We start from the raw sequence: 72,089 nt of genomic DNA, 5'->3' as shown, positions 1-72,089 counted from the left end.
ATTGCCTTTGCCACGTGTTACGTAATTGTGAGGTCGGGCCAAATCTTCCTTCATTAATATTAAATGTTATTTATATTAAACAAATGATTATATTATTTATATTATATATATAAACATATTTAAAACATTATTTATAATTTATAATTTTATTTATTTTAAATAAATACTATTATCTGAAAACATTTTGGGGATTCGGGTCCCCATGGGGAACCCATCCCCGTCGGGGATCAGGGATTGGGGTTAATTTTAAAATCGGGGTCAGGGACAGGGAATATGATCATTGCCCTGTTGCCATTTCTACACACCTTATAGTTTTACATATTTACTTAAACCTACCTTATAGTTTTCATTTTACTAAGACGCCCCATATATTTTATAACTTATTTACTTAATCAACCTTTCATTAAGAAGTATTTGGTTTGCCGTTAGGCCAATAGAGTGGTTGCATGTGTCTTATTAAGGGCAAAAAATGTATTTTTGCTTTTATTTTCTTTTGATTAAATTTATTTAAATAAACATTATGATCAACAATGTCATTTTTCAATATCCTCTAATAAAAGATTGATTAAATCTATTACAAAATATAAATGGTGTTTTAGTAAAATACTAACTATAGAATATATTTTAATAAATCTATGAAACTATATAAAAGGTATTTCAGTAAATATATCCTTTTCCTAATATTTAGGTTCGCTTAATAAATCCCATACATGGCACAGTTCCCCGCTACAATAAATCATATTCAAAAGTCCTTTCAAATCCAATCAACGTGCCCAAGCCCAACAAAATAACCCAACTTGCCCTGCCCGAGTTGCATACATCTGTTTGTTCAGCAATTCGCACCTAATTAATTGCACTTGTTACCAGTCGATTTTTTATTTATTTTTTGAAATTCCACTTTAATATTTAAATTATTCAACACTCACGTGGATTTTGGTGAAGGTAAGAAAGGTCAACATTCAACAAGTGGTCAACAACAGTAACACATGATTTTTGGGTTGGCACTTGGCAGGTACCGCTACCCAGAACCCAGAACCCACGACCCAGAACCAATCAGTCAGCCACAGCCCACAGCCAGCCAGCCTAGCTCGAGGACATTTTTGTCATTTTCTAAATGTCATACTCTTCTGTCACTCATTAATGTAACAGCGTACAACCACAAAAGCTGGTCCAAACGACGCCAATTGTGTGCGAGTACAGGCCAGTGGGCCACAGGGTACTTGCCCCCTGCTCCACTTTACGTGCTATTTTTTTTTTTTTTCCCTTATTTCTCTCTCCTTCGATCAGTAATTCGCTATCGCTCCACTCCATCTCTTATCTCTCCCTTTCTCGGACCGTCGGACGATTCACGGCGGCAAAAAATTAACATCCGTGTCAAAGGGGACTTGAACCCGACGTGAATCGAACACGCAACCTTCTGATCTGGAGTCAGACGCGCTACCATTGCGCCACGGATCCACGTTTGAATTCTATTTTATGTCTAATAATTTGACTCTATTGATGATGTGGGCCGCTCTTTTAGAAAAAGCAACCGCATCAAAAGCAGGGAGTTTAATTTTAAGATTTTTTTAATAATTAATAGTGAAGTGGAGACAGACGACGACGAAAAGGAACATTAAAATCAATGTCCGTAGTGTTCAGGGATAAGTCTGAAATTTCAGGGGACCATTCTTACTTTCTGTATCTTTTCGTCGTCTCCTTTTTTTTTATCTTTGCTTTCCCGACTCTCTCTCTCTCCATTATTGAATATTGACATCAAAATCCTGCTCCAAACAAAATCTTATGCCGAAAAAGAAGAAATAGATAGATAGTTTCATATTGTTTCCATCTTCCAGCGTCATCTCCAACCATACAAATACAACCATGAAGAGACTTCTAATCTTCTGCTTTCCTCGTAAAACGTTTCTATTCTTCTTTAAATTCTCATCACAATTTTCACTCTTCACCTATGGAAATGGGAGGAGGAGGACCACCACTCCATTGTTTGAGAATCGAGAAGGAAGAAAGTGGTAGACTACCGACTCTACCTCTTCCCGAGGACTGTTCGATCATCAATAAACGGCTCCCTACTCATATCCTCACTGAGAATTTTGTTGAAAACGACTTCACATTACCCTTAATTACTTTCTTCTTCTTATTAACTACTGAGTAATAACATAAAATGAAGAAGAGCTCACACCCAAATTATCATCACGATCTAAACTTAAGAGAGATGAATAAATTGAAGGAGGGAGATATTACATTATTATTATTACGTATGGTTGCGGTGAAGAAGAATCTGAGGATGAGGAGCGTCGTCAACTTGGTTACGTGAAGACAGAAAATCACGTCATCTTGATCTTGACCATCCACTCTCCACTCCTCTCCTTTCGTTTCGTGCTGCTTTTGATTTCAATTTGATCGGGAGGGGTGGGACTGTGGTGTCCCATGGAAAGAAAATTCGAGACCTCGATGATAATGCTTATCATCACACGTGTCAATCGTTGGATGGCTCTCCTCCAATGGGGTCCCACTCGATTCCCATTTCGTTTCGCCGTCGATATCCTGATAAGTGATAACCTACTTTCTGGCCATGGCCGGCCGTTACATTGATTGGACAATCTGGGTTTTCCCTTCTTTTTATCAAAATTGGAAACGTTAATGTGTTTCTCTAGAATCGGATGGTGGGGGTCCATTCATTTAATCCGATGGCTGAAATCAAATGGTATCGGTGGGTAGATAAAATCCCATCCCCAAGATTCAAAGCTCAAGGGAAGGTATTGAACTGTTGTTTTCACGACAATATATATTATGAATGTAGCATCTCTTCATTCTTCTATAATGTAATACGTGAAAACTTGAATCTCAACCAATCAGAGTCAACACCCTAGCAGTATAAAAAAATATATAAAGCCAAACAGTTGAATTAAGATGCATGATTTTGGTTAATGACTGCTTTGTCCTCTTCGTGAAAAGCCAAACAGTTGTCCACTAGGGCGTGCAAGTCATTCTGAAGTAGTTCAAGGGCATCGTTCTTGGTAAAAGAGGGTTGTATTCAGTTTTAAAGAATACCACTTACCACGTCAGCTTTTTAGAATTTCCACTATAAATTCCACTTGTAATAATGTTCGTGGGGAAGAGAGAAAGAAAGTAGAGACCAGAGAGGGGAGAGCCAGTTGGGAAAGAGGTTCCATTTTTATTCATTCCAAAGTTAACAAGAGATCTTCTGCGTCACTTGTCACTGGTTGTACCAGATAAATAAAATCATCTACTACATCCAATTTTAGCAGAGATCCTTCACACTCCCTTTTCAGTAATGGGCGAAGTAAGTATGCAACATTCTCTCTGGAAATCTTCGTTGGATATATATATACATATAGATATATATATACATATATATATATATATATATATATATATATATATTTGTTTTGCTTTCTACTGTTTAACAATGTTAACACACACAGACCATTATTAACCATCAAGTCATCATCAGTTGGTCATGGGTTTTCTTCTTCCCCTTTGTTACTTTTGAATGTCTTAGAATTGTAGTTCCATGCATAGAATGTAATTAATTATAAAAAAAAGGCTTGTGGGTGTTGGTACTGTGAACAGGAGAAGAAAGAAGAAGAAAAGGAGGAAGAGGAGAAGAAAGAAGAGAAGAAAGAAGAAGAGAAGAAAGAAGAAGAAAAGAAGGAAGAAGAAAAGAAGGAAGAAGAGAAGAAGGAAGAAGAGCCTCAAGAGATTGTCCTCAAGGTTGATATGCATTGCGAGGCCTGTGCCAGGAAAGTGGAAAGAGCCTTGAGAGGATTCCAAGGTCTCTCTCTCTGTCTCTTCTGTATATATATATATATATTTTTTTTCTTTTGTTACAGAATTAATATATTATTCTTTTTGGTTATCACATTTTAATTACATGGTTGGTTTAATTTTGCTGATTGAAATCCATTTATTTTGATTAGGTGTGGAGGATGTGAAGACAGATTGCAAGTCTCATATGGTGGTAGTGAGAGGAAAGACAGCAGACCCGGTAAAGGTGTGCGAGAGAATTCAAAAGAAAAGCGGTAGGAAGGTGGAGATAATTTCACCTTTGCCCAAACCCCCTGAAGAGGAGAAGAAAGAAGAAGGCAGCGATAACAAACCGGAAGAGAAAAAAGATGAGGTAATTAATTAATGTTTATAATCGATTCCGATTTTACTCAAATACTCTGCCACAATGCTTCATCCATCTTATTATTTCCAAACCCATAATCTGACACAAAGGAATTGATAATTGGGGATTACATACATATTGCTTAATAAGAGCTATGACAAATTACGTACTTGCCATGTGGCAAATATTTATGGAGGTGATGATGACAGTCACAGAGGATCACGGACGGACCTTGGGACTAAACCAGAGGAGGCCAGAGTAGCCAGCCCTCGTCATCATCATCAGTCACCACATGACACATGCATGCATGTTCTGGTGAATAATATCAGACCTGTCAGGCTCATAATACGGAACAAAAATGCCTGAGGCGTATTAATTTGCAACTCTTGACTCTCACTCTGAATTTTAAAGCCCACTCAGACGCAAAAACAGAACTCTCTTTCTCCCTGTCTTATTAACCAAATTTTTATTATGATCGATCACACTCAGGACTCACCCCCAAAATCTTGTTTTATCTTCTGGACTTTTGACAAGAAAGCTGGATGATAGGAGAGGATCAGAGGATTGTATCTTGGTTTTTTCTCTATTCTATTGTTTGGGTGTATAAAGAAGAGGTGTGGATGATCTTGCTTAATTTCCCTGCTGGACTCTGCCATTAATTTGTCTTTTGAAATCCATTTTCTGCTGCAGCCTCCTCCTGTAATCGCAGTCACATTGAAAGTACGGATGCACTGCGAAGCCTGTGCTCAAGTCTTGCAGAAGCGTATTAGGAAGATCCAAGGTATATAGTCAGGCTCAGGACCACACCACCCACGTCCACGTATATCTTTTTAATTAGTGATTATTATTATTATTAACTACTGATTAATCATCATATGTATAATACGTAGGGGTGGAGTCTGTAACAACAGATCTATCAAATGATCAAGTAATAGTAAAAGGAGTAGTTGACCCAGCGAATCTGGTGGAGAAGGTGTACAAGAGAACGAGGAAGCAAGCGTCCATAGTGCCGGAGGAACCCAAGAAAGAAGAAGAGGAAAAGAAAGAGGAGGAGAAAAAGGAAGAGAAAGAGGAGGGAAAGAAAGAAGGCGGAGGTGAGGAAGGAAAAGGAGAGGAGCAGAAAAGCGATGCCAAGAAAAGTGAGTATTGGCCTCCCAAGTACTACCATCACTACTACTACACCTACCTGGAAAATGCTTACACCCCTCAAATTTTCAGCGATGAGAACCCAAATGCATGCTCTGTCATGTAATATCTAATAATATAATTAATGTAGAATCCAACCACCACCCAATACAATAGTATATATATACACTTTGTACTGGGGTTTTGTAATGTACCAGTAATTTAAGTGTTCTGCTTAATTAGCTCCCTTGGTGCAATTTTCTACATGCATTAAATATGTATCGTGCCAATAAGACTTAACTAAGAACCTGTCTTATTTTTAGGTTTGTGTACCCAATCTGTACACAGCCCATGTGGTGTGGTGTCCTTGCTTTGTGATTTACGAAGATTGAAACCTACCCTGTAGTCTCTCTACTCATTACTCTCTGCTCGGGCGTAGACCATGTACCCTTGGGCCGGGCAAGGGGCCATAATTTCACCTAGACCTATTTATGATGCAACCCACTAAGTTACTTATTATACTTCAACTATACAAAGGATGGTCCTAGTTATCCAATTTTTCTCATCTCTAAATTCATAAACTCATCCCACTACATTATTGTCCTTAATTATCATCTGACCAATCGACTCTATGGGAGATAATGTGAACAAGCACAAGCACGGCCCATTATTCTTCATTATACATCAACCTATATGGCGTACAATGCAAGCGTTTGCATAACGATGTTTGGCTCTCTACATTCATAAGGGGTGAACAAATGGGTAGCTTCTACCCAAAATTGAATGGAACCAATTTTGAATGGGTCTTGAACTAATCTTATCTAATCCATTATAGGGTAGAATCTGATTCCAAATTCTTGGAATCAGTTTTTATCATGGCGGGTTCCAGGGTCTAGAGGTTTATCCTAACTGAATCAATCTTGGTGGAATCTATCTTAGAACCAAACTTATCTTGTTCTAAAATATTTTTGGGAATGTGAAAATTTGAACCCAAGCACTCGTGGTTACAAAGGCGATGGTTTTATTTGACCATTGAGTTACTTAAATTATTTGATCATTTGTTTTCATTTTAATATTTAAATGATATAAAAAGATAATATTTATAAAATTTAAATTTAAATTATAAGTTTTGAACCATATAATGATAATTTACATATTAAGTTACTTAATTTAATTAATAAAGATAATATAAGTTTTAAATTATATATTATCTTTATTGAAAATCACATTTTTAAAGAAAATATATTTCTTTCTTTCTTTCTTTTTTTTATGAAGGAAGAGTGAAGAAAGAACAGGTTCCACGAGATAGACCCAGAATGTAGGTAGGTTCTAGATTCTACCGTAATACTGAACCAAACCAATCCATGCTCACCTAACATTCACATCTTGATCCTAATGACGTTAAATATCCTTCCCTATTTAAAATATAGAAATTGCCCTTAATTAATAAAAGAGATGTAATTATTATTGACTAAAACATGGGTAGTTTAGGCACTGTCGTCCTTAGGCTTAAACTTTTGTACGTCTTTAGAATGTCCACAGTACATTATAAAATGGGGTGTCCCCAAATCAGTTCCATGAATTAAAATCATCCACGAAGCCTTAATCTTATTGATAGAAAAAAAGGTTCCAAGTTCCAAGTGGTCTGACAATATTTCTGCAACAAATATTCCTCAAAGAAATTGGGATCCTATGGAATGCCTGCTGTGGTAGCAACGGCAGCATGAGTCATTTCTGTGGGTGTGTATGTTCTATCTTCTATATGCTGGGTACTAGGACTCTAGGACTCTTGTAATGAACGCTTTTGCTTTGTTCATGAAGTAAATTTATAGTTTAAACTAACTTTCACTTCAGCCTGTCTTATCCCTTATATAGGTGTCTCAGCCCTCAACATGTACCTCATTATCAATATCAAAATCAGCCGCTCGACATATACACCTGGGCCCTGGCCACAGTTAGAAGGTTCTTTGCCCACAAACATTGGACCCAATCAAATTTTTGGACCTGGTTAATGGGTACACATGTAGTCATGTTATATATCCATTATATTTTATGAAAGGCAATGCTACTCCAAATATATCCCATAATATCCAAATTCTACCCCAGATTTGGTCCCTGTTCAAAAAATATTAAATTGATCAACAACCCGTTAATCTAAGTGGTTGAATCATCAACTTATCAAATGGTTTTTAATTATTTTTTATTTTAACTATTGTTTTTTCTTATTTTTTTTATCGGAATGAAACATCCATTCGAACTGGATGATAGAACCGTCAATTTGTTTAATAGTTTTTAGTTGTTTTTTTATTTTAATTATTGTTTTCAATATTTTTGCATCAGATATAGAACCATCATCCTGATAACTAAAACGATTCTGGGTTATTTTTTAAAACATTAATGAAAAAGAAGCAATCATATCAGTACAATGCACTCCTTTTATAACTTCATTTCTTTCCATATAAATTTCTTTTCTTTAATTTCAAATTTTATAATGTACTCCATCGGTGGTAGGTGGTCAGTAACATGAGTCATGACAAACCCAAAGGCAAGATGACCTAGAACTGAATGCATAAATTAGGGAACCAAAGGCCTGCCAAAAACTGTACTCAAAGGCTCTAGGGATGGACCTATACATGCCTACATGGGTCTAAGGCCACAAGACGAGTATAGAGGTATTGGGCCTTGTGAGTTGTGACTTTCTTTATACCTTTGTCTTTGTCTATTCTATTAGTCTATTGTATGCTGAGAGAATCAGGATCTAGTGGTCCTGCATAAGACACTGTACAGAAAAAAACATCTAATTTCTGAATTCGGAAACATCTAATTTCCGTTCGATTCGGGTAGTCGATATTAGATGGTAGAAACTCTAACCCAAAAATTAGTGGTCAAAATAGTTCTATTTCCGGATCGATTTTTAAACCCTTATACTTGATGGGGCCTGGGGGCGTGAATAAAAGCTTCAGCCTTGAGAGGCCCAGCTTTTGTCATTGATGAGGTTGGAAATTGGGTGGAGCAGCAGTGGTCAGTAGGCAATGCAGAGGGACCCAAACCAGAGGGGCAGGCTGGCTAAGCCCCAGGCCCAGCCCCAGTCATAGTGCATAGAAATGGCGAACGAACCGTAGCCGGCCATCCATGTACTTGGCCGGTGGATGTGATTATGTGAAGTATTCCAGCTTTAGATTTTTGTACAGAGGTGTCCTATTCTAGGGTCAACGTTGGCCTCTACTAACGCTGCTATTCAATTGAAATCCCAACCCATATAGATTCATTCACCTTTTGTCATCCACCACAAATGATGTTCTTTTTTTTTTTTTCCTCTGGTCCACCACAATACCCAGGGTCCTTTATCCTAAGTCCAAACATATGAGACAGAAACAATTAATTAGATGTAGCCTGTACCCATCAAATAGAAATAAAGAGGCATTTCTTTGGAATCTTGAAATTTTTGCTTGTCAGTTTGTGTGATCAATGACTTTCTAGCTAGCTACTAGGTCTTTCTTTCTCTCTCTTGATCTTTGATTGTGGTACCTGCTAGTAGCTGTTAGGTCTTTTACAAAGAGCTTGTCCATATAGAATCTTATTAACATTTTCCAAATAAAGATCTCATCAAGCCATTCTTTGTGATTGCAAAAGGGAAACGACTGTCTTTCACACATCAAGAATAGCATAAATTCCTTTTTAACATGGGCCTCTCATACAATTTCACAACATTGGCTCCTGCTTGCCATCAATTTTGTGCCTAATATTTGTGGTTTGAGCTTGAAATCTATCAATGATAACTGTTACGTTTGGTGATCTACATTACTTGGGCTTGTATTATAGAACTGTTTTGGTGATTGGGTCATCACTCATCAGAATTCAGAACCATTTGACTTAATATAAATAAAACATTGTTCTTGTTTATCTTTTTAAAAATACTTTGCAACAAAATAAACTTAGAACAAGATAAATAAATATAAAAAATAAATAAAAATTAAACATTTATTGTTCTTGATTATTTTTTAAATGTTTTATATCAAAATAAACTTAAAACAAGAAATAGTAGAGGTACAACACCTCTCTCTCTCTCTCTCTACTCCCATGTTAGCCCATATAGCTATGCGCTTGATCATTGTTAAGACTGGACCTATGAATTATAGCCCCACATCTCATACATGTTTTGTACTTATATGTTGACACTGATGGGGTTGTATTTTTTAATGGAGAATTGGCTTCTAACTGTAACTAGAAAATTTGAAAAAAATAAAAAATTTGCTTCTTCAATGATTTATTTTTAGCTGTAACTGTAAATATATAAAATAACAAAACCATTTTGTTCATTAGTTGGACATTATTAACTCTATTAAGATGATATTTTATCCTATTTATGACCGTATTGTACTTTTTGCTGGGGTACTCCATGTCCATGAGGAGTCTCCATCACAGGGCCACACCTGGATGCAACTTTTCCTCAATTCCACGGTAGCAAGTTTTGCCCATTAATTAGGCTTTCCTTGCCTATTTATTCAATACTAGCGGGGACCCGTGCGATGCATGTGATTTATTAAATGAAAGATAAATAATAGAAATTGTGATTTACCAAAATACCCTTTTAGTTTCATAGATTTATTAAAGTCTATATTTTACTAAAACACCATTTATAATTTGCAATGGATTTAATCAATTTTCCATTAGATGATAGTGGAGAATGACAATGTTGACACTAATGTTCATTTAAATAAATTTAATAAAGAAATAAAAATAAAAATACCATTCATGCCCTTAATAAGACACGAGCAACTACTCTATTGGCTATATTTGGCCAATTTTGTTTATTATATAAAAAAGTGTTAAGGGTATTTTTGGAATAAAAATTCATGGGCCTAATGGCAAAACAAACAATCATTTATGAAAGCTTGACTAAGTAAATAAGTTGTGAAATATATGGGATGTTTCAATAAAATGAAAACTATAAGGTAGGTTTAAGTAAATATATAAAACTATAAGGTGTGTTCTAGTAAATGACCCTAATAAAAACACATAAGAGTATACAATTCTTTTATATTTTCAACTTTTTAAATAATTTATAATTATTCATATTTTATATACTACTTTTAATAAATTTTTTATAATACAAAAAAAAATAATTAATTTCGGTTAGGTTTATTCACCAAACTTATGAAACTGATAAACCCGATCAACTTGACTAGAGTTGGTTGGTTTTCTAGTATTTTAGGTCGGCTTTGCTTAAAGAATTTCCCATTTCGACAAAATTGGATCAGTTTCACTTTGGCCATTTGTAAACCGACCAAAATCGAACAACCTAACCATGGATATATATTAATATTTTATATTTTAAATATAATTTTTAATATGAAAAAGTGAGAAATTTCCCATATTTCTTAGTCTAAAATGTTTTGTTTCATAAATCTAATTATTAAATTTATTTTTTAATAATTGCATTGTAATTTTTAAAATTAAAATTAATTTTTTAGTTTAAATTTTTTGAACCGACTAACCTTTTGTGAAAATCGATCCAAGCCGATATAACTTGAGTGGATTGGTTTTCACAAATGGTCAGCCGGTTTTAGCTGACCAACTCCCCAACCTGACCAGGTCAATTTGGCTAGCCAAATAACCTACGACCGGACCGAATCAACTCATGAACACTCATAGTTTTAGCAAAATTAATAGCCTTATCTCCGATAAATAATAATAGTTTAATCTCCAATAATTATTGAAAATTTATAGCAAAAATACACAATTATTGAAAATATATTGATAATGAAAAAAATACAATAAATAGTATAACCTCAAATAATAGTTTAATCTCTAATAAATATTAAATAATCAATAAGTTATAACAAAAGTACAATAAATTAAATTTTAAAAAAATCAACAATAGTAATTTAATCTCCAATCATTATTGAAAGTTTTCTATTAAATAACAAAACAAAATAAATTTATACATAATCATTGAAAATACATCTATCACAAAAAACAATAAATAATTACTGAAATATAATAAATATTAATTTTAGTATATATAATTATATAATAAATATAGATTAAGAGTTTAAAATTATTATTAATATATATTAACTTTTTTGAAAGTTATTTTCTCGAATTATTACTTGATATAAGTGAATTTAGTTATTTACAATATTATGTAAAATATTAAATTATTATTAATTTCAATATTATTTTATAATTATTTTTATACCTTTTAGATTTTTCTAAATTTATTATATCATTTCTTTATTTTAACTATTTAAAATCTAGTTATGTTAAATATTCAGTTATTTAAATACTTAAATAATATGTAAAATTTTAAATTTTAAATATTAATTATTTATTGAATTTAACTATCCATAAAATCATAATTTATACTATTATTACATAATTTCATTATTAATTTTATGTTAATATTTTATATTTTAAATATAATTTTTAATATGAAAAGTGAGAAATTTCCCATATTTCTTAGTCTAAAATGTTTTATTTCATAAATCTAATTTTTAAACTTATTTTTTAATAATTGCACTTTTTTAAAATTAAATTTAACTTTTAAGTTTAAATCTTTTGAATCAACTGACCTTTTGTGAAAATCGACCCAAACCGATACAACTTAAGTGGGTCAGTTTTCACAAAAGGTTAGTCGATTTCAGCTAACCAACTCCCAAACCTGACCAGGTCAATTTGGTTGGCCAAATAGCCTATGGCTAGAACGAACCAACTCATGAACACTCATAATTTTATCTAAATTAATAGTCTTATCTCCGATAAATAACAATAGTTTTATCTCCAATAATTATTGAAAATTTATAGCGAAAATACACAATTGCTGAAAATATATTGGTAATGAAAAATACAATAATTACAAAAATACAATAAGTACTAAAAATATATTAACTTAGTCAATAAATAGTTTAATCTTAAATAATAGTTTAATCTCTAAAAAATATTAATTAATCAATAATTTATGACAAAAATACAATGAATACAATAAGTATAATAAATTAAATTTAAAAAATTTAATAATAATAGTTTAATCTCCAATAACTATTGAAATTTTTTGTTAAATAGAAAAACAAAATAAATTTATACATAATTATTGAATATACATCTATCAATAAAATAATAAATAATTACTGAGATACAATAAATATTAATTTTAATATATATAATTATATAATAAATACAGATTAAGAGTTTGAAATCATTATTAATAAATATTAATTTTTTTTGAAAGTTATTTTCTCGAATCATAATTTATACTATCATTACATAATTTAATTATTAATTTTGTAATATATTAAATTATTATTAATTTGAATATTATGTTATAATTATTTTTCTACTTTAAAGAATTTTTTTAAATTTATTACATAATTCCATTATTTTAACTATTTAAAATCTAGTTATGAAAAATATTTAAAAAAATCTATAAAATATTTAATTTTTTATTTGAATTTTATTTATTTAAAGATATTACATATTATTAAATATTTGAAAAACATTTAAATTGATATCTAGAAAAACATAATTTAAGTTGTTAGTATATAATTTCGTGATATATTTTGGAAAAATATAAAATTATTTTTTGTGTTTTCAATAAATATTTTAATGTTATTATATAATTTTGTTAGAATATTTAAATAATTCTTAACTTTTTTAATCCAAACTTTCTTTAAATAGATATAGAGATAAAGTAGGGGAGAGGATAAATAGGAATTAGAGATAATTTAAGAGAGAAACTCTCTACTAAATTAGTGATAATTTTGGAAATAAATAGGAATTAGAGATAATTTTGGAAAAAGTTGGGGAGGTAGTTTAGGAAAAATTTTAGGAGAAGAGATTATTTAGGTTATTGGAAAGTGCATCTCTTTGGTTGTTTCGAAAATGACATGGAATAAAAAAAATAAAAAATTTAAAAAAATGAGAAAATTTCTTGACCGCTTTGTTTTAATATATATATCGACATTCTTCTCCCAATCTATCACGACAGAGTAACTTAGTTGGGCTTTGGGGGAACAATGGGCTCGGAGTGGGGGGCCTTCAGGCCCTTCACCTTGGATTGGGGTTGGGATCTTAGCTTATCGTGGAAGTCCACTCACTAGTAACTAAGGGTGTCAACAAGACAAATTGGGTTGGACCAATCTAATCCAAAATATTTATTAAATTGGATTGGACCTAGTCCGTCCCTAATAAATTTATATTGGATTGGATTGGATTAAGCCAATATCTGATCCATTGATATAAGATAAGAATATAAATGTCAATGGACCGAGTTTGGGTTGAAACCAATCTAAATTAAAACGAATTTAAACAGATTGGATGATCCAAAAATTGAATTGGACTGGTCCAAAATATTCATTGGATTGGTTTGGACCTGGTCCATTTGTAATGAAGTCACATTGGATTGGATCGGATTGAACCAAATCGAGTCCAACTGACAGCCGTACTAGTAACACATTGTTTCTCTATTCTTAACATTCACTGTGTTTGTATTACATAATTGGCCTTCCAGTGTCTTACTGGAAGATACGAATGGCAATAGGGTGGAGCAGGGGGCCAGGGAACCACTTCCATGATCCCATCCACACCAATGGGGACGGGGATTTCTCCATTTCCCTGTCTTCTGGGCTATCCATTTCAAATAAAATAGTTATATATACTTTATAATCCCAACAAAATAGATTCAAATACATTCAAATATATTCTACCATATTTTTAAAACATATCAATACAAGTTTATGAGAAAAATACAAATACTCAACATCAATCCCAAAATAACAAACACTATGGCCAAATTAGTTCATAAGGAAATAACTAAGTCTCAAGAAACATAAGACCACAACAATCTAGTTTACATTCCATATAACAAAAAAAAAAAAAAAAAACTTCAAAGTGATTTTTCTAAACTAGTATCCCTATGAGGTGGGCCCCACTAATGAGCAATGCATTAAAAGGCTTAAGCCTTGAGGTTTACCCCTCAGGATGATGTGTAGGCCTCCAACCTCAAGGCATGAGGCGTAAAAAGGTGTATGACTCAAGTATCAATGATTATTTAGCAATTTAATGCAAAAAAATATATTTTATGCATTCTTAATTTCTTACAATTCAAAATACATGGAAGAAGCACTTCAATAATTATGATCCAAATAAATAAAAATAGTAAAAATGAAAAACAAATTAGGGAAATTGAGTTCTATTAGTTTCTCTTATTGTTTTAAGAGAATTCAATGCAAAAAGGGCCAATCAAGTTCTTAGTTTCTCTTGAATATATCAAGTTAATTTTCTTTTAGTCCTAATGGATTTATTTTCTTTTTGCAAAGATTCAATTAGCTAAGCTTATTTTCTTTCTCTTAAACTATTGAATGACCATAAATCTAATATCCAATTATGTAGATGATTCTTCATATGTTTCATTTCTTTCTAAATAGGTCATTTTAACTATTTGAGAACTCTTTACATTTTGACACATAAAATGTGTTTATAATTGTTATTTGATTCATTATTTTATTTGACGCTTAACCGTTGAACTTATTGCTTATAAACTTTTTATTTTATGGAAATTTATACCTTATATCATTCTAACTTGGTATATTATATGTTATTTTTATCAATTTATAAACTTTAATTAATTTTAATCTTAAACTTTGGGTCATTATGCCTCAACTATGCCTTTAACCTTCTAAAGTCTTGCCAATGAGGATGGAAACTAACTAAAACACTATAAATTTCAAATGAAATTATGATTCCTGATGTTCAAAAATCATGTTTTTCTAATTATAAACCACCAACCTAACTACATGGTATAGATTTAGCGGGCTCATCTCTCAGACCTTGTTCAAATGCCAAGGAGTCACCAGTTGTTCCACCAATCCAAAGGAAAACTTTTAAAGTTCCTATTTGTTTATGCGAGTCTCTAAGGCCGTGCTCAACATTGATGATCATCAGGATAAATATTAATTAACTTTCTGGGTCTCCCAGTACGAGTGTTTCATTGGCTGATTATTGGTGAAGTCATTGTATGATGGGTAAAATACAAAACCTTCCCCTAAAGTTTCTGACAATCACAAAAACCTCCCATCTAGTTTAATTTTAGCAAATACCACCCCTGAACTTTTGAGAAATTTGACAAAAACCTCCCTTCTATCACTTTCTTAAATGAAAAAATGCACCAATTTCTTCTAGATATCCATTTTACCCTTTTATAAATTATTTTACATATAAAATTACTGAAACAACCCTGCTTTTTTACTTGACAAAAATCTCCTTTTAACGATTCATCTTCTAATGTTTTTGTCGAATTAAAGCATGATTATTCAGTAATTTTGTATTTAAAATAATTTATAAAAGGGTAGAATGGGTGTTTGGAAGAAACTGCTACATCAATTTAACATTTTCTGTCTGGAAAGATGACGGAAGGGAGGTTTTTGTATTTTACCCTTGTATGATGATTTTAACGACATTATTCATCATAATCTTGGACCGGACAACTCTAGGTTCAACTCGTTTACACTCTCACCGAATCCTGAGAGGATAAATAAGCAATATAATGTGATAATCCTATATATGTTTGGTTTGGGAGAAAATTAAGAGAGAAATATAGGAAATTGAAGGAAGCTTCATAAGGAATTTCTGGAATTTATTAGGCAAGGGCGCTACGGTAGTGTTTACTTCGCTTTGTTTCCTGATGTTCTTGGGGCGCTACGGTAGTGTTTCCTTCCTTGAGATGTATATATGAGGCCTACAGTTAAGAAAACCTATTTATTGAACTCCCTTTTAGTAGGGAATCCTACACGTGGCTAATTAGTTTAATTGGACCTCAACTCAAGAGTCGTCTTGAGTTGCTCGCTCTCTCCTTCCCTACCCTCTCTTATTTTGCCATGCATGCAAAGTAATCCCAACTGAAAACAATCAATGAATTTGCTAATTATTAGGGGAGCTTCTTACGTAATCGGATTAATTAAGAAATCCTTTCCTCATTTGTTGTATTTGTTTCAACCGCAACAAAATTAGACCTTTGCACCAGCCAATTCACGCTTCCGTCCGGCCCCTTGTTTGTTATGCAAAACATGCGCCTTTACATAATATGAATTCTTGTTGCAACCGCAGCTTAATTTGTTGGTTATTGGTCCATTTTTCTCTTCTGTAAAGTCCTTATGGTTTCATTCAACCTGAAAAACAACTATTACTAATACATCTCTTCAATAATGATCAAAGACCCCAATGAAGAAATCTTGTCCCACGGATCAAAGGTTACAGCAAAGGGATGGACGATAAGGATGTAAGAAAAAAGAAAACTCAATGTATAATATATAATACATTTACAGATATATATATACTGCATAAAATTAAAGGAGTTGGGGAATTTAATTGGGTTGTCGATAATGTGACTGTAAGCGCCATCCAATATAAATAGAGCTAACCCACATGATCCCTAGCTTATATATGGCTCACCACGATGAAATCCCTGCATATCAGTCTTTCCTTTTCCTTTCTTTAGGCAAAAGACTGATGAGCGTTTAGATTGTTTTTGGAATGCTATCTCTCCGGCTGTATAAGTGCGGATTCCGTTTCCAACCGACGACAATTTTATTCCTTGGGATTTCCCAACAAAAGCCCGACTACAAGCCGATTTTATTTTGGGCAGTGCAACAACCTTAACACTGCATGCTTTGTCCAGTTCTGGAATTGCATGCAGTTGGGAAGGTAGGTCAATTATGAACTCTCCGTATTCATCTGTTTTCCCTCGGGCCAAATATTTTGACATCTTTCTTCTGCTGGTTTTGCATGCAACGCCAATTACTGCACCTGCACATACAAGTTCATTTACAATTTTATTAGGAAAGTAAATGAAAGATGAATTTAATAAATAAACGTTTAGCATTAGTACGTGTACGTTGGTTTCTTGGAGGTTGCAAATTAAGAAGACCCCAAAGGTTGGGTAGTTAGGTTATCTAATTCATTTCTGGCTTGCACAGGCTCTTGCGTTGCGTGCTCAAATCATCTAAACTTGGGAGTCTTGGAGAGCAGAGAAAGACAGACCATGTTTTAAGCAAAGAGATACTATACCAAGTAAAGTTACATCTTCAGCTTTCACACAGAAGAAGAAACACAAATGAATTCAATGTACAATGAGTTACTAGATGAATTCTGAATTGTGATTCCTTATGCGCTTAGTTTAACTCCATCGATTTCTCCAATAAATATGTGGATGGAAATCGAAATGACACAAAGATCATCTCAAGTGGTGGAGTGATTGATCATCAGACCAAAGAGGAGGAGGAGAAGGAGATAAGAATTGTATATATCCAATATTTTGCACTCGACTTCTTATATTAATTCTTCCGCAGGAAGAGTTGTATAAACCTTTTCTACTATTCTTCTTCGTTAATTTCCACCTTCTTTACTACAAAAGCTTAAATAATAAAGGAAATTAACGCAATTCGTAAGTTCAAAATGGGAAAAAGAAAATTGAGAATCGGGCTTAATTACGGACCTGAGATGGGCCATTGACGAAGCTCAGGTTCCATTTCCCCATGCAAACAAGCCTCGCATAGAAGCGTGCCGGTCACTAGGACGGACGAGAGTTTCTCCACCCCGTATCCGGCCAACTGTATCAGGTCTGTATGGGTGGATAGTTCGACCAACGGATTCTTTCGTCCGGCCACTGAAGCTTTGACACCCAACGAGAGAATCACGACGAGAAAGATGCCCCGAAACCCGGTCATTCTGTTCGTGTGCGCTTTCATCCACGCTGCAAGCGTAAATTTGCACCTAGTTTTGTAATCGGTGATGAGGGAGAGAGGAATCGAGAAGAGGAGGCAGTATATAAATTGTTGGGCTCCGTTTTGATTTGTTTAGTGTCTTAAGGCAAATTGCTTCTATACAAACTCCAGTGCTTCAAAGTCAAATTTGGCTCCGTTTTGATAGGTTTACCTTAAACCTTGACTTGCAAAGTCAAATTTGGCTCAACGAACTCCAGTGCTTCAAAGTACCCTAATGCCGCCTCTTTAAGTTTCGAGTATTTTAACATTTTTATTTAATGTTTGTCATCTCTTGATTCTTCTTCTTCGTTTGTGATTTGTTATTTTAATAAATGTGGTAATCAAATATTTACTTATACATTGGGTAGAACAAGGTCTGTCAACATTAATTTAAGTAATCAGGATGCTTAATTAAAGCGGGGCATCCGGGTTGGTATAGTCAAGCCGAGCTTGGTCGGTTTCCTTTGTTCGAGTCTTCGAGAGAAACAAAACCAGGAGAAATGCCAAATGGTGATAGAAGCAAGAAAAGTTAGGTCGGTGCAAATTTGGGTCGGTTTCAGGAACTCGAAGCAGTCTAACCACGAATTAACCTAAAGATTGTTGTCAGCACTCAGCACCACCTATGAACGTTTGTGCCAGTAAAGGCTCAGTTTGGAAGGAATACAAATCAAGGTTTAAAAATCGACCTCGGACTGGAATTGCTTTGGCCATCTGTTTTTGGGTCAATGGTTCAACCATCCAATTTAATAGATGGTCTGTTCCAAATTAAAAAATAATTAAAATAAAAACAGCCAAAAAGCATTGTCCAAGTTGAACGGGTAGATGGTTCAATCATCGGGGTCATTGGATTGTTGACTAATTCAATAGTTTTTGGCCAAGGAATTTTGCTAAGTCAAATGGTTGCCTAGACAGTTGAACAGTTCCTAGGCCAAGCGGTCCGATCTCCCAGATCATCGGATTGTTAACCAATTCAATGAATTTTGCTAGGATTGGGTTAAGAGCGAAATGGAACCAGTTGCCTGGACAATTTCTGGGTCAAATGGCCCGATTGCCTGAATCATCAGATTGTTGACCAATCCAATGATTTTTGCCAAGAATTGGGTTGAGAGTAAAATAGAATCAATTGCCTAGATAGTTCCATGCCGAACGGTCTGACCACCTGGATCAACAACTCGAAAATACTAATACAAATACAAATATATAGGATGCAAAACTTTGTACTTTGTATGCATTTGTATTGTACATAATTTATTTGTACTCTTTTCAAACTGAGATTAAGACAATGGACAGTTTTGACATGTAGTTCAATCAAGTATTTTGGGATGGTCACTCTTTTTACCTCCGTCAATTTCTTAAAACCAATATGTATTTGTAGGGTAGGTCTTATATATCTCTTCTTGTTATTATTTCTTTAAAATATAATGCAAGAGAAGGATTATGAGAGCTATCATATTCTTATTATTGGTTTGCAAGAACTAATGTAAGGGTAACGTGGTAATATGTTATGCATGTATTGTATGCAATTAAAGGTAAAGATATAAATAAATAATATACTATTAAATCTAACTTTTATAAATTGTACTAAAATCAAGGTAAATATTTGCATTAAAACATGTATCACCTTCCAATCTCTAAAACTATGATCTTGATCATCCCATCTCATTACAGTTTTTCTTCCGTTTTTTTATTTTTATTTTTATTATTTTGTTCTTTTGAAGCAATACCCCCATTACATACAGTCTAATTCAAAACCAAGTTTCTCCAACCTCCAAAATATTAATTTACGAAAATAACGCCATATGCGGATATGCGGATACAATCCTTCAGGCTCAGTTTGGAAAGATTGTACAAATGTAAATATGTACAATATAAATATATACAAAATAATATAAAATACAAGGCTTTTCACATATATGTTTGCAAGTAGCCTCAGTTGCTACTTGCATGCTACCGGTTGCAGTTATAAAGCAAAAGTTTAGGCCTCATTTGGTGTGTCTTTTTGTACCGTCTGTCAGTTATTTATAAGTTCGGCAGACCATGATTTAGTCTATTTCCGTTTGGTTAGTCAAAGCGCTGAAAAAACATGAGAAGCCTAAAATGGATGATTTTCGAAAAACTCCAAATGAAATTTTTGCATTTTTTTTTTCAATTCATCCTCATGCAAAAAAATACACCTTAAGGTGAATTTCAAACTACTCATATCTTAATACAAAAATTCAATACGTATTTTAACTGTCAAAACTATCAAAAAATCTTCAAAAAGATTTATCAAATGACCCCTAAATTAATTTCATTTTATGAGGCAGAGGCACTGCTTTTCCATCTTTGTTGCAACTGGCGGACATACGCCAATCCAATAAAGATGGACAAAGTTGTAATTATGTATTCTCTAGTCATTCCTAACTTTGGAAAATGAACACATCAACAACGGAGTTGGCCACTGGCCAGCCATAATCCATGGATATCGCAGTTCATGAGGGTGGCAACTGGCAACGTTGTGATTTAGTTTTAAACGAGGGGTATTTCTTCCCTCGTTTAGAACGGAGGTTGGGAATTTGAACTAAAGTACTGTAGCGTGTAGGAAGGCTGGCTGGTTGCCTAATCCTGTCGTCCACACAATTTTGATTTTTAAGCCCGAGTCCAAACCTCTTTGGCAAGTGGCAAGAAAGAAGGGCTCCTTTCCCTCCATTTTCAATCCTTCCCCAACTATCTCCTCTCCCTTTACACTCTCTACAAGAAATATCCATCTTTTATGTTTATTTTACAACATAAGCTCTGCCAATTAATCTTTCTTTTTAATTTCTTATATTGTTCACCTAATCTCTTCTTCAATCTTCGTCAACCTATGAAAAAAATAATACTGTTACAATACTGCAATGACACTTGTTTTGGAAATTATTTTATTTTACATCTATTTGATGGATAAAGGAGGGGTGGTATGTTGGCACCAAGGTTTTTAAAATCGAATCGGACAACGAATTGATTAGGAATCCAGTTCCTGGGTTGAATGGTTCGATCATTCAAATCAAACAGACGATTTGTTCTGATAAAAAAAAATAAAAAATTAGAAAAATAAAAAACAGCCAAAACTATTAAACGGTTCAAATAATTTGATTGTCTGAATCAACGATTTTCTGACCAAATCAATAATTTTTGCAAAATAACAATTCTAAGATAAAACAAAATCAATCATTTGGCCGGTTCCCAGTTTTTCTGGTCCAACCGTCCAGTTTTGATAAATTAGACGTACACATTCAACTTATTCAAATAATATCACTACCATGTGTACCTTTTCGGGATAGTGTAAAGTAGAGCTGCAGTTGAGAAGATTCCATATGACTAAAATACTTCCATATTTGAATTAGAGTTCAAGTTCGGCTCAAAAATTCCAGTTCGGATCTCCTACCCACATACATTACAGCCTTACCTTGGGAATATCTCCCATGAATGTGTAGCTGTATATGTGGGTGGTATTCTTGTGGATAGGAGATTTGGATTTCAAAACATTCAAATATATTGAACCAGAGTAACAAACTTTTGAGCTAAATATTTTATTGGATCGCAAAAAATTCAAATATGTGGGTGGAATTTTTTATCAAATTCGAATTAGAAAAACTAATCAAACTTATTCTAAACTTATTCTAAGATTCAAACTCAATTAGCAATCAAGCCTAATTGAATTTTAACCCAAAACGTTCAATTAAAGCTTAACTGAATTGCACCTTAAGCATAAAGCACCGACATCATATGTTTAATTTCATGAACTAGTTGGACCAGCCACTTGCAACCACGTCATATAAACAAAATTCTTGAAGACTATTCAAGCTGATCTTTAAGTAAACGATACAACCATTTTTCTTTTCATTTTCATAAAAACTAAGAAAGAGGAATAAAATGGAAGTCTTTCTTCTTGCCATTGTCCACCAACTCTACAATCCTTCTCTCGTCATCATTATCATCATCAAAACCTTCTCCCAAATATATGGGGTTGTTTACACCAGTCCTGTTTCACCATTCCATTCTATTTAAAACCACTAGTAAGTGTTTACGTGCTTTAAATTTGATAATATTTTGTGATAGGGATGAGGTTCGGGCCTGGTCCAATACAAGGTTAAGCCCAATTTTATCAACCTGAGTTAGCTAAATTTGAGCTTAACCCAACACATGACTTTTTGGTTTTCATTGCTTAATCTTATTTTGGTTGCTCTTAAAGTTTGGAAAGAATACAAATACAAATATGTAGAGTACAAAACCTTATATTTTGTACTAGCGGGGACTCGTGTGATGCACGGGTTTTGTTAAGTGAAAGCTAAACAATATAAATACATAAGAGTATATACTTGTTTTATATTTTAACTTTTTAATAATCAATCAGATCAAACTCGACTTGAGTTAGTGGGTTTTCTAGTATTTTCGATCGGCTTTGGTTCAACAATTTTTCAACCTGACCAAGTTAGGTCAGTTTCGGTTTGGTCATTTGTAAACCAACCAAAATTGAATTGACCCCACCATAGATATATATTAATATTTTATATTTTAAATATAATTTTTAATACAAGAAAGTGAGAAAATTCCCATATTTCTTAATTTAAAATAGTTTATCTCATTAATTTATTTTTTTAATAATACCAATGTACTTTATTAAATTTAAATTTAATTTTTAAGTTTAAATCTTTTAAACAAACAAAATAAACAAAAAACATACCCAAACCAATACAACCTGAGTTAACAAATTTATATACTGTACATATTTATATTATAATATTTAAACTATACATATTTATATTTATACTCTTTTCAAATTGAGCCTAACTTACATTATTAATACATTATTTTTGTAATAGGCATATTATCAAAATAGGAGTCTGAAGATTTGTCAAAGTGTGAAGACTGGGCCTGCATGTTTTGTTAACGGGTAAATTTCGTGTTTACCCTGATGGAAGCCCAGACCCGAATATTTGTCAGCCCTGCTAGGAAATGAAAGGAGTGTGCAAACATTATTTTCCTCACCACCTAAGTAATTGAACGATGAACAAAATTAGATTAAACCCCCCAGTCAGCACTGACTGAGAGAGGGTGGGGACGGGAAAATTGAAAAGGTAAAAAAGATAAAAATGTTATCCCTATAACCATTATTACTGGCATTTAAAAAGATATACATGAAGATATAAGAGACAGCCACACTATTACAAAACAAAGTCACAAGCATGAAAGATGTTACAGCCTCACCCAGACTGGAAGCCTAGAAATTATCAAACTAAGCCCCATATAATATTTTAAAACATTATATATTTTGCATATAAATTTTGCACCGGAGAAGTCCTTTCATTTACTCCTCCGCTTAGAGATCCATGTTTTAAATAAAATATATCTCTAAATTAGCTTTCAGCCATGTCTATCTCTAGGGTCTAATCATGTGTACAAGGCTTTTGTTCTCTTGGATCTCTATAGTAGGGATGATTAATGTTTTAAAAAACGACCTGTTAATCCGGAATCAGAATCGTTTTAGCCATTGGTTTTTAGGTTGATAGTTCAACCATTTGATTTTTGTTTTAATAAAATATTTTAAAAAATAATTAAAAATAAAAGGCAAAAAACTGTTAAACGGGTCAATGGGTCCTTGATAGATTCAATGGTTTTTTGCCAAGGATCAGGTTTGGGGTAAAATAGAACCAGTTGCCTGGATGGTTCCCGGCCAAACGGTCTAACTGACCAGGCCAACAACAGTTCAAAAGCCATGGGGATGACCATTTTATCCTAGTTCAGCCGGTCCGGAACATAATGATAATATTTTTATATTTATATAAATCATAACATACGTTATATAATATATAAATATTATAGGGTAAATTACAAAGACCTCCTAAACTTTCACTTTGCAATAAATATCCCTCTCCATTAGAATTCCATCAGTTAATTTCGAAAAAGATTCTCATTCAAACATTCAATTTTTTTTTTAAATCCCCAAACTACCATTTCTTATTTATTTGTACAATTTATGATTTGATTAGTTTTCTAAATATAATATTTAAGTCCTACCGGTTGCTCTAATAGATCCTAGCAGATTTTTTGCTAGATTCGACATTCAAATGTAATGATAGAGATTTCTTTCTAATAGATATAAATTTAAGGATTGGTTTTGTTTTTCTTAATTTATTAGGAAAGGAGTGGAGAGTTTTATATTTTAAAATGAATAGAGATTTATGTTAGTGAAGTGAAAAAAGAATTTGAAGAAACTTCTTTTTCTATATCAATTAAATGATTCTTGTTATTTTAGCTTGTTTCGTTTGAAGACAATAGAAATATTTTTGGGTCAATTAGGGTTTAAGAGAAAAGAGCAAGGAAAATAAAATAAGAAAAGTTCAGGTGGTTTTTTTTTTTTGGTAATTTAATGCATTTCATCATATGACTTAATGGTCGGGGGCATTTGTCTCAAAGTCAAAGTTCAGGACGAAATTTGTGGCAAACAAATGTTTAAAGGGTTTATTGCCATTAACTCCATAGTACAGGATGGTGTTTGCTCCCAAGGTTCAAAATATCGATACACCCCTGTGTACCAGCAGGGGCATATTGTCATATCGGTACTTAAATTAACACACTTTTATATTTCTTTTTTAATTTTTTCTTCAAAATTTGATTTTTGGGCATATTTGTAACTATATTTTTTATTAAAAAAAGAGTAGTTCCTGAAACACCTTTAAATAAGCGTATCGTGAAGCCACTGATATGATAAGATACGCCATACAGCATATCATATCGGAAAATTGAACCTTGTTTGTTCCTGATGAAAGTTCAAGGGACTACAATGGGATCTTTGTATTATAGGCCCAAAGCACAACTGGGACAGGCGTGGGTTGTAGCCCCTAAGCCAAGCCTAGCCCAATCTAATGAACGATCACCCTAGGAGGCTAAAATGTTGTTTTTTAAATATGTTTCTCAATATTCTATGGCAAATCCTTTCCAATATTCTCTCGTCGAATTGGATCGGACATAGGTAGATCCAAATTCGAATTGAAATCAGATATTGAATAGTATAAATATATCAAATAAAAATGATCAAAATATTATATAATATTATTAATAAAATAAATTAAAAAGGACTTCCATATTATATTTTATGAACAAATTTAATTGAAAATTACTTACCTGAAACTCGAACGAATGAAAATTCAGTAAAAACACAACATTCAAATCAACATTATTGATAGATAATATATAATTATCTATAAGCACATATATTTATCAAACGGAATCAGATAGGGGTGGATCCATATTGGATCCAATTAGACCTGGCAAGAGTTGGGTGGATTTGGTTTGGGTTGGGTCAAGACACTTTGGGTTGATTTTGGATTGGGTTGTCAAATACTAGATCCTAACCCTAAATGTTTGGGTTAGGATTAACCTAGTTAATTCAGGTCATCCCAAAAAATAACTGAAATTTAAAAAAAATAAAGAAAAAATACATGAAAAATGCCAAAATTAAAGGAATTAACATTAAAATTCCAAATATAAAATGAAAAAGCCTTGAACGTTTAACAATTCAAAGAGTAAGCAATAAAGAGTAAAGACTAAATAGTAAAAAGTAAAAAGCGAAAACTTCTAGCAATGCATAAATAGTCCCAATTAGACTTGACAATTGGGTCAATGGGTTGACCCATGACCCAACCCAATTAGACTTGCCAGGTCTAGATCCAATTATAAACGGATCAAATTAATATTACCCTTAATAGTATTGAATCCGAATTTTGATAATAGGCTATCTCTATCTATCTATCTATCTATCTATCTATCTATTTATCTATATATTCCACTTTTTTATGAATTTAACCAATTAAATTCTTACATTTGAACCATTTTTTGCCATGTTAAATGGCCTTAAAAGAGACATGTTTTGTTACGATTCTAGGAGGGTTTATCACGTCCAAAACCACTCGTCCAACTAAAACACAAAAACTTTGTTCTTCTATTTCTTAAGTTAGGTTTCTTCTATTCTTTTTCTTCGTTCTCTTCTCACGATCAACACTTATATTTTTTATTTTCATTCTGTTTTTCTTCATGTCATACCTTTCACATTGGTGGAAGTAATTCTATTTTTGAGAGAGAGAAACAAAGGCGGAATGACACCAACCAGGTACATCATGTACCATCTCTTTTCTTTCTTTTTTATTCTGAACCCAGTTTAAATTTTGATGTTTTTCCCATTAAAAATAGGGGATGGGAAGGCGCTATTTTGGATGAAAACCACTCTGTTTTGGACAAAATAACAGGGATGATGCTACTCTGATTCATTGCCCAAACAAGTAAAACACCTTCCCCGTCTCCATTCATTGTTCTTTTGACTAAAAACAAGTGTGAGAAGATACTGTTTTGGACTAAAAAGAGACGTTATTTTAGACTAAAAATAGGGGCGAAAGGAGACCAGGCGTGATCAGTATGTTTTGCTCCTGATCCTATTTTATTTGATGGTGGAGTGGCCATAGGCCCTCGTTTAATCCTCAACATGTTGGAATATCCAATGGCCATGTGACAAGCCACATGTTGATGGTTGATAGTTGATGGTCATCTCCATGCAACACTCTCACACACAATCATTTATTTTAAATAATTACCTATTTATTTATTTTCTATAAAAACAAAATTTATTTGATTGCTTATTTAAAAAGTTTTTTCATGCATGGAGATACCAATGTTGTTGGATGATTTGGATCCATATTCCAGCTCTTATTGGGTCAATGGATGTCCATTTGACCCAGTCTAGACTGGGTGACCAAGTGGTTAGATCCTTGGTCAAGTTGAGACACTTGTCTCAAATCTGGTGGAGCATAAATGATAAAGCTTATCTCAATTGGTTATTCAGATAGCTATTGTTCCTAATATCAAGGAACTTGACGTTGGAGGAGCAACTATTTAAGGGATCTCTCCCAAGTGCTTCTAAAACAATGAGATAAGGCTCTTTACTCAAAAGGAAAATAATCCTCTCACTTTTGGCTCTAATCAGATTCTTAAACCAGTGATGCACCATGTGCGTGTAGGATCCAACGGCTAAAGTCACTGGCGCTTTTACCTGAATGCAAAGAGAATTCACAGTATCGGACCCGAGACACCAATCTTTAAAACAATGATTGGTGTCTCGAGTCCGATACTATGAATTCTCTTTGCATGCAGGTAAAAGCGCCAGTGACTTTAGCCGTTGGATCCTACACGCAATGGTGCTTCACTGGTATCAGAGCATGGTTCGACTGGTATAGTGTTCAAAACATAGGCGCGCCTCACCAAGTCATATCTCATCTTTTAAGATCCGAAGGAGAAGAGAGAGAAAACAAAAACCACTTCGACAGTTTCCTCTCTACCTCTCTACCTCTATGCCATCGACTCGTCTCATCTATGCAATCTTCATGGCAACGAGGGTTTGGTCTTCGAAAACTTTGTTCGAAAGCATCACCGGGTGACTGTGAGTCCCCTGTTCGACTGCCTATCTCCGGCGGCTCCGGCAACTCCGAGACAACAAAACCCTCGGCTTCGATCCCACATTACTGCAACCTCTGAAGCACCTATTCGAATTTTTTTTGGACGAACGTGGGTTCCAGTGACATCTTTCTCTGGCGGCAGACTCTTATTTCAAGTTTTCTCAAGCGAATCTGCTGCTCGAAAAACTACTGAAGCTTCATCCTTTTTTGTGGACACATCTGCAAGATCTGGATTGAACTAATGACATTGGGATTTTTCCGGATCTTCAGAACTTAACAGAGCGGCGACGGTAAGAGCTCCACTCATCCATCATTGATCGCCAATTGAGAGCCGAGATTTGAAGTTTTGAGGCAAGAAACCCCTAAGGGATTTAGGGCTTTTACTGTATTCGACCAGTGAGCCAAAAACCAAGTACTTTTTAACCGGGTATTAGAATTTCATTTATTTATTTATTTATTTTGTTCATTTTTGCATTCGTTTACCATTTACGGTCATTCTTGAGGATATTTCAAATCGGATTGAAGCATCATTGCCGAATACCGATGCTGCTGCTGAATTAAAAAGAACAGTGGGAGTTGGAGAAATTAATACGTTTTGCGTAATAGCTAAGTACTCCATTTGCATTTACTTTATTTATTTAATTTTGGCCTCTAAAATTGAATGACAGTCTCATAAATTACAACAACTGATATTGTGCTTACTTTGTTTATATCTGGAATATTGTTGCTATTTTTTTTTTTTGAATCATGTCTGCTATTGCCTTATCCCAAGAACTCAGTAAAATTGAGAAACTGAATGGCACCAATTATGCTCTCTGGAAACATAGGATTAGAAGGATACTTGATGAAGAAAATGTTGATTATATTTTAGATAAACCTATTCCTTCTAAACCTGATGATGATGATTCTTTGATTGTAATTTGTGAATATCAAAAATAGGAAAGGGATAATAGGAAGGCAAGAAATTGTTTATTAACCTTTATGGAGCCTGGCATAGAAGTTATGTTTGAAGAACACAATAATGCTAAAGACATGTTTGAAGACATTAAAGAAACATATGAAAAAATAACTGAAACCTATGTTCAATTGTTAATTGAAAAATATTATGACTGTGAAATGAGAGGAGAGGATTCTGTAGTAGATCATGTTAGTAAAATGAATGTGATTGCCAAGGAATTGGCAACCACTGGGAACCCTATTCCTGATAAAATTCAGGTCTCCACCATTCTCAATAGCCTACCATCTTGTTGGAATTCAGTAGTGACAACTTTGAACCTATCTGGAAGAGAAGCTAACATAAAAAAACTTACCTACTTTGTTAGGATTGGAGGCTAAAAGGAAGAGAAAGAAATCCCAACCTTCATCCTTAATGGTTACTTCCAAACCAACTGAAACTTCTCAAATGGCTGAAAAGCCTAAGGGCAAGTTTTTCAAAAATGCTAGTGGGAAGAAATTTAACAAGAAATTTAAATTCTAAAGAGGATTCAAGAAGACTAAGGGTAAGCATTGTTTTAATTGTGGAAAACAAGGCTATACAAAATATAACTGCCCAGAATGCAAGAAGAATAAATCAAATAATGAAAAAGGAAAAACTGAAAAGAAAGACATAATGCGTGTAGTCTCTGAATCCTACTTTACCGATTCTGTTCTTTCTGATTGGTGCATAGATTCTGGCTCCTCTAAGCATATTTGCAAGACTAAAGAGATGTTCTTAGAATTGAAAGAAATGAAGACAGAAGAACACAGAATTTTCATGGGAAACAACACCTACAATGATGTGCTTGGAACTGGAAAAGTGAAGATCACCATAAAAGAGAATACAAATTTAATACTTAGTGATGTATTGTATGCACTCAATTTTAGGAGAAACTTATTGTTTGTTCCTCTATTAGATGAGAAGGGTTTTGATGTACGTTTCAGGGGAGGAAAAGTGACCATAGGAAAGCATGGTAGAGTTCTAATGCTTGGGAATAAGTTTGATGGATTGTACCATTTAAGTATTAATAAAATTGATTCTCTTTCTAGTTATGATTGTGCTTATCATGTAAATGAAAATGCATACATATAGCATATGAGACTTTGTCACATAAACAAAGATAAAATGATGAGAATGAGCACCAATGGCTTAATTCCCAAAATAGAAATAAATTTTAATTATTGTGAATCATGCCTTGGTGGAAAAATGACTAGGATCCCTTTTAAAAAGGGAAAGAAATCAGATGAATTATTGGCTATAATACACTCTGATGTTTGTGGCCCTTTGAATGTAAAAACACATAGGGGTATGGAATATTTTGTAACTTTTATAGATAATTTCTATAGATTTGGTTTTGTGTATCTGATTAAAAGAAAATCATAAGTCTTAGAAAAATTTAAATTGTATAAAACACTTGTAGAAAACCAATTGGGTAGAAAAATAAAAACTCTTAGGAGTGATAGAGGTGGAGAATATATCTCTAACCTATTTAATGATTTTTGTACACAAAATGGAATTATACACCAATTAACCATGTCCTTCACACCACAACAGAATGGAGTGGCTGAAAGGAGAAATTGGACTTTGTTGGATATGGTGAGATCAATGTTATCTCATTCAAGTCTAGAAACACCCTTTTAGGGAGAGGCCTTAGGTACTGTTGTGTATATACTAAATAAGGTTCCAACTAAAGTTAATAACTTAACACCCCATGAAATTTGGATTGGTAGAAAATCAGACCTGACTGACATCAAAATTTGGGGGGCTAGTGCCTATGTAAGAGTGCCAAATTAGCAAAGAAGCAAGTTAGATAACAAGAGTCTAAGATGTACCTTTATAGGGTACAGTGATAATAGCAAAGGGTATAGATTTGTTAATCATAAATTTGATGGAACAGTTGAATTAATAGAGAGCAGGGATGCTGTTTTTCTAGAAGATCAAATTGAGGATAATAAACATTTACCCAACTTATTTGAATTAAACAAAGAAATTATAGAAGCTGAGACTGCACCTGAATGAAGAGTCTCTTGATGATCCTACTGAATGAAGAGTCTCTTCATCAAGATTAAAAGATTATTATACCTACTTGAATGAAGAGTCTCTTGATGATCCAATTGACTTTGAAGATGCTATGGATGCACCTGATAAAGAAAAATGGTGTGAAGCTATACAAGATGAGTTAGACTCAATAAACAAAAATCAGGTTTGGGAATCAGTTGATTTACCCAAGAATAGAAAGCCTATAGGGTGTAAATGGATATTAAAGAGAAAACTCAATGCTGATGAATCTATAGAAAAATATAAGGCAAGATTAGTGGCAAAAGGATACACCCAAGTAGAAGGGATTGATTATGAGGAGACTTACTCTCCAGTTGCCAAGTTTACCTCTATTAGAATCCTAATGTCCTTAGTTGCTTTTTTGGACTTAGAGTTGTGTCAGTTAGATGTCAAAACAACTTTTCTCAATGGGAAGCTGAATGAAAAAATATACATGACTCAACCCAAAGGTTATGTAATAGAGGGACAAGAAAATAAGGTGTATAAATTAAAGAAATCATTATATGGTTTAAAACACTCCTCTAGGATGTGGTACCATACCTTCCATGAAGCAATTTCTAAACTTGGATTTATACCTAATCCATTCGATCATTGTGTTTACTCTTTGAATAGTGGGAGCAGTTTTGTCGTTCTTTATTTATATGTAGATGATATTCTTATTATTGGAAATAATGTATCCATGATTAATAACACCAAAGATTGGTTGAAAACCAACTTTGAAATGAAAGACATGGGTGATGCGAGCTATATACTTGGAATTAAAATAGAGAGAGATAGGAATACTAAGACCTTAACTCTTTCACAAGAGCATTACCTAGAGAAAATCCTAAAGAAATTTAATATGAAAGATTGTAATGGAGTTGAAACTCCAATTTGTAAAGGAACCAAATTAAGTAAAGATATGGCACCCACTAATGATGAAGAAATAGAGAAAATGAAATATAGACCCTATGCTCAAGCTATTGGTAGCTTAATGTATGCCATGCTTTGCACAAGACCAGATATCTCATATGCAGTAGGTCTTGTTAGTAGATATCAAAGTAACCCAGGTAAAATACATTGGAAGACTGTTAAAAGAATATTTAGATACTTGAAGTTAATAAAGCACTTCAAATTAACCTATCATGCAAATGAACTGGAGTTATTGGGTTATTGTGATGCTGATTTTGCAGGTGACCCGGATGATAGAAAATCCACAACCGGGTACTTATTCCTCCTAGGAGGGAGTGCTGTCTCATGGACAAGCAAGAAACAAAGCTGTGTAGCCAAATTCACCATGGAAGCTGAGTTCATCTCTTGTAGCTTTGTGGCATCTGAAGCAGTTTGGATTAGGAGATTCTTGGAAGAACTCCGAATTCCTGATGTACCAATAGGAACTGTGAAGATCTTCAATGACAACCAAGCTGCCATTAAGACAATTAAAAATGGTGAGATTGACCCTAAAGGGAAACACATAGATCTCCATTACCGGTATTTATATGATGTCTACCAACGGAATGAGATCCTGGTAGAATATGTGCCTACAAAAGATATGATTGCTGACCCTTTGACTAAACACATTGCAATTCCTGATTATGTAAGGCATGTTGAGGCAATGGGATTGGTCGGCACCCATTCATCTCGGGCCTAACTGGCCAAGTGGGAGATGATGGTGGAGTGGCCATAAGCCCTCGTTTAATCCTCAACATGTTGGAATATCCAATGGCCAGGTGACAAGCCACATGTTGATGGTTGATAGTTGATGGTCATCTCTATGCAACACTCTCACACACAATCATTTATTTTAAATAATTACCTATTTATTTATTTTCTATACAAACAAATTTTATTTGATTGCTTATTTAAAAAGTTTTTTCATGCATGGAGATACCAATGTTGTTGGATGATTTGGATCCATATTCTAGTTTTTATTGGGTCAATGGATGTCCATTTGACCCAGTCTAGACTGGGTGACCAAGTGGTTAGATCCTTGGTCAAGTTGAGACACTTGTCTCAAATCTGGTGGAGCATAAATGATAAAGCTTATCTCAATTGGTTATTCAGATAGCTATTGTTCCTAATATCAAGGAACTTAACGTTGGAGGAGCAACTATTTAAGGGATCTCTCCCAAGTGCTTCTAAAACAATGAGATAAGGCTCTTTAACGAGAAAGGAAAATAATCTTCTCACTTTTGGCTCTAATCAGATTCAGCTACTCTCTCTTACATATTGTTTTAGAGATTGGTGTCTCGGATCCGATACTATGAATTCTCTTTGCATGTAGGTAAAAGCGCTAGTGACTTTAACCGTTGGATCCTACACGCACATGGTGCATCATTATGTCCATGTTTTCAAATTGAATATATGGTGTGAACACTATAGGTGTGATTAATAAGAAAAAAACTTCAATAAGAAAATCCCACAAACAAGAAAATCTTATGTTGTAAAAAAAGCCCATTTTATACTAATTGGGCAAAGAAGACGAAGATAAACAAGTTAACGCGACCCACTTTCAAAAACAAGTATGGGTCGGCATCAACTCATTTCCGACCAATTTGTTTTAATTACCGTGTTATACATGGTTTTCAGATTTACCATGTTACACACAATTACCTAATAACAATAATTTTATTATTTGTTTTTAATTATTATTTTGAATAATTTATAGTTTTGTTATTTAAAATAAGTAATTACACATGGCTACCTAAATTGAAGATGGAGGGGGCTTGTGCATTAATTAAAATAATGAAATTATGTAATGAATTTAAAAATTTTCTTAAAATTAGAAAGATAATTATAACTTAACATTCAAATTAATAATAGTTTAATATTTTACAAAATTAATGATGAAATTATGTAATAATAGTATAACTTATAATTTAATGGGTTCAATAAATAATTAATATTTTAAAATTTCAATAATTATATTATTTAAATAACTAAATAATATTATAAATAAATAATTTCACTTATATCAATTAACAATTCTAGAAAAAAATTCAAAAAATTAATATTAATTAATAATAATTTTAGAATCTTAACCTATATTTATTATATACTTATATACTAAAATTAATAGTTATTGTATTTTAAGTGATTATTTATTGATTTTTTTGTGATAAATATATTCCCAATAATTATGTATAAATCTATTTTTTTAATTTATCGTACTTATCGTATTTATTGTATTTTTTATAATTTATTGATTAATATTTATTAGAGATTAAACTATTATTTGAGATTACTCTATTTATTGTCTATTTTAATATGTACTTTTAGTATTTATTGTATTTTGTAACTATTGTATTTATTGTATTTTCGTTATCAATATATTTTCAATAATTGTGTATTTTTTTATAAATTTTCAATAATTATTGGAGATTAAATTGTTATTATTTATTAGAGATTAGAATGTTAATTTAGTTGAAATTAGGAGTGTTCACAGGTTGGTTCGGTTTAGTTGTAGGCTATTTGGCCAATCAAATCGACCTGGTCAAATTGAGGACTTGGTCACCCAAAACTGACTAACCATTAGTGAAAACCAACCAACTCGGGTTGTATCAGTTTGGATCGATTTTTGGTTTGGTTAGTTGGTTCAAAAGATTTAGACTTAAAAAATCAAATTTAAATAAAAAATTATAATGATATTATTAAAAATAAATTTAAAAGTTAAAATTTTGATATAAAACATTTTAGACTAAGAAATATTGGAATTTTCCCACTTTCCCATATTAAAAATATAAATATCAATATATATCTATGGTCGCGTCGTTTGGTTTTGGTTGATTTAAAAATGTCCAAAGCGAAACTAATCCAACCTATTAGGTTGAGAAATTGTTGAACCAAAGCCAACCGAAAATACTAGAAAATCGACCAACTCGGATCTAGTTGGTCGGGTTGGTTGGTTTACCCTAACTAAAATTAATTATTGTTATTTTTGTAGTGTAAAATAATTATTAAAAGTAGAATAAGGGAAAATCTATGGTGTGGGAAAGATATGATATCAAAAGAGTTTTGATCGATCAAATTTCACCCATGAATTTTGATAAATAACACCTAATTGGTTACCACGTTTATGATATAAGTTGATTGGTCAAAAAACTTTTAGATATCATATCTTTCCCATATCATAATCGAACCCAAAATATAATTATTAATTATTTAAAAGTTAAAAATATAAACCAATTATATATTCTTATGGGTTTCTATTGTTTAGTTTTTGCTTAACAAATCATGTGCATTGCATGGGTCCCCACTAGTTTGTAGTATAATGGAGATTCATTGTAGGTGGATAACTCTATGAGTAGAGCAAGAGAAAGTAAGGAGTTTAAGACAAATCAATGTGCATGGAACGAACCTAACATCTTTTTTTTTTTTTTTTTTTTTTTTTTTTTTTTTTTTATGAAATGAGTTATAAAACAGGGTAGGGTAGAGGTGTAAAGTGGGTTGTGTCATGCCATAAAGTGGGCCATGCCAGGCCGGCACAACACGGCCCATGGGCGGCCCGTGCAAAGTGCGGGCTGTGCCACCCTCCCCGGTGAAAATTTTGGGGGTCGGCCTGGTATGGCCCATGGCCCAAGCCCATACAGGTCCGTGCAGGCCGGCACAACACGGCCCATGGGCGGCTCGTGCAAAGTGCGGGCTGTGCCACCCTCCCCGGTGAAAATTTTGGGGGTCAGCTTGGTACGGCCCATGGCCCAAGCCCGTACAGGCCCGTGCTGTGCCGTGTCGTGGGCCGAGCCTTGGGCCAAAGCTATTTATTTAAAAAAAATGACAAAAAACTTAAAATTTTAATTTTATATGAATTTTGTGTATAAAATTGCTTATATATAAAATAATTAAATAAATTAGTATAACAAAATTAAAAAAATATTTATTTTATTAATATATTATATACTATAATAATATATATGGTTTGTACCGGCCCACGGGTCGTGGCGGCACATCCCGATCGGTCGTGTCGTGCCGTGCCAGCCCGTGGACCTAAAACCCTAGGCCCAGCATGGTTCGCATGATCGTGTCTGGCTGACATGACCCTCAAACCGTCATGCCAGGTTGTGCCGGGCCATGGGCGGCACAACCCAATTTACACCTCTAAATAGGGGGTATTCCTCCCCAAACCCTAGGTATATGTTTGGCATCGATGCTGGAAGCACGATTTTTTGAGAAAACGATGTCTTTCTTTTTTGTTTGGAAACGTTGCTACCAGGTAGGACATTTCCTGGAGCAACAACAACACCTTATGTTTGGTACTAGTGCTCCATATTTGTTTTCAGCAATGGTACCCATTAGAGGAAGTCCATGTCACTGTCACATTGTGTCCTCGTTAGCAGCAACGAGCTCCAAATTGATAAAACATCGATTTCGGCGTTGCTCCAAATCACGCTCTGTCAATTTCCAAGACATGGCTTGGAACACTGTTTTCTAGAGCTTTGATTTTTCCAATGTGGCGCTGATATGTCACCATTTTCTGGAGTAGAGGTGTAAAACGGGTCACGACACAGTCCTTGGGCAGCCCACATACTATGCTGAGTGGTGCCACCCTCGGGATAACTTGGGGGGTTGGCTCGACAAGGCCCACGGCCCAGGCCTTTGCGGGCTTGTGTTGTGCTATGTCGCAGGCTGGGCTGGCCCGTGGGCCAAGCCTTGGGCCAGGTTGGGCTGTGCATCGGGCTAAAGCTATTTATTTAAAAAATTAAAAAAAACTTAAAGTTTTAATTTTATATGAATTTTGGTGTATACAATTGCTTATATATACAATAATTAAATAAATTAGTATAATAAAATTAAAAAAAATTATTTATTTTATTAATATATTATATACTATATATTATCATCTAATTATAATTTATATGATATTATAAATATATATAAAATATATAAATAATATATATGGGCCATGCCGTGGTCATGCTATGCCGGCCTAGTCTGTGTACCTAAAACCCCAGACCCAACATGGCACGCACGATCGTATTGGGCCTGACACAACCCACAGACCATCATGCCAAGCCGGTCCAAATTCATGCTAAGCCGTGTCAGGCCACGGGCGGCACAACCTGATTTACTTTATTCTAAAACAACCGCATATTGATGCCAAACACCGCCTAAGACCTTCCCAATTCCGGTAATGGCGGGACTCTAAACCAAATCTCCGTTACAACCTGTTTGATACTTGACTAGCAAAGTAGCTAATAAATTCCAACATGAACATGATCTGTTTCTACATATCATATCGTGGACGGGTTCTAATAAAAAATGTATGGACATGGATCATGTTGAAACTCGTTGGAAAAATATTTTGTTGTGAGAAATCCACCTCCAAATTATATTTACAACGACAAATATATATATATATATATATATATTTGATTGACGACAAATTGATATTAATTAAACGCAATGGCTGTTCGTGGAACGAATGGTAATAAAATAAATACATAGAACAGCAAGCTGTAGAACGAATGATAATATTTCGCACCTTTTATAGTGAAACCATGGATTTTATTAACACTATCATTAGATACAGAGCCCGCTGAGCAGTTATCTCGTTCAGCTAATTATCCTTCCTCATTTATGACCAAATCTGTGTTGTGGCGAAGGAGGTTAGGAGGGGGACTTATGGGGAACAATTTTGAATTTTGGTGGTGTATTTATAAGCCAGATCACCCAAGACGGTGGTCGGTGGATTTGAGACTACGTGTCGTTACACGCGTTTGATGAAAATAATTTTGGGAGAATAACCAATCAATCCAGATCACAAATAGCCCTAAAGTATAAGGGAAATGCATCTGACCGTGAATTGATGCCAAATTAACGGGCAGAATGTGGTTTATAGGGAAAAGGGGTAGTAGTAGGGGGCTGAAGCTCCCTTTAGCGGTTTCATGCATCGCCTCAGATTTTAATTTTAGACTTTTACGACAGTCGTGGTGAAAAGGTGGGGCTCACACGGTTTACTCTGGTGAATGGTGATGCCCCACCGTGTAGCCACGTGTAAACTTCTCTGTCGTTTACTTCTCTTCTCTGAACCAGACTGGACTATCAAAGTATTCAAGGCGTTGTGCAAAATGGACAGTCAAAATATTTTTGACTGCCTTATCTTTCGGTTTTTCGTATATGCGATATGTCGGGGCGGGTGATGAGAAATTTGTGTTCTCTCTTAAATATCTTCTCCCTCTTCTGGCTTTATGGTATCCGGTCGCCGTCGTCGTCTTCCGCTGCCCCTGACAAGAAGGTTAGATCTCTGAGGGGTTACTGCTATGTCCATTAAATGCAGGAAGACTTGCGGAGGAAATAAAATGGATGCACATTTACTACGGGTTGACTGGTCTTGTTGGAGGTGCAGAAAGATAGGTAAAATATGATTCTTTTATTAGTTGTTTCAGGAAATGATCGAGATGAGCTGGCCACCATAAATCTAAAGGGTTTTGTTTGATATTGTACAAAATCTCTCTTTTAGTAGTTGATGTTTTTCAATTACTAGCAGAAAAAAGTTGACAGCTCTAGGATTTGTACGAGGAGAAAATATATGTATATATATTGTCTGATCTGAAGACAGTTTTGGTTGCTGAAAAAGAAAATGGCCTTTTCATTCAAATGCATCAGAGGAATCCTTCAAAGGAAAATAGATTTCCAGATTTCCCTTGATATCTTCGCGTTGATTTGCCGAAAGTGAGTAAATAATTGATCCTTCAGAATTTGGATAATGACTCCAGTCTTATCCACCTTTGTTGAAGTTTCAACGATTGTAACGGGGATGGTCTTCTTGGAGTTGCAGATTAATAGCGGAAAAAGAAAATAATATTTCCCGTTGGTTGGGTGGGGGTTTTCATAGAATTTGTAGGGGAAATGCCATGTGGTCAGCTTGGATATCTGCACATGGCCCCTCAAATTTCTATTATCTAAGCTGTGAGGTTGCAAACCAATACAGAAAAACCGAAGTTTGGGTTTTTCAAGTGAATCAGTTGCAGAGAAAAACCACCTGATTGGTGTTAGAGAAAACAAAAGCCCGGTTTTTTAGGAGCCGCGGGAACTGTGATCAGAGACACAGCTCTGTAATTTCAGTGCGGACCCAGTTAAAAAATCTTCGTCTTTATCTCTCTTTCCCCCCTTTATTTTGCTTATTCTTTGAAAGCCAGTTCAGCTGTTCAGGTATACCTGTTCTCCAAATCTCGAAAACACCAAATTGAAGGACCAAACCAGTTTTCTTCACCTAACTGGTTCATTTTTCTCCGATAATCCATCCATTATCATTATTATAATTCTCTTACTCCACCTGGTCCTTCCCCGATAGGCCTCTTCTTATTCCTTATTCTTCTTCTTCTTCTCCAAAACAGCAAAAGTTGAAAGCCCATCTCATTGCTTTCTCTTTGTAGTTCTTCTCTCTGATATCTTTGTAGTAAAAGTAAATCAGCTGCCATTGAAGGTTCTTTTGGGGACAAAGAGACCGGAGGTTTGAAAACTTTTGCTCTCAGGTGCCCATTATCCACTTACATATCCGGCGAAAATCCTCCCGTCCTTTTTCCTTCCCATTCTCTCTAAACTCCCAACTTCGCCAGAAAAACAAGGACCGTTGATATTACATCATTGAAAGGGTTCATCAATCATCAGCCCTCTTTTCTTGTCTTTCCTCTTTTTTTTTTGTCCGATATATCCAGTTATCCACAATATCTCTGGAAACTCTTCCTGTTCTTTCGCTCTCTTAGTATTTAAACTCGTGATATATATTTGATCAAAAAGGGAATAGGTGAGAATGCAATGGGTTGTTATTCTCTTGATATCTTTTCAGCAACCTGGGAATAATACTGTCGTCTCTTTCTCATCTCTGTAATCATTTTCATGATATTTGAACATTGAGCACGAAATAAAGAAATTTGACTGAAATGGTTTTTCTTCCATTCAAGTCTTTTCACCAACCTGACAGTGACTCCTATTCTTCTCGGTTCGTCTTTTCTTTTTCAGCTGCAAAGTGTTCTTGCTTGCTGATCTACTTATCTTAACCGTTACTGTTCTTTTCCCTCGGTAGGTGAATCTGACCGGGAGGGGGGGGGGGGGGAAGTTTTCGACTGTGATGTTTAATTAACTGAAAATCAATGACGACTCTTTTTTGTTTCTTCACTCCATCAATGTTCCCCATTGCAGTTGTTCTATTTTTTATCCTCTCTGTTGTTCTAAGTTCTGCTTTCCCTTCAGTCCTGGTTACAATAATCGTTTTGGTTTCATCTGCTCTTTTCGTAACATTCACAAAGCAAAGAACTGGCTGTGTAGAGAGCTCAGTGAAAGATGAGCTTACAAGTACTGACGAGAAAAACCTGGCGGAGAGAGAGGATGTGGAAGACGAGCCACTCCGAGAAGCCGAGGATGATGGACATGATAGAGAAACCCAAGGTTGGGGCGGAAGAGGTAAGCTTGATGAGAATGGCATCAGGTCAACGGATTTTCTATCGGAGAGCGAAAGCATGGATCACTCGTCCGGTAGTGATCGGTGGGATGTTGAGTCGCCGTCTCCAAGCAAAATGGGACGGATTCAGAGATGCTCCGATGATCCAATTTCAGATGATGATAGCCTCATTGAGATTGAGCTCCCCGATGGGCATTACGTCGGCCCCAAAGAACAGCACAAGTCAAGGCCGACGCCTAATCTGCTAGAAATGTTGCCGGGGTCAATTTCTCGACAACAGGACATAATGGAGCTTCTATCGGAAATTAACGAGATGAATGAAGAAGAGAATTTGATAGAGATCGACATCTCCATGGGCTCCATCAAGTGTTCGAGGTTAGAGATTGAAGCGTGACTGACTGCAAGTGCTTACTGAGTGAGTTTGGTCCTTCATCTCGTGCTACATTTTGGGTTAGTGTTAGATCCTGGACTGGAACGTTTTGTTTTTGTTGTTGAAATGTTCTGTATTCGTTCACACGGTTTTAATATTACAAATTAGTACAGGCTTTGTACACTGGTTGAAGCATTGGAACCGTACTTCTTTTATTTCTTGAAGTATACACATCGTATCATAGTATCGATCTCTAATTCTATAATGTGTATAATTAGTCCTATTATATATTAATCAAGTTAGAAAACACTATCAGGATCTTGTTTGCTCAAAAAAAAAAAAAAAAAATCTTGTTTGCAAAAAAGACGGAGCCAGCCTTTATCAGATACTCAGATGTTTTAGCAGCTCATGCTCAGTTGGACGAGATTTGGTCTCATATTTCTCCACAGCTTGACAATCCCAGTTCCACCATGGCCCATTCATTGGTTAAACCTCCTATCAATACCCTCAAGATCAATTTCGATGGTGTATTTGAATAATTTTTCTGGTGCGCGCGATAGGTTTCTTGATTCGTGATTCTGAAGGTAATTTCAGTTTTGGGATAGCTTTGAAATCTTCTGTGGGCACTCCGTTGGAAGTACGGGTGTCAATTGAAGTGGATTTGGTCCAATTCGATCCAGTTCAATGTGAGTCTAAATGGACCGTCCAATCTAATCCAATAAATATTATGAATCATTTTGGACCGGTCCAATCTATTTAAATTTGTTTTAATTTAGATTGTTTCCAACTCAAATCTCATCCATTGATACCTATGTTTTTATCTTCTATCAATAGATCAGATATTGGCTCAATTCGCCCCAATCCCATATAAATTTATTACAGATGGATCAGGTCCAATCCAATCCAATATATGCTTTGGACCATTAAGTCTGGAATGGTCTAATTCAATATATCTTGTTGGTCGATACAAATTAATTTTAGTTTGGAGGGGTCAAACCCAAAACTGGTACATTGACACTCCTAATTGGATGTTGAAGCAAGAGTAGTGTTGGAGGCATATCACCGAGATATTTCAACATCTAATTCATTTGGAGCTTTTAAAAAGTCTTTTGACTTGTTTCGAAATTGTAAATCTTAATTGATGACGTCAATATCCAATTCACTTGATGATTTTAACGTCTAATTTACTTGATTTCAACATCAAACTTTAATTTGTTGACTTGCACAACTTTCTGCTATCAAACCACTAAGTAGAGGCATCAAATATATCTTCTTAAATATATCTTTGACGAAGAAGAGGCTGCCTATTTGGATAAATACATGATGCTAGTCAAAATATGTATTTTTACTTGTTTTCACAAAGTATTGGCCATTTAACAAATATTTGACCAAATCAACATCTTGGGTTGACATTAGCTTGAAACAATGGATTCAATAAAACCTGCATCTCATAAAAAAATGCTTGTATGGGTGTATCCTATACCCAACCTAACCTTAACTATATCCGTTTGTCTAAAAAACGTGTATAAAAACTTGTATCTCATCCTGTATATTTGTCCCTTATATTATCCACCTATTAACAACTTGTATTTCAAACCCTATTGTCCAAAAAAACATCCCTAAAGTTCATGAAATGTACATGTGCCTATCCAACAATCAATAAAAAACATGCAAATAACTAGTGTCAAAGGAGATATACCCCTATTATTTACATATTGTCTTAAATTACTTTAAAGTTTTCTAACAATTGACTAACCCTTCTTTGTCATTAACATGCGTCAATAGAGATATGAAAAATACTATTTTACCTCCACTTTTCTTTCAATTTTCAAAAATACGTCCATCTTCATCAACTGCATCGACATCCCTATGAGAAAGTGTATGTCCTTAGCTCCAATCAGAATGATGTACATTATGACATTTATTGTAAATGAAAAAATACATATTTGATTCATGTTATTGTGGTGTGTTTCTGTTTAATACCCTTAAACTGGACACATATGAGACTCGTGTTAGTTTAGAATGTTCACAACCGTTGGATAAATGTGGGAAGATTTATCCTGCCAAGGCCGACACTGATGTGCTGCCAAGTTGGTTGGGGTGGCTTGTCTCAGCTACCAGGGTGAGACCCGACGTACATGCAGTGTAGGTTTGCTTGAAACCTTGAATCAGACCAGAATTCCAATATTGCCTTGGACCTTGGTGATTGGTGGGCAAAACTGGAATGTTACACCTGACCCCGACTTGATTATGATACTGCACTAGGTGTCGGATTGGGTTGTCTTTGATATGCCAATCAGTGAGATCCTTAGAGGGGATCAAAACCTAGGTATGTTGGGATAGCCTGAGAATTCATCTGAATGGGTGATCATAGTGACAGGATCAGCCCCTTTGTCGGACGAAGGTAATGATCGGGGATGCACTATCTCTAATGGAAACCAAAGCTGCTGGTAGCCGATTTCAACCGTTGAAATTTGTTTTGCAAAATATATTTATATAGAGATATACATACATATATATATATATATATATATATATATATATATATATTATGGTTTAAAAATGTTTGCAAAAAGGTTTTAATTCCCGGGATTCATGTAAGTAGACAGTGCAACACTGTTCCTTACAGCCGAGGGAGAGGTCATCTCTTGTCGGGTAGTGTTTGATCATTATGGGCTGAGAGGTTAAGTGCAAGACCATTGAGGGTAATACCTGATGGGCTAATCTTGCATTTGCCCACTGTCCCTGGGTTTTTATAAGGTGGCTTGGCACAGGGACCACTTAGTGTAAGTGTTGGGCCCATTAAGAGCCCATGGTGATGGGCTCAGGGGTTCACTGTCCATTATAGTGAATTCGGCCAGGCCTTGTAACAGAGGATAGGCTGAACCTATGTGGTTGATGTGTAGACCAATGTTTGGGTCTCACACCATACAAGGAAACCCAACTGGGCAGCAGTTTGAAAGGTCAGTGAGCACATGGGCTTAATGGGCCTAAACCCCAATTCAAACTAGTTTAATTAGATTAATTAAAGAAGGGTGGATCTGGGATTTGGATCAGTAGATAGGATAAGGGATTATCCCTATCCACTCAGAGAGTCCAGATCCAAATAGAGATTTGGATCAAGAAGTTCTTAATGAGATTAGGAGGGCCGATCTAATCTACAGATAAGATAAGGGCTTATCCTTATCTCTTAAAGAGAGTCTAGATTCAAATAAGGATTTGAATTAGGAAACTCCTAATGGGATTAGGAGCTGATCTCTTTAAGGCTATAAAAGGAGGAGGAGGGAGAACCTCCAGACACAACAACTCAATCAGTTCTCATATCACAGAAAGAGAGAAGACAACAACAGTAAGACTGCGCTATCTTCTGCTCTTGCGCCCTCCTCCTGTTGCCGCCATTGCTAGTTCGTTCTCCACTGTAGGAGTGATCAAGAAGGGTTCTTGATATAAGTTTTTGGTGAAAAACTGATATGAAGTCGTGCTCACATACCCTCCATCGAATTCTTGCTGAATGATTCGATTCTTGTGAGAACCACCTGTTGATTCTGCTCCACCCTACGCTATGTCATCTTCAGTGGGAGCAGTCTTTGGAATTTTCCTTGGGTGTGAATACCTTCGTTGGGAGTTACTGCCATTCCATATCAGGTATATCCCTCTCTCCTACCTTTTGGTTTCAGATTTGGTTCGGTTTAGGTTCAAGATTGATCATTGAAAATGTTGATTTTCTAAAACAGGGAATGTGATTCCCACATGGGAGAGATAAATTTTTGAAATTTTGCCCTACCTACCTGTAGGGTTCGGCTATCCATATGATGGATCTCTCATCCCTTCAGTGGTATCAGAGCCATGGTTCAAATCTTGAACCGAAATATATCAGATCTGAACCTACGCAAATGGGCAGAAGGCGTTCTACCCGATTTGCACAGATAATTGATTTTCTGGGAAATCGGTTCCCAAATCAAGAGCAAATGAATTCTTTAATGGTGTAGGAAATATGCGATTTTGCAGTTCTATTAATTTTGGTCTATAATTAATTTTTTTTAATTTCTAGAATGAATGTATAGGAATTTGATATGATGTAATAATAATAGAAAATTAGGGTTTTTCTATTTTATTTTATTTCAAGATCGAAGCTAGATGTGCAAGAGAAGGAGATTTCGCAGATGGAGAAATCGCTATTTGCGATTTGCAGTTTATGAAACTGCAAACTGTGATCTAACATCTGTATTGCAGGTTGTAGATGTGCGAACAACCCTAGTTCTGATTTTTTATTGTCTTTAATCAGTGATTTAATTTTTCAGATCAATTCTTGAATTATTTCTTGAATTAAAAATCAAACCCTAGACCAATTCGAACCAGATTGGACCAAACTGGTTGGACCGAATCTGTGTTTCGATAGGGGCTGATCTCAGCCCTAATTTCCCACTCTTGGGTCAAGGGATTGATGTTTAATTATAAGACTTAATTCAGCCCACACCTATAAGGCCCAGTTTTAAAATGTTAAAACTGCTTAAGCCCACTAACTATAGAAAAGTTATATGGGCCGAACTGCTTAATGCTATTCAGCCCATATACCTAGATAATATTAATCAGTAATATTATGGATTAAATTGGGCTTTAATGATGGGGTTTACAAATATTAATTGATTGGATCAATTCTATCATTGCATGTGATGTATGGATGTGTGATGTGCAACGTTCATGGGCCATAAGCACTTGGCCCATGCAGATACGATTGTGGCTCTTTGCACACACCATGGCTGAATGCACATCATTGCCATGGTGTCCCTAAAGATCATTGGATGATCTCCCTTTGTGGTGGGCCCCACACCTCCCTGAAGAGGATCTATGCGGAACCCTAGCCGTTTAGGGCCCACCGAAATCTGGCTTATGAAGGTTAGTGGGAGTCACTTTGGTTTGACCTAAATTAAATTAGGGTGTAACTTCTGTTCCCTCTTGAAATATGAATGCATGTGACAGGGATATTCATATGATGAACTCTCTAAAAGCCTTCCATCATTAGCATGAAGATGGGTCCTTCAAGTAATGAGGAAACACACCATAAAATTGGACTACCCATTTGCTACTGGAGCTGTTGGAATGTTTCATAAGATGTTAGGGGTGTCATAGACCGATGTGGGAGGGGACTATCCTAAAATGAAAGACTCTTTCATGGTACCTTGGCATTCACGAATATGATGGGTGAACACTCACTGGATAGAAAGGTTTAACCTAAAATGACAATGAACCTTGTCTGACAGAGGCCAAAGGGGAAGCTCATACGATGAGTGGATATGATCCTTCACATAAAGGTGGTGGGGTTATGCAACTGAAATAGTTGGCTCCATGCACCCTATGTGATTTCCCACATTTCCAGAGACATGATTGCGGTCTCTGTACACTCTGAAGAAGGCCACCAAGTCCAAGAAGCAGAAGAAGGACAAAGCATCAGATGCTTGTCACTTCTACAAACAGACCGGCCACTGGAAGAGGAATTTTCCTCAATACCTGAAATCCAAGAAAGGTAATTTTGAATCCTGTGTCATAGAAACCAATTTGTTATTAAATTCTGCTTCCTGGTGTATTGACTCTAGGGCTTTGACTCATGCGTGTAACTCATTGCAGGGGTTCAGGATAAGTAGAAGACTGAGTGACGGAGAAGTAACTCTTTACTTGGGGACTTGTACAAGTGTTGCAACTATAACTATAGGAACCGTAGAGTTATTTTTCAAAGAATGATCCATTGTACTAAAAGATTATCTTTATGTAAAAAATTTGAGAAGAAATTTGATTTCTGTTTCAAAATTAAGTGCGGATGGATATTCTATTCTTTTTGGCAATACGATTTTGGTTAAAAGAAATAACAAATTCATCGCATACGGAGAACTTGAGAGTGGTCTCTATGTTCTCCATCCTTCTTTGGAAACTAACATGGCCAAAACTACGTCGGTTGATAACCCCAAGAAAAGAACCCGTAATACAGTTAATCTCACGACCCTGTGGCATTACCAACTTGGCCATATTAGCATTGATCGTATCACAAGGTTGGTAAAAGATGGCCCTTTGGATTTTCTAACTGTAGAAAATCTTCCAACTTGTGAACCTTGCCTTCAGGGTAAGATGACGAAATGGCCATTTAACGGTAAGCTTGAAAGATGTACAGGCACGCTTGACCTTATACATATTGATGTATGTGGTTCCATGAGTGTTAGGACTCATAACCAACACGTGTATTTTATTACATTCATCGATGATTATTCTTGGTATGGTTACGTGTACCTAATGAGACACAAGTCTGAGTCATTTGAAAAGTTTAAAGAGTTTAGACAAGAGGTCGAGAAACAGTTAGGGAGAGAAATTAAGACATTTCGATCGGATCGATGTGGCGAGTATCTCTCTGACGAATTCAGGGACTACTTGAAGGTCAACGGGATAGTATCATAGTTAGCTCCTCCTGTTATACCACAACTAAATGGTGTTTCGGATAGGAGGAATAGGACCTTATTGGATATAGTCTGGTCACTTTCTTGTCCATTCAGAGTTACGCACATCCTTTTGGGGATATGCATTGGAGACTACGACAACCAAATCGGTTCCAAAGACTCCTTGATGAGAATGAAAATTATCATATCTTTATCCCTTAATATTCAGTCTTTTAAACTTATTTAGTGGCTAATTGGACTCACTATTCTTATATTTCAATTTAGGGCATGAAAGGAGGCGTTAGGTGAAAAATAAGGCTAATTGGGTAATTTTGCACAGTTTTGGCACCAAATGGTAACCGGAGTCTGATTGAGATGATTCAAGATGCATTGAAAAGATAAGGAAAAGCTCTACAACTTTCATGTTTTGAGTTTGGATAGATTCGGACTGAATCGAGGTCAAAATTGGACCCAAAATCTCTACAAATTCATGGAGAAGCCCAATTCGCAGAGAAGCCCCAGTTCGCTAGAGAAGACCAGCCCAATTCCGCATGTAGTAGTAGGGCCCATTGACCACTCCTAATAGAATTCGACTAAGATTCTTGATCAGATCTAATTTTTATTGTAATCTTAAAGGAAGAAAAGAGTTAGTGTCCAACTTAGTTAAGAGTTTCTATTTAGAAATAAGGATAAGATTAGATCTAAATTAAGCCTTATCCCATTAGGAGATAAGACTTTCTTTCTCTGAGAAGGAACTCCTAAGAGGAGTTGGAAACAACCCCTCCCCCTAAGGCTATAAAAAGGGGGTGCGGACTAGCAAGGAGGACCACTCAACCTTGGGGACAAGAACTCAACAAACAAGGGAGAAAGAAAGCAAATTTGGAGCAGCCTAACCTCTCTTCTCTTCTCTTCTCTATTCTCTGATTTTTCTTGAGCTTTCACCATGACCATGCGTGGCTAAAATTTAATACTTGGTTGAAGGAAACAGAAGCCTCAGAATCCACCAAACTATGAGATCTAATTTGATTTATGCTTTGAATATCGAATGTTCTTCTATGTTCTTGTTCATGATTGTTTCGTCTGATTACTAGGAGGCCTACTAGTTTATTATTCATTGCGATCTATTGCTAGATTAGATATCAAATCCGTCGTTGTTTGATCCCTCTAATCTGCAAAGCAACTAGGGTTTAATGATTTGCTACGTCAGAAATCGTTAGATCTTAGGAAGAACACTCGACTAAATTAAATGCAACCACTTGTACTTGTGTTGTTTAGCTTCATCGGTCTCTAATGCTTAAGGCTATTGTTGGATTAAGTCTTTATGCTTGTGTAAGGGTTGTTCAGTAGTAAGGGTTAAAAGGATTGCTTGTTTTTTGATTAAATATGGTAGGGAGATACAGGAAGCCAATTCCTACGATGAATATTCAAAGTCTGAATTGATTTATTTTTGCATCGATGAGTAGTAAAGAAATTCTGATGGTGGATGTTATCCTAGACAAAGACTCGATCTTTTGATTAGTCTCAGCACTCTGAATCGCCTTGTTTCCCATTTAAATTTCGTTCTTTTTAATTCTGATTTTTTTTAATTCTAGTTTCCGTTGCATACAACCCCCCTCCACCTTTGATCACGCAACACATAATTTAGGTTAGATACTCTCTATGGGAACGATCCTTACTCACGCTACTGCATTTAATTTTTACGAGTATAGGTTTTATTTTTTGGTGCCTACGACAACACACCACTCCCTATGAGCTTTGGATCAGAAAGAAACCAAGTGTGAGACACTTGAAGATTTAGGGTTGTTCAACACACGTTAAAAGAACGAATGCGGACAAATTGGAATCCAAGACTAGCCATTGCCCATTCGTAGGCTACCCCAAAGGCTTTGTGGGTTACCTATTTTATGACCCAGGAGAACAGAAGGTGTTCTGTAATCGAAATGCCCAATTCTTGGAAGATGATTACATTCTGAACAATCATCGTCAGGAAGTTGCTCTTGATGAGGAGAGCTCAAGGGTAGTGGGAGGTGTCCCACAAGTTCCAGGTAGTGACGAACCTATAAGATCTACCTGGGTTTCTAGGCCTCCGGTTCGTTTTGGCTATGACTAGGATAGTTACCTAGTGGAAACTATGACAAGTGAGGAGGACCCCGTAACTTATACGGAAGCTATGTTGGACATAGATTCCTTGAAGTGGGTAGATGCCATGAGAGCTGAGATGGACTCAATGGAGACCAATGGAGTCTGGACTCTAGTAGATCCGCCCCCCGGGGTAAAAGCAATTGGTTGCAAATGGATCTTTAAGAGGAAGAAGGGTCCCGATGGTAAGGTTGAGACCTACAAGGTTCATCTGGTGGCAAAAGGGTATACTCAGAAATAGGGCATCGATTATGAAGAAACCTTTTCGTCGGTGGCCATGCTTAAATCCATTAGGATCCTACTAGCTGTAGCAACATACCATGAGTATGAGATTTGGCAAATAGATGTCAAGACTGTGTTCCTGAATGAAGATCTTACTAAAGATATTTATATGCAACAACCACAAGGTTTCATCATCGTGGGTCAGGAACACATGGATTTCCTGTGTTTACAGGAAATCCAGTGGGGATAAGGTTACATTCTTGGTTCTGTATGTAGACGACATTCTACTCATTGGGAATGATGTAGGAATGTTGACTACGATAAAAGTATGGCTTTCACATCAATTCTCCATGAAAGATCTTGAAGAAGCCTCCTATATACTGGGTCTTCGACTCTATAGTGATAGATCAAAGTGGATAATAGGATTATCCCAATCTGCTTACATTGACAAAATAGTCAAGAGATACAACATGGAGAACTCCAAGAAGGAAAATGTTTCTTTCAAGCACGGAGTCACTCTCTTCAAGGGGATGTCTCCCAAGACTCCCGAAGAGATTGAGGGCATGAAGGACGTTCCCTATGCCTCAACCGTAGGGAGCATCATGTTTGCCATGCTGTGCACTCGTCTTGATATTGCTCGGGCAGTGAGTGTGGTAAGCAGATTCCAGGCCAACCTAGGGCAGCAGCACTGAACTACTATGAAAAATATACTTAAGTACCTTCGAAGGACAAAAGAGTTTTGTTTGGTATTTGATGGTAGATCACTATAGATCCAGGGGTATACTGATGTCGTCTTACAGTCAGATCCAGATGATAGAAAGTCTACATCTGGGTTTGTTTTCACGATAGGATCATGTGCTATTTGCTGGAAAAACAACAAACAGGGGTCCATAGCAGATTCCACAACCGAAGTCGAATACATTGCCACAAGTGAGGCGGCCAAAGAAGCCGTGTGGATGAAGAACTTAATTCAACTAGTCATTAGATGACCTCCCTCAGTGGTGGCCCCACACCTCCTGAAGAGGATACGTGCGAAACCCTAGCCGATTTGGGCCCACCGAAATCTGGCTTTATGAAAGTCAGTGGGAGCCACTTTGGATTGACCTAGATCAAACTAGGGCATAATTTTTCGTTCCATCCAGCAAATATGAGTGCATGTGATAGGGAAATTCATGTGATGAACTCTCTAAAGGCCTTCTGTCATTAGCATGAGGATGGATCCTTTAGTAATGAGGAAACACACCAGAAAATGGGCTATCCATTTGCTGTTGGGCTTGTCCGAGTGTTTCATAAGATGATAGGGATGTCATAGACCGATGTGGGAGGGGTTTCACCAGAAAATGAGAACTCTCTCACGGTACCTTGGCGTTCACGAATATGATGGGTGAGCACTCACTGGACAGAAAGGTTTACCTGAAAACAACTTTGAACCTTGTCTGATAGAGGCCAAAGGGAAAACTCATATGATGAGTGGATATGATCCTTCACAGAAAGGTGGTGGGTTTTACAGTTGAAACAGTTGGCTCCAGGCACCATATGTGGTTTCCCACATTTCTAGAGACAAGTCGCTATCTCCGTCACTGAGATGGGAGGGAAATCTCATAGATGAACAAATGGGAATGGAACATAGATTAAAAGCCATATCTATGTAATGAACATGAATCAAATTAGGTTGTTGACTAATATTTGTTGTTTTATTAGAAAATGGCAAATGAACAATTTGCAAAGCTTCTTGACGACAACAAGCTTAAGGGCCCAAACTATGTCGATTGGTACTGTAACCTCATGCTGGTCCTAACATCTGAAAAATTGGATAAGGTAGTTAAAAATCGTACCCCGGAGCGTCCGAGCGACAGGGTTTCTGAGGCTAGAAGGAGGGAATTCCAAGATTGGGAAGATAAAATCTCCCTAGCCCGCTGCTATGTGATTGCCTCCCTAAACAATCCGGTACAGAGACAGTTCGATTAGATCGAACTAGCCAAGGACATATTGGATAGTTTAAAGACAATGTACGAAGAGCAGAATTGTTCTACTCTGCAGAAGGTCTTGAAATAGTTCATGACCGCTCAAATGTCCAAAGGGCAACAGGTTCACGACCATTGTCTTCGGATGATGGGATATATCAACGAGCTTGAAGCCCTTGGATCCGGTCTAGATCTTGGCATGCAAGTGGATGCCATCCTTAACTCTTTACCTCCTTCCTTCAACCTGTTCATAATGAATTACAATATGAACAAGCTGAATGTCAGTGTCTAGGAACTCAACAACATCTTGCAGAGGGCTGAGGATTTAATCAGGAAGGATGAGCCTGTGGCTATACTTGCTGAATCTAGCAAATCAGGCAAGAAAAAGAGGAAGGCAAAGAAGCCTCAGAAGAAAGCTGCCAAACCCAAGAAGCAAAAGAAAGAAAGGGCATCAGATTCGTTTCATTTCTGCAAACAAACCGACCACTAGAAGAGGAATTGTCCTCAATACCTAGAATCCAAGAAAGGTAATTTCAAATCTCGTGTCATTGAAACCAATTTATTGGTGGCTTCTGCGTCCTGGTGTATTGACTCTGGGGCTTCAACTCATGCGTGTAACTCACTATAGGGGTTCAAGGTAAGCAGAAGGCTGAATGAAGGAGAAGTGATGCTTTACTAGGAGACTTCTGCAAGTGTTGCAACTACGACAATAAGAACCGTAGAGTTATTTTTTAGAGAAGGATCCATTGTACTAAAGATTGTCTTTCTGTGCAAAATTTAAGAAGAATTTTGATTTCTGTCTCAAAACTGTGTGTGGATGGATATTCTGTTAATAATAGGATTATTATTAAAAGAAACAATAGATTCATTGCATACGGGGAATTGGAGAGCGGTCTCTATGTTCTACATCCTTCTCTAGAAACTAATATAGCCGAAACTACGTCGACTGATATCCCCAAGAAAAGAGTACATGATACAGTTAACCCCACATGCCTGTGGCATTACCGACTTGGCCATATCAGTATTTACCGAATCACAAGACTGGTAAAGGATGGTCCTTTGGATTTTCTAACTATAGAAGATCTTCCCACTTCTGAGCCTTTCCTTCAGGGTAAGGTGACAAAGAGGCCATTTAACGGTAAGCTTGAAAGATGTACAGATACACTTGACCTTATACATACTGATGTATGTGGTCCCCTGAGTGTTAGGACCCATAACTAGTACGTGTACTTCATTACATTTACCGATGATTATTCTCAGTATAGTCACGTGTACCTAGTGAGACATAAGTCTGAATCCTTTAAAAAGTTCAAAGAGTTAAGGTAAGTGTTGGGCCCATAGAGCCCATGTGATGGGTTTCAGGGGGTGCACTGTTCACAACAGTGTATTCGACCAGGCCTTGTAACAAAGGCTGGGCTGGACCCATGTGATTGATGTGTAGATCAATGTTTGGGTTCCACGCCATACAAGGAAGCCCAACTGGGCAGTAGTTTGGAAGGCTAAGTGAGCACATAAACTTATTGGGCCTAAAGCCCATTTCAAACTGGGCTGATTTGATCAGTTAAATAAGGGGCGAATTCTGAGATTGGATTAACAGATAGGATTGGGTCTTAACCCTATCCACTCAGAGAGTCCAGATCCAAATGTGATTCAGATCTAGAAACCTCCTAATGAGATTAGGAGAAGGCTGATCTAAGTAGATAAGATAAGGGTTTACCCTTATCACTTAAAAGGAATTCTGATCCAAATATGATTTGGATCAGCAACTCCTAATGGGATTAGGAGCTGATCCCTTTAAGGTTATAAAGGAGGAGGGGGCGGCATCCTTTTGACACATTTCACATCGTGTCTTCAGTGCTGAAATTACAAAAGAGAGAATTCAGCTTTACTGTGCAATATCTCTCTTGTCACCTCGTTCCTGCCGCCGCCATATCTGCCAGTTTGATCTTCTATTCTTAGTGGGAGTGATCAAGATCAGATCTTGATATCAGTCCTTTGTGAAAGGGCTGATTGGAAGTAGTGCTCACGTGCCATCCAGCTGATTCTTGCGAAGGATCCGGTTCTTGTGAAGAACGCTGTTGATTCTCCTCCACCCTGCACTGCACCATCTTTAGTGGGAACAATTTTTGGTTCCTTCCTTGGGCGTGAACACCTCTATTGGGAGATACTATTTCTCCGTATCAGGTATATCCCTCTCCTACTGTTTTTGTTCAGATTTGGTTCGGTTCTGGGTTCAAGATTGATCATTGAAAAATATGATTTTTCTAAAATTAGGGAATACGATTCCCAACCGGATGAAGAGAAATTTTTGAAATTCGCTTCTATTCCGCAAGATTCGGGCATCCATACGATGGATATCTCATCCCTTCACGTGAACCCAAGGGTACTGACCCAAAGGAATACTAAAGGTAAGGGCGTCGGGAAGACGGTAACGGGCTACCAAGGACAACAATCTTTGAGGTCGTCGTTGAAGGGCAAGTCGTCTGGATCCCGACCCTGAGAAGAAGATGGGACCCCCTCTCCGGAGGTCAGTCGCTCTACCCGAGGTTCAGGTTCCTTGGGCCGAGATGGCCCGAAGTTGGGTAAAAGTGTTTTCCCTAAGAGGTGTAAAGAGGAGCTCTCTAGTGAAGAACTAACATCACCGATGGGAGTCGAGGACCACACCTCAGCACCCTCGGGCTCACTAGAATTGGTAAGTAACCTATCTATGCTAGCACTAGCATACTAGACAGGAAAAGGAAAGGGGAACAACTAATGAAAGAAGACAAACTCACCAAAAGGACGACAACGAACTCGGACACAAAGGGAAGAGTGGTGAGCTGAAGGACTCTGACGCGATCTAAGGAGAACTCAATTACAAGATTTATGGCGAAGGTAATGGGCCCTTTGGCCCCCTATTTATAGTGCACCACATCCGGCGATCAACGATTGAGACCTGTACTATCTAACGACTCCCATGAAAATCAGTTGCACGCTACCCGAGGATGAAATTGGTTGAGCGCACCTTTTGGCGTCCGCAGAATCTATAAATAGTGTGACGTCTGCGCGTGCTCGGGACACAACTTGGGTCATTTCATGGTTGAGCCAGATGGTTGAACAGGCCCGATCAATGGTTTGCCCTCCAAATTAACTAGACCTCGCGCCAAGTCCACTTGTACACTTCATGAACTCCCCGCACCGGGTTAGGACCCCTGGCACTAGAAGTGGGGGGCAATTAATGAAGGGTGATTTGGCACGACCTAGCAAGAAGGGGACACGTAGGCGCGATCTGATCGAAGGATGACAACTCAGCCAGGCAAGCCCAGTTCGCAACATTCGGAGTTCGGGTATTCAGCCACCTCGGCCCAAAACCCACCTCGGTGTAGAGACACCTCGACACCCAATCCAGTTCGAGACTAAAGAATCGAAGTTACAACTCGGGGCTAATGAGCCAAAACGCCACATAATTGACTCCAAAGGCCTCCCCAATAGATCCCAAATCTCTCGAGATCACAATGAGCCAACAGATCTTGAATTTCCTGAGAATCGGTGGTAAACGATAAACCTTATCAACATACTGCTCTCCTTCAAAAATGGAACAAACCTTATCTCCACAGCCCGGAGATCCTGGAGCTCTTCCATAAGGCCCATGACTACTCTAGTATATAAAGACATGAAACCTCAAGGCAAAAGTACGTGTAATTATACTACTCACTAGCACTCAAGCTCTCAAGCATTCAACTTGCATTCATAGCATAAGTACTGACTTAAGCATCGGAGCGACCTCGCCGGATTAGCTACCCCGGGTTCTCTGATCCACTGTTTTGCAGATTGATCCAGCACGCCGCCCAATTAAAATTCAGATCGCCCTCCAGCTAGGAATAGCCAGATTGCACACCATCACTCCTCCCATTACTAAAGTGATTATCCTTTCTTTGACCTAAATTGATTTGATTTTTTACACACAATACTCAAATAAGTGATTGTATTCTTAAATATTTGACTTGGTTGATAATTCATGCTTCTTTTTCCACATGCCTTTTATGTAAAAAATTGTTATTCATGCCTCCACCCAAAACCACATTTGGTTAGAGGGATAAGAGAAAGTCTGCTAGGGCATCTTACATCTATTCTTGGCAATGATGGAGTAGCAGCAATTCACTGCATGTTATTGCATCTTCTGTCTAAGGTGACTTTTTTTCTTGTTCCTTTTACTATAATCACATCATTCATTCACCACTCCTCTCTGAGATGTGCATTTGTGCAAGGAACTGATGTAATTTCATTTTCTATAGGTCCATGCTAGAGTTGATACTGTTGCAGTTGGAAAGTTCTCGATAAACCCTACAGGTTTTACAAAAGAAAATGCACGTATTTTTGGAAATCAGCTTAATCTTGCAATCTAGAATCTCCTACCTTTTACATGATCAATACCTCCTACTGTGGAGTACCTTAACAGTGCTTCAATTGTCTCAAGAAAAGATTACCAAACAAACAGGCAAGTTGGCTCATATTAATATGTTTCTTTTATGCATTTTTTTTCTAAACAGAGGATGCTAGTTTATTGACCATGTCTTTAGGATTTATTTATTTATTTATTTATTTTGTGTTTCATGCCGGGTTGGTTACTGGAGTTCTGCAACTAGCTGAAGGAACTCACTTAACCATTGATGAGACTCAACTAAAAGTAGGGACTCTTAATTCCATTGGAGTAGAAAATGTGAGATTGCTTAAGAATCTAATGGAGTGGCAGAAGGTATTTAAGATGTTCTTTTTGTTGAACCTACCTATGAATTTGTGGGATAATCCATCCCATGGTTGTGTATAATGGTATGCTGTCCTCAGTTTTAGTGTCCATTTGGTTGTTGGAAGTTCCTAATATTTAATTATATGCTTATTTCAGGTTGAATATGATTTTGAGTACTACAGAAAGGAAATGACCATGATGTCCAGATACTAATCTTCTCTGAGGGGAAATCAAACATCTTAGCTGTGGATTTAGTCTTACCTTTCCGGCCTTCTGCCATGTTTTCTTGTGAAAATAAGGGTATGGAAGTGCTGCAAGCTTGGAGGTGGTATTTGACTACTCTAAGATCAATGCCACATTCCATAGAGCCAGAAATGCAGAAGGTATGTCTAGGTTACTCCCTCTTGTCTAGTAATCAAATGGTTGGAAGTGCTGCAAGCTTGTAACCATTTTTTTTTAATTTTCTGGGCACTAGATCTTGATTAAACCATCATAATGGTTGGGCCGGGTTTCCAATGTATCTGTATACTAAGATTTTCTAAGTGGCCCAGCCCAAATCCAATGGTTGGGCCGGGTTTCCATTGTAACCATTCTTGCAAATGGTTGTAACTTTTTCATTGTTATTTTTCAAATAATCAAATTGGATACAATTCACAATTGCAAATGCGATCAAAGCTTCTTTAAAAATGAGGGATTGGGGAAAATCAACCCCACTAACAACTTTGATGCATTCATTTTCCTCTCAAGTACAAATGACTCAAAATGTGATGTCTGCTCATCATCTGAATCATGTGCACAATGTAATTCATCCGATTGCTCATAGTCATTCAACAACTTCGGTCCAATTACATCCAATTCAGCTAGTGTACGGCTAACTCCATTATGAGTTTCATTATTAATCTGTTATAGTTGATTGGGTGGGTTAAGAGTTGATGTTTGCCCATCACATTCACTATGCCCCTCCGCATCAGAACAAATAGGGCCTAAACTTATTTCATCCTCTAATGATGTAGTCTATTCATCATGATCCTCAATACTCCAATCTCCTTCATCAAAGCAATCACCTTCTTGATCCTCATTAGCTAATTCCCCATCAGCTTGACCTTCATCAGGTTGATCGTCATCATCGACCTCATGGAGGGTAGGGCTTGCATTATTTACCTCATGAATCACATCTAAGTCTATATGGGGTGTGTCTTCATGCGCTACACACATGTTCAACACATCTTTGTCACTTTACAGGAGTACCAATCCATCCTCAAAATCATATCTTAGCTTCGTATAAAACACTTTCCATTGATCAATATACCCCTACTCTTTCATCATTGTATCTGTTTCAATAAATCACAACAAGTAACCATCTACATTATTAATCACTAACACCTCACCACCACAATATATTAATGGTGACAGTTTAACAATGGTAAGCATCTGCAAGAAATTCAATAAGAATGATAACTACAAATGTTGTTAATAATGAAAAAACAAAACAATCAAATTATCCACCTCAAATTCTATGATTGGGTGCATGCATTCCCAAGCAGGGTATCAACCTAATGTAACAAAAACATAAAAAAAAATGAGATGACCACCTTTCTCTCCCCCACCGATATAACATAAAAAACAACGACATGGCCCCTTATTCTATCCCCGCCCACTGACATAGGTAAATCAAAGCATATTCCATTCAAATTGTGGGGGACCATCACAAACAATGACAATATCATCTCAAATATGTACAAAGTTCAAGGGGATACATTGACAACTGAAAATGTACACCAATAACAGTCTACAACCCTGACTACATAGAGACAATATTAAACCCTAACTACATATAGACAAGCATAAATCATATCTACATGAATATAAGATTCATTTACATGTAGACAATACTAAACCTTACCCAAACAAAGTGAAACATCCATGAAAATCAACAATACATATGTGAGCCAAAAATTTGTTACCAATTCTATCAATATACACTAACATTTGTCTCCTAACACCAAATTTATCGAATGAGAAAAAGAGGAAACAATAGGGTTATCATGTGTACTAAATGAACAAAAAATGTTAAACATATAATGAAAAGGACAAAAATTGGGCAAATTGTTATTTTAAAAATTACCCTTCTTCTCTAGTGACGACAAGGATTGTTCATCTTCTCTGGTGATGGCAGTAGTTTGGAAGCATGCTCTTCTCCGTTAAATGACATAATAGACAAAACCCTACTCGTAGAGTAGAGAGTATGGTGTCTTAAACGTCAGTGGTGACTTCAATCGCCGGTTAAATCATCTTTGGACGAATGACACGTTTTGAAGTTCGACTATTAAGTTGAGACAACCCTTAAAGTACAAGGTATTATTTTGGAATTTTCCCTTTGTTAATTTACTTTTAGTTGTTGTGTTGGGTCGTCATTCATTATTCTGCATGGGCATGATTTTGATCATTGGATTGGTTGCAGTTGAAAGATGTGCTGATACAAGGTTGGGTACATAGGTCAGTGACTCGATGATAATTGAGAAATGGGAAAAGCCACGGTCTCAACAGTGAGATGCAACCATATTTACAATGGTGACTGGTGAGGTCCCCCTGTTTGAATGAAAATTTCAAAACCCTTGTGTTTTTTTAGCAGTGCAAGTGAATAAAAGAAAAGAAACAAAACAAGTTCTCAACTTCTAATCTAACCTTCAACCCATTTGCACTCTTATGCTTTTGTACCATTGCAAATAAACTATTTCCCACATCCCTACCCGACACTATAGGCACACATTAGGAATATCTTCCTTGTCATTTATGGGAGATGTTCCTAATATATGGAAGTAATATTTTGTGGCTAGGGATGTGTAGGGGTGGATTTGAGCTTAGGCGAGTTCAATATTTGGTTATTGGAGCTTGGCTCATCAAAAGAACGTTAGGCTCAAGCTCGACTTGAGCTAGAGGCTTGAGCTTGACTATGGGCTAAACTTCTTATAAAAAATATTAGGCTCGAACACAGTTCGATTAACAAACAAACCTATATATTGGACTTGAACTCGACTCTAAATCGATTTAAACTGAGTTAATTTAAACTTTACACCAGCTGAACTCGAATAACTGATAAAAAGCTCGATTCATTTCTACCCCTAAGGATGCAAGGGTGGGAGATTATAATAAAGAAATCCATGACTGAACCAATTTATGGTACAATCACAGACTTTATAATCATAACTTAACTATTCCCTATACAGAAATTGTTGCATTAATTAGATTCCTTCAGCTCAATAGACATTAAAAGTAATCCTATTTGTAGACTTCTAGATATCCCTTCTTAACTCGTGAGTGGAGGATCCTAGTGAGAGCCAGCCATACCTATGTTTTTTTTTTTTTTTTCACAAAGGCCCCAATGCAATTCCATTAATCATCACAAATTAATACACCCTTGGCAATTTTTCCACTTTTAAGCTTTCTAGAAGAACTGCAAATTCTTAACCCCCCTCCCCCTTCTGTACGTACCATCGTACCCTCTACAAATGCAACTTTCTATTGTGAGTGAAGTCAGTGGACATGTAATTATTAGACCCACCTAAACTGATGAGTATACCAGATATGTGAAATGACATAATTCAGAGCATTGTAATTCCTTTAATTTAAATTTTTTTATTTTTATGTGATCCATCTGAAACCATGCAATGCACTATATGTAAAAAGTCACAATATATTGCATCCGAGTTCTTTTAGTTTTCATTGATATCTTTCTATAACTATTGAGGGGAATAATATATTGCAGTATAATCCATACACGATAGGATGGCCTAAAAAGTTGCACATGGGACCGACCATAAGAGAAGGTGCTTGTTGGAATGTTGCTATCGCCAAAACATTCACATTTGGGATGATTCTTTGGATTTCAGGATTGTCCCATTTCAAACCTTATACTCCTTCAAATTATGAGCAGAGCGAATCATTTGTTAGACAATTCATTAGCAGATTTAGGGGTATTTTATAATGTGAATTATTTTTTCTTATTTCTGGTTTTAAAAATAAATAAAAATCATTTTGTTTGAAAATAGATTATTTTCTTTAATAAAAACATAAGAAACATGTCTTTGGTGGTTTATCTATTTTTTGTTTTCAAAACTGAAATAACAAACATGTTCTTGAATCTGATTTCAAAACTATGTTTTAATTTGATTATTCAACATTATGTTCTATAAATCATATGATTTTTATATTATAAAATTTATTTTTGTTTTATAAACCAATATTTTGTTTGTTCCAAAAACATATATTGTTTTTTAAAACAAAACCAACTCGTTGTTCCCTTTAAGAACAAAAACAGAATTCAAGAACATGATTTCATTTTTTTTGCTGATATAGCAATTCTAAAAACAATGAAAAACAAAAAACATTCATATTGTAGAACGCTCCCTTATGGACAAATTCTTTGTTAAATCTGCATACCAGATTGCCAATCACTTGATCTCCAAGCAAGAATCTGGATTGGGACAGCATCCTTTAATCTCACAAAAGTGAAAAAGAACATGGGCTTAACTATCCCTACAAGTTTTGTTTGAAAATATTGTCTCAACAGCATATCTGTAAATTCGGTTTAGGTGGACCGTGCCGTGGTTTCAGATGAAATGTGTCCTTCGTATAATGGGCCCCTTGAATCCATTACTCATACTTTGTTTACCTTTGGTCATGGGAGAGCTGTTTAATTAGTTTGTCCATCATCTCAATCCATCATTCTGTACCTTGAGCTCCAGTTCTTTTGAAGAATGATGGATCTGGTGGTCTTTTGCCTAACGCTCGGTTTGAAAAGAGTACAAATACAATTATGTAATATTTATATTTGTATTTGTACTTCTAAACTGAATTTAAGGCTTAGTTTGAAAGAGTATAATACAAAATATATACAATATAAATACATACAAAATTATACAAAATTTAAAGTTTGCATTCTACATATTTGTATTTGTACTCTTTTCAAACTGAGCATAAATTGCAAACAGTTCTGACCATTTGTTTTGCATCTAAAGGTGCAGCTTGTATAGTTGCTGATTGTCTCAGCCCTCCTTCTTAGCTAGTTTCTTCTCTTCTTTCTGATTGCTCTCAGGCTGTGGATGGGAGGCAATATTCCCAACCACCTTATAATGTGTTTGTTTTTCTGTTTATTCGTTTCTCCATAATGTATGCTTTTATTACCAAGAGTGAAAAAAAACAAATTCACAATTACAAATATGTTGCATTCTAGACGAGTGACAACTGACAACATATTTGTTTTCAAGTTTAACGCCATGTCAATAGGTCGTATTTGGTATGGGTTTGGACTCAATATGGACATCTGTACTCAAAGAAGCATATAAATATGAATATTTCTATAATGTGATGTCAATGGAATAGGTTTAGCACGGGTTCAATTCAACCCAAACACGATTAAGGCTGAACTGAACGTAATCCAATAGGATCAGGTCAGTGCAGGTTTCAATATCAACCCATCATCCCACAAGCAATTCTATCCCTAACTTTACTCTCTGTGGAGGGGCGGCGGCCACCTTGAAATTTTGTTCTCAGGATTGATCTTGCATCTTCTGCTCTTTCAAAATGATGCCAAGTGACCATCTCAAGTATGAGGTTATGGATATGCTCCTCTTCCTGCACGGCTTGATCAGTTATCCATCCTGTTCCTAATACGATGGCCAAGAGTAATTAAGGCACTCCACACTCGGGATTTTTTACTCACTTTTCCTACTGTGAATTGGAGCCATACATCATCCAATTCAGCAGGAAGAGAGTGGGTAGGAAAAGTTTGTAGGAAATCTGGGCTCTAATTAAGAGTTCATTTGATTTGCAGAAATAGGGATCTGGAATCAGAATCAGAATGGGCATTCTGATTTTAACTATTTGGTTGGACGGAATTGGAATCTCATTCTGGTGGAATGGCATTTTCCCATTTGAGAGAATGGCTATTCCATCCCCCTTTTTTGAAAATGAAATCTCATTTCAATTTATTTCAATTTCTATCTAAACCGAACAGACTGGAAATAAATCATTCCAATTCCAATTTCAAAAAATTTTGATTCCGATTCCAATTCTAACTGTAAAAAAAATGGACCCTAAGTCTGGTAGACACCGCAAGATTTCAAATTTGCATTGCTTGTTAGACGTTTGATATTAGATATACTACTCTATAACGAAAAAGTCAGACAAACGCATCATAAAATTGCAAAAGTATATGCTTTTAATAAGGCTCAGTTTAGAAAGAGAACAAATACAAGCAAATACATATAAAATAATAATATAAAGGATTAATTATTTATATATACCCCATATATTTAAAGAATTACTTAAACGTTCCTTGTCCATTTTGCTTCCAGCTTCCAGCTTTCGCTTTCTGGCAATTTGAAGCCTAGCGACAATACTTTTTGAGAGGTCAACGGCTGTGAGAAAGAACCCCTGAAAATCTGAATGATATGTACAAATTGCAGCGCACTACAACGGACTGGGTCTTTCTCGATAAATTCAGAAGACAAAAACCTCTTACAGCAGATCCAGCAATAATCAACCTCCAACTATTATTAACAAAGTAAAAGACGGTGAATGAAAAAGGGAACCTTGCTCTCTGTCTTGTATTGATTGATAACTTATACATGAGTTTGGATTGCAACATAAATTTGAAAATATAAATTGAGATAAACAAGAGATGGAGTTTAAATTATGGTTTTTAAAACCAACCCGATGATCGAACCGGTTAGGGGTTTGGTTACTGGGTTGAACGGTCTATTCTAACAAAAAAAATAATAAAATTTGACTGGCCGATTCAATGATTTGCTGACCAAAATCAACGACTTCGGGGAAAAATGGGTGACTAGTTCTCAGTTTTTCTGGTCCGACTGTCCAGTTTGATCCGATTTTGAAAACCATGGTTTAAATAAAGCAAAACTCCTACAGGTGCTTCTCTCCACTACAGTCGATCCATACAAACTGTAAATAGTTATTTCTTTGGCATACGTGGCTGCTCCCTAGCATCCCCCTCAAGCTGAATGGGGGTGGGCCCACGGTGAGCTTGCTAGTGAGGTCGGCAAACCTGGTAGAGGGAAAGGGTTTGGTTAGAATGCCAGCTATATGCTTTCAACTAGAGGTGAGAAAAAAAAAAAAAAAACCAAAAAACAGAATTGATCAAAAAAATCGACTGAAATCGAATTAAAAAATTGGTTAATCGAATTGGTCAGTTTGATGTTTTTAAAAAACCGAACGTACCATTTAGAGGTGTCTATGAAAAACTAAAAAAACCGAATCGAATTGAGAAAACTGAACCACAAAATGTGGTTAACCGAACCAATCGGTTCGGTTTCAGTTTGGATTTTTTGAAAAATCGAAGGACCAGTTCGGTTTTTGGTTAACCTACAAAAAAACCGGCAGTTAACCGAACCGACCAATATATATATTTATATGTACATTTTATATATATTTTTAATAATATGTCACATATTTTTCTATATATTATATATAAATATATATTCATTATATATATAAATATATACTTATATTATATTTATAATCTTTTTATAGATATATTATATATATTATATATTTTAGATTTATAATATATTATATATCATTTATTATTTATAATATAATATTATATATATATTTATATAGTATATATTATAAATATAAAAAACTAAAAAATCGAAGAATCGAATCGGTAGACTGGTTAACCGGTGGTAACGGTTTGGTTTCGGTTTAGAGAAATGAAAAAACAAGTATCACCGGTTCGGTTTGCAAAATATGTTCATGGTTCGATTAACCGAACTATGGACACCCCTAATACCAGTTTGGTTTCAGTTAACCAATATAGAAAACCGGCGGTTAACTGAACTGACCGATATATATATATATATATATATATTTCTATATTATATATATATATATATATTTCTATATTATATATATATATGTATATTATATATTTTATATATTATATTTTTTATATATTTTAAATTAAGAAATATGCATTATATATAAATATATATATTTATAATATATTATTTATTATTTATTATTTAAAATATAATACTATATATATTTATAATTTTTCATTATATATTTTATAATATATATTGTAAAAACTAAAAAACCAATAAACCAATGAACTGAACCGACGGTTAACCAAATCGGTCAACTGGTTAGCTGACTAGCTTTGGTTCGGTTCCAATTACCGGTTTTTCGAAAGCTGTTAGTACCAGTTTGATTGCAAAAAATGCCCCACCATAGTTGTTTAGGCGACAAGGCGCCCTTTGAGGCTCGCCACGCCTAGTCGCCAAGCAGTTTTGTGCATTGGGTTATAAAATACTTTTATATTTTTAATTTTTTTACATTATAATTATAAAATGGACATTATTAAACTACAATATTCATTTTGTCTTTATATACTAATTTCTTTTTATTATTTTCTTGATTTGTTTGGGTTTAATGAACGGAAACATTGCAAACTGTTGTGTTGAACCCATGTTTCAAAGTATCGATACACCTCTGTGTATTGGCAGAGGTGTATCGGTACTTACAACAATACTCCCCCTATATTTTTATTTCTTTGGTTTTCAATTTCATTTTTAAATATATGTATATATATTATTTAAAAAAATGGGTCTCCAAAAACACCTATAAACATGTATTAGGACTGCAAAGATACAATACAATACACCCTATATGAGGTGTACCATATCAAAATTTTGATCCTTGATTGAGCCCTCAAAAATTTCAAAACCTGAACCAATAAGCAAGGGAAGAACTTAAAATTTTGTCTAATCAACACATTATCTTCTTCCACATCTTTTTCTTCTTCCACATTTTCTTTTCTTTTTTCCTATAACAAAAGTAAGGGTTCAGCCCTATATTTTTTGAATTATCTTTCCTTTATTCTTTTTTTTCTCATAAAATGTTGATTTTCTAAACTTAAACATGAAATTTATACTTCTCTTATGAAAATTATGAAAAATTATTAAGGAAATATGGTTATGGAACGTAGGGAACTATCCTACCATATATGGTTTTACTAAAAAAAAAATTCATCGCCTAGGCGTCTCCTAAGCGCCCCCTGTCACCTAGCCTCGCCTTGGGAACTTAAAAACTATGTGCCCCACCGTTCGATTAACTGAACAACTGTGAGAACCCCTACTTTGAACCAGAAATGTGCTTAACATGGACTAGCCCAGCAGCAACCTTTTCGCGTATGAAGTGGACGTCAAATTCAATATATTTCGTATGAGAATGTTGCACAGGATTCAAAGACAGGTAAGTGGCAGAGAGCATGCAAAGCCATAGTAGTTCAGCCATTGTGGAAGCCAAAGCATCGATACTCAGATTTGGTGCTGGAACGGGCCATAGTAGATTGTTTACGGGAGCTCTAGGAGAGTAAATTCGGACCTAAGAAGATACAAAAACCACCCTGTGACCGGCAATCAACAGGGCAGCTGGCTCAATCAGCACCCGAGTATGCTTCCACCTGAAGAGACGATGATGACTGGAGAAAGATGCCATGCATTGGAGATGGTGCCCTTGACATAGCACAAAATTCACTTAACAGCGGCCCAATGAAGTGAAGAAGGGGATTTCATGAATTGACAAACTTTATGAACTGCAAAGGATATCTCAGGCCTAGTGAGTGTAACGTATTGGACAGCAACAACAATGCTACAATAGTGAGATGGGTCTGGGAGATTCACCAGAGTGAGCATCAAGGCGAGTGGAAGCAGCCATAGGCGTTGGGCTGGGCTTAGCTTCATGCATTTGGGAGCGCAAGTGTAGATCTTGAATGTACTTGTGCTGGTTAAGGTGAATCCCAAAGGAATCACGATGAACCCGTAACTAATATATCGTCACCATACACCAAAAATATGCAAATATGAGTACCATCACGCTTAATAATCATGGAAGCCCAACTAGAGAAGACAATCAAAGTTGAGTATGCCAGGCTCCAGGGGCCTGTTTAAGCCCGTAAATAGACTTGTTCAAGAGACAAACATAATCAGGATGTCCAGGATTTACAAACCCGATAGGCTGGCGCATATATACCTCTTCTTTGATAAACCCATGAAAGGTATTGCTCACATCCAGTTGTCGAATGGCCCAATTAAATGAGACAACAAGAGAGAGCATAATACGTATGGTTGTGGGCTTTACAACGGGACTGAAAGTCTCCTCAAAGTCTAGGCTTGCTTCTTGACTGTAACCCTTAGCGAGACGAGTCGAGCCTTGAATCATTCAATAAAACCATCGGGGCAACTTTTAATTTTGTACACCCATTTGTTGCCTAGGATATTTTTCTCGAGAGAGGGAGGAACCAAGGTCCAAGTGTCATTGAGAAGAAGATTGGGCTTAACTATGCCTCGCTTAGAGCAAGTTACCATGCCGTGAGTGGTGGTGGGTTGAGCAGTGGATGACAACTCAGTAGAGGGAGCTGAAGGCTGTAGCTCGAGAGAGGTCAACGACATGGATTGAATGGAAGCTAGCCCCATAGGTTGTTCATCAGAGTTGGAAGACTGCAGTCGTGGAGAAGTCTAGACACTAGAACTGTGGTCCAAAGAGGGAAGTGACTGGGTTGGAGAGACTGCATTTGATCTAGGAGCAGCTAGCTAGCGGGGCATGGAAATACCAACGGTGGTGCACCAACAGGAGGCGGCGGTGGACAAAGAGAAATCGGAGATGACGATCATTGTGATGTAACATAAGGGAAATTCCTTTCATCAAATATGAGATTACGAGATATATAGATGCGGCCAGTTGGGATGTGAAGGCACCGATAACCCTTATGATAGGCACTATAAGTCTATAACCCAAGTGGATACACTTAAAAGATCTGAAATCCAACTTAGTGGGAGCCGTGGGTCTCAAGTTTGGATAGCAGACAGATCCAAAAACTCTCGCAAAAGAGAATAATTTGGAGGAGAGCCATGAAGAACTTCCCATGGTAAATGCATGTTCAGAGGAGGAATAATCAGTGAATGCCTTGCCTCTGTTTCCATGTAAGTCAAGATACCTGCGACAGGAAGTAGTAGAATGACCATTGGAACCACAAAGTTGACAAGTAATGCGGTTAGAACGATCACCTGATTTGTTGTTTGTTGGCGTAGAAGGTCTCTTGCTTGTTGTTGTTGTTTCCTCCATTATTAGAGTACCCTTGCTTAAGACGATTAGTGGAAAATGATATCTGCTGTGTCAGTGTCTTGGACTTTTTGAAGTATACTGCTGCTGAGAGCTACCCCCTGTATCCTTCTTGCGAGATGCCATGTTAGAAGATCGATGGACGATCAGATATGATTGTTTTGTGATGGCGCTCCAGCCTGTTCTCATATGTTAGTAGTCTGAATGGCCGGCAAAGTTAATTCATCAAGGCGGGTGGTGACAGATGACAAAAGTGTCATACTTTGAGAGCAAACCACCAAGTAAATAATGTATGAGATCTTCATCTGAAATAAGATAGTTGCACTCTGCTAGAGAATCAGAGTATCCTTTCACCTTCTGAATATAACCGGTGACTAAAAGATTTCCCTTCTTGAGATATGCAAGTTCCACTTTCAATTCATGAACTCTGGACTTATTTGCAGATGCAAATAATCTTTTGAGACGGTCCCAGACTTCCTTTGAGGATGTGTAACAGACAACCTATGCAAGAATAGGCTCAGTCAAGGAAGAGAGTAATCACCCAAGTATCAAATGATTTTTCTCTACCCATGCCGCATGATCAGGATTGAGTTGTTGGTTGGTGCCTTCGTCAAGGTATTGGGGTGGACAAGTAAAGCTTCCATTTACGTATCCAAGTAATTTGTAGCCATTGAGAATAGGAACAATTAGCGTCTTCCACAACAGGTAATTATTCCAATCCAAACGAACTGAAATTAAGTTCGTGATCACATTGATCGAGCGAACCATCACCGGAGATTTCTCTTTGAATCTGAGAACTCTCGGTGTTGCTCACAATTGCCATGGTTCAACAACGGAGGATGCTGTGCCTGACGTTGGTCAGAGTTACAGCTCTGATACCATAACAAAGTAAAAGACGATGAATGGAAAAGGGAACCTTGCTTTCTCTGTCTTGTATTGATTGATAATTTATACATGAGTTTGAATTACAACATAAATTTGAAAATACAATTTGAGATAAACAAGAGATAGAGTTTAAATAAAACAAAACTCCTACAGGTGGTTATCTCCACTATAGTCGATCCATGCAAACTGTAAATAATTATCCCTTTGGCATACGTGGCTGCTCCCTAACAATTATAATGAAAAGCAATTAAAAGGAAAAGAAAGAAAAAAAAAAAAAACTTGAGCAAAGTTTGGGGCAAGGTGGACTATGTCCTCCCCTGTTATTTAATTTATTTTTTAATAATGGCTAATAAAATTTGTACGTGGTCGTCCCTCCTCTTAGAATACGGCTCCTATGTGAACTAAAAAGTGCAATTTTTGAGTTTTGTACTTTATTTATAAAGGCTGGTGATGAAGGGTGATTTGACTCAACTTACTAAAAAAGGGACACGTGGACATGACCTGATCAAGAGATGATAAGACAGCCTGACAATTCTCACTTCGGAGCAGGACCACCTTGGCACAAGTCTCACTTCGGAATCGATGCACCTTGGTATTCAAGCCAGTTTGGAACTAAAAGGCTGAATAACCATTTTGGAACTAACAACTTGAACCGCCACGTAACTGACTCCCACGCAACCAACTCTAGAGATCTCTCCAACGAATCCCGAATCCCTCAAGATCACGATAAATTAACAGACCCCAACTTTTTTTGGGATCACGATAAGGACTTATCCTGACTCTTCGGAAGTGGAGCGGACTCCATCTCCACAGCCCGGATATACCGGAACTCTTTCATGTGCCCCATGACTAATCAACTATATAAAGGCTCCAACCCCGATGGCACAAGGTACACGTGATTTTTTTTGCTCTCTAGCTCTCTAGCTCTCTAGCTCTCTACACTCTCAAAGCTCTTCAGTTTGCATCAGATTACTAACTTAAGCATCGGAGCTACCTCGCCGGGTTAGCCACCCCGGGTTCTCTGATCTTGTCTTGTAGATTCACCTAGCTCACCGTCCGACTAGAAGCCAGATCACCCTCCAACAGGGAGTAGTCAGATCGCGCTACATCAATTGGCATCGTCTGTGGGAAGACGATCAAAAAGCCTTCTTCACAAATCAACAGCTTTCCACTGAAATCAATGGCATCTTCCAGTCACGTCGGACAGAGCAGTGAGATGAACGTCTCTAGGGGCAACCTCAGCTTCCATCAGTGTGCATTGATCAGTTCACCATACCGCTTACTGCGGCAGGGGTCCCAACACTGACCATGCCACCAAATACTACACAGGTGAACGCCCTGCTCCCTTTGGTGGTAGCCGCAACCTTCATTGAGCCATCTGTGGTTCCCCTCGGAGTTGGACAATCCCAGTTCGATGACCTAGTGCACTGTGTGCAGGCCATCCAGGTCCAAATGCAGCAGGTCTAACAGTTCCAATAGTATCAACAGTATATGTTCTACTAGCACTACCAGCAGCAATTCCCTCCACTGCCACAAAGCTAGCAGCCAGTTCCACCTCGGCACCCAGCACCTCAGTAGAAGCGACCTCACGTGCAGGACACCACTCGATCTCCCCACCGAGGCGAAGAGACTTCCTAGGTCCCAGTTCCCCTCAGGAGCCAAGTCTCACCTCACAGAAGGAAAGATGGACAGATCACTCCACTTTTTTCACAAGGAAACCTCGGAAACAGGTCCGGGGACACTCATCCCAACAGAGTCGTTCTTCCTTGTTGTTCGCACCAAGAAGGTGAATCGCTTGCAAGTAACCGGTTTGAGGTTTTGGTCGCAAACTCAAGGCAAGGTCCTTCCATCCACAACAGCCAGCCCCAAAATCCCACAAGGAATCAGGAACTACCTCACGACATAACAGTACTAGAGCATATCGAGGTTAGCAGCACCAATGCAGAGCCGTTGAAGAAAGAGCAACGGAGGTGTCGTAAGGCACGCCGAACTTCTCTTCAGAACAACCAGCTCACGAGACCAAGCTAGTAGGAACAGGTGAAAGGTAAAGAGGAGGCAAGCTCGGTAGCCACAAAGACTGCTTCTCTACTCTCTAGGTCATCCCCTCTGCCTCCTGAGCTCTTGGCGACCCCGATGCCCAAGGATTTCAAGATGTGTCCCCTAGATAAGTATGACGGATCTGTTGATCCTAACGATCACGTGGACTCCTTCCATTTCCAAATGCATCTTGATGGGGCTGACGAGTCCTATATGTGCGTAGCTTTATCCACCACATTCAAAGGAGTAGCTCACACGTGGTATTGTAACCTTGCGCTAGGATCAATCAAGAGTTGGGCGTAGTTCGTGGAGTTATTCACCTCACACTTCATCACCAATAAAAAGTGCCCGAGGTCCCAAGAGAGTCTCCTTAACGTAGTTCAAAGAGAAGGGGAGTCCATCAGAAGCTACATCATGCGCTTCAATGACACCTGCCTGCAGATCCCCAACCTAGACCCTGTGGTATGACTCACGGTAGCAAAAAAGAGCATAACTCACAGGGAATTCAAATGGCATGTGGTGGCCAACAAGCCAAAAGACATCACAGAATTCCTCAAGCTTGCCGACTAGTTCATTGGAACCGAGGAAGAGATGAACCAGAGGACCGGCAATCCAATAGAGAAGAGAAAAAGAGATGGTGACAGCACAGGTAGTGATGGGAATAAAAGAAGAAATAGTAAGTCTCTGACCAGGGGAGGAAACAAGTCTGGGAGCCGATCTCCTTCGTGATCTCGCAAGTCAAGTCAGCACTCCAGAACCCCACCTGTAGAAAGGACGAACTACACCCCCCTCAACACTAAGCGAGGAGAAATCTTGATGGCTATCAAAGACTCTTCCTTTGTCAAGTGGTCTCCTAGGTTGAGGGGAGATCCCGCCACCAGAAACAGGAACATCTACTATCACTTTCACAAAGACCATGGGCACAGTACGGAGAACTGTAGGAACCTCCGCGATGAGATCAAAGAGCTCATCCATCGCAGATATCTGAAAATTTTCATACAAAAAGAAGAAAGAAGTCAGGCAGATCGGCAAACAGACTGGTAGGGGGACCAGAGAAGGAATGCTTGTGAGTCCAACAACAGACAGAACAAGCAGCCGTCGCGACAACTGCCTGAGGAGAGACTGATCCATGGAGTAATCAATATGATTACTGGCGGATCCATCATCATGGGGTGCACTTCAGCAACAAATCGAACTTCAATCCATGAAATAGAAAACGAGTAGTAGAACCCGCGGAAGCGACCTCCAATTGAAGAGCTGGTTTAATTCACAGAGGATGATGCACGCGGGATCCAGTATCCTCACGATGACGTCCTGGTGATAAAGCTGAGGCTAAATGACTTTGAAGTCAAGCGCATCCTAGTTGACTCGGGTAGCTTGACTTTCATATTGTTCAAAGATGCCTTTGAGAAGCTGTAGCTCCAGGTAAGCGACTTAAAGCCGATAGATACTCCCCTAGTAGGCTTCAGCGACGAAGAGTCAGACCCCTAGAGCGAGTTTCAATACCCGTGGAGGTCAGCACATGGCCGAATATAGCGAGGTTCGAGCACACATTTTTGGTGGTTGCGACCTCATCTCCTTACAATGCCATAGTAGGTCAGCCCATTAAGCACGCCCTACGTGCGGTAGAATCCACCTACTACTTGGCAATGAAGTTCCCTACAGACTATGGAGTAGGGGTTTTGCGAGGCGGTCAGCTCGAATTTCGCAAATGCTACGTAGCCGCCCTCAAGGGTAAAGCCAAACTAGCGGTTGACATCGAGCTCGAGCGACCTACAGAGTATACTGAGGAGCGAGCTACACCAACAGAGGAGACGGTTTACAATCCGGTCTCGACCGATGACCTAGCTAAGACCCTCCAGATTGGCACTTCGATCGAGGAGCCACTTTGCTCTCAGTTGGTAAGCTTTTTACTTCAAAATTTAGATATATTTTCTTGGTCTGTGGCCAAAATGCTCAGAATAGACTCTAAAGTTTTAACACACAAGCTAAACATTGATCCCTTAGTTAGGCCAATTAGATAGAAAAAGCACAACCTCACCCTGGAACGCTAGAGGATAGTCGATGAAGAGGTCGGGAAGCTCTTAGCAGCAGACTTTATCAAGGAAGTTCATTACCTGAGCTGGGTAGCTAACCCAGTTCTCTTAAAAAAGGCCAACGGTAAATGGCGCATATGCGTCTATTATACCGACCTGAATAGAGCCTGCCCAAAAGACTGTTTCCCGCTGCCCAAAATCAACCACCTAGTGGACGCGACCTCAGGACATGAGTTGCTAAGCTTTCTAGA

The 72,089-nt window shown here is 36.7% G+C and overlaps 4 protein-coding genes, 1 non-coding gene and 1 pseudogene across 6 annotated transcripts; 4 read left to right on the top strand and 2 right to left on the bottom strand.

Moving 5' to 3' along the window:
• Window positions 1-1,386: 1,386 nt before the first annotated feature.
• TRNAW-CCA (transfer RNA tryptophan (anticodon CCA)) lies at window positions 1,387-1,458 on the bottom strand. Its single transcript has one exon. It is a non-coding gene; the product is annotated as a tRNA-Trp (tRNA).
• A 1,568-nt stretch (window positions 1,459-3,026) lies between these two features.
• LOC148875066 (heavy metal-associated isoprenylated plant protein 7-like) lies at window positions 3,027-5,499 on the top strand. 2 transcript variants are annotated; one of them, XM_088964138.1, is made up of 5 exons: window positions 3,027-3,304; window positions 3,595-3,796; window positions 3,942-4,141; window positions 4,823-4,913; window positions 5,023-5,499. In XM_088964138.1, exons 1-5 carry the CDS (start codon window positions 3,296-3,298, stop codon window positions 5,382-5,384), a joined length of 864 nt encoding a protein of 287 aa, XP_088820264.1. In that variant the 5' UTR covers window positions 3,027-3,295; the 3' UTR covers window positions 5,385-5,499. The 2 variants fall into 2 exon arrangements, with proteins under 2 accessions (XP_088820264.1, XP_088820263.1); XM_088964137.1 differs by having other exon boundaries at window positions 3,101-3,304; window positions 3,568-3,796.
• A 10,892-nt stretch (window positions 5,500-16,391) lies between these two features.
• LOC148875065 (uncharacterized) lies at window positions 16,392-18,084 on the bottom strand. Its single transcript, XM_088965045.1, has 2 exons — window positions 17,748-18,084; window positions 16,392-17,059 (listed from the first exon to the last, which is right to left on the bottom strand). The coding sequence occupies exons 1-2, from the start codon at window positions 17,998-18,000 to the stop codon at window positions 16,686-16,688; spliced, it is 627 nt and encodes a 208-aa protein (XP_088821171.1). The 5' UTR covers window positions 18,001-18,084; the 3' UTR covers window positions 16,392-16,685.
• An 11,007-nt stretch (window positions 18,085-29,091) lies between these two features.
• On the top strand, window positions 29,092-29,550 carry LOC148875064 (uncharacterized). The gene has a single exon (XM_088963485.1). The coding sequence runs from the start codon at window positions 29,092-29,094 to the stop codon at window positions 29,548-29,550; it is 459 nt and encodes a 152-aa protein (XP_088819611.1).
• Window positions 29,551-37,617: 8,067 nt separating this feature from the next.
• Window positions 37,618-40,486, top strand: LOC148875063 (uncharacterized). The gene has a single exon (XM_088964798.1). It carries the CDS (start codon window positions 39,585-39,587, stop codon window positions 40,284-40,286), a length of 702 nt encoding a protein of 233 aa, XP_088820924.1. The 5' UTR covers window positions 37,618-39,584; the 3' UTR covers window positions 40,287-40,486.
• Window positions 40,487-55,006: 14,520 nt separating this feature from the next.
• On the top strand, window positions 55,007-56,181 carry LOC148875062 (mini-chromosome maintenance complex-binding protein-like; annotated as a pseudogene).
• The last annotated feature ends 15,908 nt before the right edge of the window (window positions 56,182-72,089 follow it).

The sequence above is a fragment of the Nelumbo lutea genome, chromosome 1 (genome assembly GCF_056320005.1).
Source record: "Nelumbo lutea isolate HS-2025 chromosome 1, American lotus-T2T, whole genome shotgun sequence".
NCBI lineage: Eukaryota > Viridiplantae > Streptophyta > Magnoliopsida > Proteales > Nelumbonaceae > Nelumbo > Nelumbo lutea.
This window is presented reverse-complemented; position numbering and strand designations above follow the sequence as displayed.

Excerpts from the sequence above, each read along its gene's own strand:
- LOC148875066 (XM_088964137.1), top strand. Across the intron at positions 3,797-3,941 it reads AGCCTTGAGAGGATTCCAAG|GTGTGGAGGATGTGAAGACA; the intron begins GTCTCTCTCTCT and ends TATTTTGATTAG. Across the intron at positions 4,914-5,022 it reads GCGTATTAGGAAGATCCAAG|GGGTGGAGTCTGTAACAACA; the intron begins GTATATAGTCAG and ends TATAATACGTAG.
- LOC148875065 (XM_088965045.1), bottom strand. The coding sequence starts at position 18,000 with ATGAAAGCGCACACGAACAGAATGACCGGGTTTCGGGGCATCTTTCTC. Across the intron at positions 17,060-17,747 it reads TCGTCAATGGCCCATCTCAG|GTGCAGTAATTGGCGTTGCA; the intron begins GTCCGTAATTAA and ends TTGTATGTGCAG.
- LOC148875064 (XM_088963485.1), top strand. The coding sequence starts at position 29,092 with ATGCGTGTAGTCTCTGAATCCTACTTTACCGATTCTGTTCTTTCTGAT.
- LOC148875063 (XM_088964798.1), top strand. The coding sequence starts at position 39,585 with ATGACGACTCTTTTTTGTTTCTTCACTCCATCAATGTTCCCCATTGCA.